Raw genomic sequence first — 72,089 nt, forward strand, 5'->3', positions numbered from 1 at the left:
CCCTCACAGCATAAAACAGAGTGAAGAGAAGAAGGGGGGAGGAACCCCTGATTGTGAAATTTAACAGGCCTCCTTTGTCTAAACAGCTCTTCAACACCACCTACAGCACAGAGGACAGAGACAGTTGTACATGGAATCTACTTCAATGTATCATACTTTTATACAAGTTTTATAACTCAAAATTTGTAATCATCATTCTGCTGTGAACCTGTATTCATACCACATATCTTGCAAATTGATTATTATTATTACCTGTAAACTGACGTAACCATGTCCATAATCCAAAACTGTAATCCTTATGTTTTATTAATGTATATATTCCCTAGTGTCCTTAGCAAGCTAATTGTTAAGCTTTGTAAACCGTATCACCCATATATGTAACCTAAATGCAGCTATTAGGCTTTTATTATCTTGTATTAGGCCAATATATCTGGCAAGCTGTTCATTAAATCTAACTAGGTCATGTTTGGCATGTGTGTGTTCATTGAGTGATTTTGTGAAGGATAAGAATAAGGAAATTTGGGTAGAACATTGTTATATGTATATGTCAATATTTCTGAATAAAGTTAAACCACCTGTCTGCAATGACAATGGACTGATTAACATCATAGGCAGAGAAAATGGCTTACAGCCCACTCTAGAACAATGTTTGATTGGAAGAAACATTTTGGGGCTGGACTAGCCAGAAACAGTTAAAATCCAATGAGACCAAAGAAGGTCTCTCCTCCCTCTATCACTCATCTCATCTCAGCTGCCAGCTCTTCAAACCTCCCATCTACCAGACTCCAGTCCATTCATCATTCCGATTGGTCTGCCAAGATGCCACCCAAATGCTGACCAGACCATGGACAAATAACCATCGCAGGAATCCCCTCAACACAATGATGTAACGAGGGAATCCCCATTTGTAAGAACAATTCAACAGGCGAGGTCCAGACTCTAGCTAAACTGGTGCTTATAAATTTAAAAATAAGTTTAAAGCTGTTCTAAAGATGTGAAATAAGATTAATAAGTTGATGGTTCATTCAGGTCATGGTCTGTGAAATAACATACCTTACTAGCAACTCGGAAATTCATTAACTCGGTTGAAAGCCATGATCACCCCGGTTTGTGGCTTTGTTTGTGTGTGTGTTTGTCTATATGTGTGTGTGTTTATGTGTTGGATTAGTTTCTGTGTTGTAGAATAGTTTAATAAAGTCTTGTCTGTTCTTAAAGATATGTGTCATATGTGCTTTACAAAGTCTACTGCCTTGAATTGCCGATCTTGCTACAATGTTACAATTATTAAAATAATGTTTCATTATATGTAGGATATTATTGCTGGTGGCCACAGAGGTAATATGATGATAATGAATCTTTTTTTTTTGTCACATATACATATGCACAGTGAAATTATTTTCTTCACATACCCCAGCATGTCAGGAAGCTGGGGTCAGAGCACAGGGCCAGCCATGATAGCGTGCCCCTTGAGCAGAGAGGGTCAAGGGCCCAACAGTGGCAGCCTGCCAGTGCTGGGGCCCAAACCCCCGACCATCCAATCAGTAACCCAGAGCCTGGGCGTGCTTGGGCTTGAACACCCGACCTTCCGACAAGTAACCCAGAGCCTTAACCACCAAGCCACCACTGCCGCGTATGTAATACATAATTTATAAATACACTAATTTCATCTTATCACTGGATGAATGGTTTATTAGAAATACTAAATTAGTCAAATTTCCCCTTCCGAGCTGATCTGCTAGTCTCTCCTACATATTTGGTGGAGAATACAGGTAGCTCAATCTAAACAGCTAATTTTCATTGCATATAATGGTGGAGAACACAACAATTTAATCTAAACAGCTAGTTTGACCTACACTAAAGTTTGGTCGTGATTACATTTGAAGTACCTGAGGTTCTAACCGATACCCCTTACAAAGTGATGACTTTGGATTACTCTTACACACTTGTCAAGGCAACCCACAGCACCTCAGGAATGTCATCAATAATTATTTTCTATCCTGATAAAATCATTGTGTTTTTTTTTAAACAACAAAATTGTTTTGATCTTAATTGTTTTGACAGAGTTTGACAGCTGACCTCAGTTATGGTTTACCCTAACAGCTAGCATCTGTTAGTATGAAATAACAAGCAAATACTGCAGTAAACACCCAAACATGGCTGGTTAATTCAACGTTATAGGAATTACCCTATGCCCATTAACTAGCTAGCTAGGTATTTGTATCTCTATATGCTTTTTTTGTAATTGTTATTTTACAGTTAGGTAGCATTAACTGATTCATGAAGAGTGGCTTACAGATAGAAAAGTAATAACATGAAAATATCAGTTTGATAATGTAGCTAGCTACATTATTAAAAGGGTGCTGGCTGTAGTTTAGCAATTTTAAATCATCAGTACCATGTAATTTGACAAGTTATAATTTTACTTGTAAGTGGCTTCCCCAACACTGATTGCAATGCAAGATTAAATATTATCATCTGCCATTGAACTCCCTCAACTTTTTCTAGGTGTCCATTGTTTACAGTTATATAACTCAGATTTACAGTTCCATTTGCTTTATAAAGTGTCTTTAGAGAAAAGGAAAGAGAAGGAAAGGGCCAGTGTCAGCATTTTTGCCTGGGAACCTTGCTGTGATGCATGGAGAAACTATTCTGCACCCTGGGACACATTTCTGCTCCTGCACTTTCTTTCTATTAGTGCTTTTATTTCATATCTCCTTCGTTTAGAAAATATTGCATCATCATTTTGCCCCATTCTCAGGGGAGATATTGTTTTAAATGATTGTGAGTCATTGTTTTAGAAGGAGGTGAAGTTGTACTCAGAACCCTTGAGTGCAATATCACAATCGAGCTATTGACAAGGTATTGAACAAAGCTGCAATGCAGGAGCAAAGATGTACATCTGCAGTAAAGAATGCTCACATGTCAAAGGTTGTTTCACTTTGTTGAAGAAAGATATCCCTCATGCTTATATTTTTTGTCTAAAAATTGGTACCACTTCATATTGAATGTAAAGTGTCAGTCATTTAAGGATGACAGAAAAGTGCTTTTCCGGTATAGCTTCCAGCATCACTATTAAGTTTCATATAGTAAATGTAACTCTGTGTGTGTGTATGTGTGTGTATGTGTGTGTGTGTGTGTGTGTGTGTGTGTGTGTGTGTGTGTGTGTGTGTATGTGTGTGTGCGTGTGTGTGTGCGTATGTGTGTACGTGTGTGTGTGTGTGTGTGTGCGGGTGTGTGAGAGAGAGAGGGAGAGAGAGAGAGAGAGAGACTGACTTTTTTTTTGACTTTTAAGGTATTTTTATTATCAAAGATTAAAATTAGTACAAAAACACTGTACAAAAAATAAGTTAAGCTGAAAAACAATACAAACCCCCCCAAAACCCACAAACAGCACAAACCCACAAAAACAAACAGCACAAAAAAACATAGCCAACAAAAAAAGTAAATAGTGAATAAACAAAAGCTTTTGGAAAGCAAACAATTTCCATTTAGTTCATAAATCATTACCTGCAGAAGACCATCATAATCAATGCCACAATTGCACTCCTTTATTCTCTATTTACATTTAAATGTTTCTATGTCCACAACCAACTGATAATAAGCATATTCCACTGTTTACACCAATTGCTGATGTAAACACTTTTCCCAAAATCCTGCACCACTGCTGCAATTTGTCAAACAGTGGCATTAGTCTTGCACAGTTAAGGAATAAGTGAAAGAGAGTTTCCTGCTCATCACAGAAAGGACACCCCACCCCTACCTGTGGGTCAAGGTGTGCTCGGTGTCCGTTTGTGGCTATTATACTATGCACAACACGCCACTGCAGATCACCAGTCCTTTTTCAATAGGGGGTTTGTACAGGGTCCTCCAGCTACCTTTAAGGGAGACGCCGTGTCCCAACACCTCCTTCCATTTTGACTCTTTAATGCTTCCAAGTGATTGAAACAGAATAGAGCGCATTCTTGTGGGCATCACTGAAAAGTTCCAATTGAGGTGTTTCTAGGGAAAGCAAACCCCCCTCTATTTTTTGCCAGTTTGTAATTGCAACTGAAATTCTCAGCTCTGGAAATTAACATGAGTCCTCTTCTCCACCCTGTTTCTCCAATGCTGATCTGCAGTCTGGTGGGAAGAAGGAAATTTCTTATAAAAAAATGTCTGTGCTAGCTGAAATGACCTCAGGCCAAGCTTAAGAGACAGGTTTTCTGCAGATATCCATCCCTCTGCTTTCATTAAATGTCCAGCCTGGGTGATTCCTGCTTCTCACAGTGTCTTCCTCATGGATGTTGATTTTAAGATGTCTATGTTCAGTGCTGGGTTGCATAACGGATGCTCTTTCTGAAGCCACAGACCCTGCACAGCATTTGGTTCCTGAGAGAACTTGAGTGTTGTCCATGCATTCAGTAAAGACCTGTAGAAATGTCTTACTCCCATTAGGTCAAGATTCTTAATGTTCTTCATTAGAAAAAAGATGTTGATCTAGATCCATTTTTCCCCACTCTCTTTAAAAAAGAGCAAGCAGTCCCAGACAAGCTCACATTCTCTCTGTAGAGAAGTCTCTGAGCCATCTGAAGTATAAAGGCTTTGATTCTAGATATAATGTCAACGAGGCCTTGACCACCTTCCTGTATGGGTAAGTATAGTACCAGTGCCCTTAACCAGTGTTGGCCAGATCAAAAAAATCTACTAAACTTTTCTGAATATTCTTTACTAATTCTTCCGGAGGTTCAATAATCATCATCTTGTGCAACAGGGATGAGGAAACTAGGTTGTTACAGATCAGGGGCTGTGGGACAACTGGGGTAGAAACCAATGCCAGTGAGACAACCAAGCACACACTTTCTCCGCTAGGCCCTCCCAATTTCGTCTTGTGTACTTTTCTGTCCCTAAAAACACCCTGAAGCCAGCCCTACCCCACTGTAATCCATCATGCAATAGGGGCATTGCACCATCTGATCTGATCTGACCTGATCTGCTTGGCTCTCCTTCATTTTTGGTGGAGAATACAGGTAGCTCAATCAAAACAGTTAATTTTCCTTACATATGATGATGGAGAATACAGGTAACTTAATCTAAGCATCTAAATTTTCCTTATATGTAATGGTGGAAAATGCAACAACTTAATCTAAACAGATCATTTTCCCTACAGTACTCATTTTCCTCGCCCACACCACAGAAGACACAATTTTTTCCAAGTCAGGAAAAAAGTCCTTCACTTCAACACCTACTGTTCCTTTTGTCTCATCCAAAAATGCATTTATTTGTTCAACAATGTAAAAATCCTTCTCAGCCCTTCTTGTCATATCAGACTCATCTGACCACTGCTCCTCATCTCTAATGCTCTCATTAGTGCATTGAGACAGATCATTCAGCTTATCTACCAGGCCATCCTCTGACACACCAGCCTGAGCCACATCAGTACCCAAAGCCACAACATTATCCCATTTCTCATTCTCATCATGAACATTCACACTTTCAGCAGTACCATCATTTACACTGGTGTTTACAGTAAAACAGCATTCAGGTTTTTCACTGCTTATACTATTTACAACATTTTCACTCACCTCCTCTTTAGTCCCTTCATCGTGGCCTTCGGACTCCTGTGATATTTCACTAGTCTCCATGTTCTCACCATCATTTGTTCCTCCATTATGTGCAGATGGGCTTCGATCATTAAGCCCACCTTTATGCGGGCATGGAAAACATTTATGCCCTAAATCTCTGCATTCAATACACAACATTTTCTGTGTTCGTGTATACCATATTAGAGGTTTCTCCGTGACCAAACATGGAAAGAAACCTCTTATGTTCTTCGTGAGTCGCTCATAAACAAGTATAAACATGTCCGTCTAAATGAAAGAACATGTTTCAGAACAGCATTTTTACAGTCCAGCGGGATCATTCTAACAGGGCTGATGAAGTTCTTTCGTGATGGACTCATCTGATACAAATAGTGGCACGATTGAGATAGTTACTTTTGTTGCTGGAGTAGCGAGTGGCATTACTAGATCAAATATTTATTTCACCCACAAGCCAATCTCAGTCAACTGATTGACTAGGGCTTCTGTTTTCAGAAAAAAACATCAACTGCCTTGTTCATTCGTGAGGCCGAAACGACGTTACCACAGCCGACCTGCTCTCCTACTGCTAAGAGCAGGTCTTTCACAGTAACACCGGCCTTTGGTACACACATGCACCCATTACAAAGGGATAGAGACGGCGTTCCTGAAACGGGAACAGATGCTTTCATAAATCGTGCTGCAATCGGCAGATTTCTTTCTTTATTTTTTTCAACAAACTTGCACACTATATATTTTAACTGAATAACAAGGAGAAAAAATCCAGAAAACTTTTTCCTAAATTTAAAAAAAAAGGAGAAAAGCCTAAAAATCACATCCACTCTCACCAATGCATCCAGCTCTCACACAGACCCATTCACAGCATGCACCAGAGAGAGAGATAGATTGATTTTTAAATAAAGCTTTATCTGTGCACAGGGTTTACATTCAAATAATTCAGATTGGTCTCTGTTGTGTTATTAGGGAGTCATCTAATCAAAATCACTGAATTGTTACTGACAAATGTAATTAATTTCCTTTTGTTCTTCGTGAATGACACCATTCCATTGTTTCCCTCTAGCAAGCTATCTGGAAATTATTCTGTGACCTAATGTCCTTATTTATCTACCCAGCTACCATCTATCTGTGATATTATACTTATTTGTTTGGGATGTATTAACAGTCACCTCTGAAGCATTCAAAAATCCACCAGCAAATACAGAGTAAAGGAATATGAAGGGAAAGATCAGGTTGTTTTGCTGTGGTATCTCTTTAAACAGCAGACTTTACAGTAGCTGTGAAAAAGTATTTGCACAGTTTTTGTGTGTCTCTCATAATAAATTGTTTCAGAAGTAAAACAAAATCTAAGATAAAACAAAGGCAACCTGAGTTGATAGAATGTTATTTATTGAAGCAAAAAAGTTATCCAATACCAACTGGTGGTATGAAAATGTATTTGACGCCGTAGTTACTAATTCTCCAAATCTATGAAACTGCATTCGTAATTGGGTTCAGCTGGACTAGACACAACCAAGCCTGATTACTGCAAACCCTGTTCAGTCAAATTAATTATTGTTCAATCACTTAAATAAAACTATTTCAAAGGAAAGTTGGTTAAAAGGTCTTACCCAGTAACACACTATGCAAAAATTGAAAGAACTTCCAGAAATTGATGAGGAAGAACATGAAATGCATCAGTCTGGGAAGCTGGGTCACTACAAAGTTATTTCAAAGGCTCTGAGACTCCAAAGAACCACAATAAGAGCCAATATCTCCAAATGGAAAAAACTGGCACAGTACAGTAGTGATCCTTCCCAGAAGTGGCTGACCTTCCAAAATTCCTCAAGAGCATAGCAGCTTCTCATCCAGGAAGTCACAAAATACCCAAGGATAACATCAAAGGACCTACAGGCCTTTCTTGCATCAATAATGGTTACTGTTTATGACTTCACTATCAGAAAGACACTGTGCAAAAATGGCATCCATGGAAGAGTGGTGAGGTGAAAACCACTGATAACCCAGAAGAACATTAAGGCTTGTCTGAATTTTGCCAAAACACACCTTGATCATCAACCCTTTTGGGAGAATGTTCTGTGGACTGATGAGTCGAAAGTGGAACTGTTTGGAAGACAGGGGTCCTGTTGCATCTGTCGTAAACCAAACACAGAATTCCAAAAAAAGAACATCATATCTACGGTCAAGCATGGTGGTAGGAGTGTTATGGTGTGGGGATGCTTTGCTGCTTCAGGTCCTAGGCAACTTGCAGTAATTGAGGGAAACAAGAATTCTGATCTCCACCAGAAAATCCTAAAGGAGAATGTCCAGTCTCCAGTCTGTAAATTGAAACTCAAGTGCAATGGGACTATGCAGCAAGACAATGATCCAAAGCATGGGACTAACTCCTAGTCCTAGAAGTAAGTGAAAGACTGGTCTCCAGAAGTGTTTGGTTGCAGCTATTGCTGCTAAAGGTGGCACAACCAGGCTGGGGTTACACATGTGCTAAAAGTGATTCATTGAGGTTTATTTATTTATTTATTTTTACATAATTGTTAATGACGCTTGTACAGAAGAGTATAAGAACACTGAGCCACTTTCTGTAATGTATGAAAAGGTTGGAGACACTACACTGCTCCTCACTGCAAAACACTCATCACAGCTCCTATATATTCTTAGGTTTGTACATGTAGATTCACCATCTTCACTTTAGACCACATGTTTTCAATAGGATTCAAATTGAGAGGCTGAGATGGCCTTTGCCACAAGCATTTCTGTGCTAAATTGAATGTTTGCAATCATTATCTTGTTGAATGCTTTATCTAATACCAAGTCTTAACCACCTGCCAGTGGGAACAAGGTTTTCCTGGTACACACATAGCAAAATACATGATGTGTTGTATCTTCACAAAAGCCCCTGGGCCAATGTTTGATTTTTTTTTTTCTGACCATAACACTAAATTCCAGTTGTAACACCAATGAAACTTGCTGAAATTAAGACACTGCATTTTGTGGCATGCCATCAATTGGGCTTTTACATATAATCGTTCTAAGATTGTTATTATGCAGGTATTTGTTGTTATGGAAACTGTGCAATTTTAAACTACTGTCTTTTGGTTAATCTTTTTTGTTGTTTGAGGAAAGGTAAGTAGTTTCTCCAATTACTTGAGTGGAAAATTTGAAACATGTGTGATGCAGTATTTATGTTCCACAACATGTGGAGTCCTATATGGTTTTGATTGAGTTAAGCAAGTTGTGGAGGCTGAAGGAAGGGCGTTAATCCTATGGGCACCAGAACTGGCAGTAATGCCACAGCAGGTCAACATCTACCTGTGTAATTAAAATTAATGTTACCTACTCGTGGATGCCAACAGTTGTGAAGTTTACTGATTCACTCTCAGTTTCTGATCTCTTTCAAAAAAGCTCAAAACCCCTCAATTAACATCAGTGAGCAGTAGCAAACATGCTGCACTGTTCTTTTTTTATGTGGAAACGATTAATTTCCTACATAGCATTGGCATGACAAGCTCAAGTGATGTGTTGTTGATATTGAAACAACCTTGTTTGCCAACTGGAAAGACATCAGCAAAACATAATTTTTGTGATCATCTGCTGTTGTCAGCTCTCCTTGAATGCAATGTGTGATATAAACCATCAGTGTTGTAAACACCCCTCTTAGTGATTAATTATTTAATTTAGACACTAACTAAACTAAACTTCAGACCTGATTCACACACCTTTCTTACTGTGATACTGCAACTGGAATAACTATTTTAGGGGCATTGTTTAGCAGGTAACACAAATAAACATTAGTTTTATCAGCTTTAACAATGGCTATATCTAATGTTAAATTAGATTTTCCCTGTCATTAGTAAAAGAAACAGTTGAATGTAATATTTAGGACATAAATATGACCTCATATGAATTGTACACTGCTCAAAAAAATTAAGGGAACACTTAATCATCACAGTATAACAACAAGTAAAATAAACTTCAGGGATATCAAGCCGTCTAGGTAGGAAGCATAAGTGATTGTGAATCAGTTTCACCTGCTTTGGTGCAAATGAAAGTGGCAACAGGTGCACTGGAGAGGCAACAGCAAGAGAACCCTCAAAAAAGGAATGGTTTTGCAGGTGGTGGCCGCAGACAATTGCTCTCTCCTTATCCTTCCTGACGGATTTGTCTCTAGTGTTGTGTTTTGTTAGGGTCCTTGTCACTACTTGTAGCACAAGGCAGTACCTGCAACTCAATCAGGTTGCACATCCATGCTGTCGCAAGGAGGTTTGGTGTGTCTCCCAGTACAGCATGGATGAGATACCGGGAGACAGGCCGTTACACGAAGAGAGCTACATAGGACTGTAGAATGGCAACAACCCAGCAGCAGGACTGGTATCTGCTCTTATGTGCAAGGAGGAACAGGAGCAGCACTGCCAGAGCCCTATAAAATGACCTTCAACAGGCTACTGGTGTGCATGTTTCTGACCAAACTGTCAGAAATAGACTCCACAAGGGTGGCATGAGGGCCAGAGGTCCTCTAATGGGACCTGTGCTCATATCCCAGCACTATGCAGCTCAATTAGCATTTTCCAAAGAACACCAGAATTGGAAGGTCCACCATTGGCACCCTGTTCTCTTCATGGATGAAAGCAGGTTCACAAGGAGCATGTGACAGACGTGAAAGAGTCTGGAGATGCCATGGGGAGCGTTATGCTGCCTGAAACATCATCCAGCATGACCGGTTTGATGGTGGGTCAATGATGGTCTGGGGAGGAATATCCTCGGAGGGTCGCACAGACCTCCACGTGCTAGCCAACAGTACTCTTTCTGCTGTTAGGTACCAGGGTTGAAATTCACGGATCCATTGTCAGACCTTACGCTGGTGCAATGGACCCTGAGTTACTTCTGGTCATGACAATGCCTAGACTCATGTGGCCAGAGTGTGTAGGCAGTACCTGGATGATGAAGGCATTGATGCCATTGACTGGCCCTCACATTCCCCAGACCTGAATCCAGTTGAGAACCACTGGTACATTATGTATGGGAGCATCCAAAGCCACAAAGTAGCACCACAGACTTTCCAGGAGCTCACTGATGCCCTGATCCAGGTCTGGGAGGAGATCCCCCAGGATACCATCTGCCATCTCACCAGGAGCATGCCCAGACATTGTCGGGAGTGCATACAGGCACATGGGGGCCATACACACTACTGACTTATATTATGAGTTGCCATGATGAGATTCATGCAAGTTGGATCAGCCTGTATTTTCAGTTTTTCACTTTGATTTTCAGTTTGATTTTGAATCTAGCTTTCAATATGTTGATGATTTTTGACTTACATTAACTATTGTCACATCATTTTGTTCTCAACAAATTACACAATGTATTTAAGTAAAGATTTTCAACTTGAATATTTCATTCATTGAGATCCAATGTGTGATTTTAAGTGTTCCCTTAATTTATTTGAGCAGTATAGTTTAGTGCAACATATACAAATGCAAACACACAATCCCCAGGCCTGACCCAGTATCACCAACACTTGTCAATTCCAAAATCATCCCTCATTAGTGCCCCTTTACTGCACCATTGCACCCCAAGACTGGGATAGATTAACTGCTTTATGAAGCATTGCTTTTTGATCTCTATGGAACTTCTGTCTAATGTAGAAGAAATTACTTGCTATAGGATCCAGCATTTGTTAATTTTGTGGAAAGCTGTATTGATAAATATTTTTAGTTAAATATGAAAGAAACAATGGCAAGCATCAGATGAGAAGCATTTAAAGCTTATATAAGAGGAGAAATTATTAGTTACACAAGTTCTAAAACCAAACGGTACAACCAAGAATTACAAGCATTAGAAAACCAAATTAAAAGAGCTGAGACTGAAATGAATATTGACAACGACCCTGAGAAATTACATAATTTGTCTGTCATGAGAGCTAAATATGATAAATTAACAACTGTCAAAGTAGCTAAAAGTCTAATGTGGACTTAAAAAGCAGGTAAATTATTGTCATGGAGGATAAAGAAAATGCAAGCTGAAAGAACAATTAATAGTTTAAAGTCAATAACTGGCAACTTAACTATGGATCCATTAGAAATTGAAAAAAAAAAAAAAACATTTTAAAGACTTTTATAAATTATACAAATCAGAATGTACAGAAAATAGAAAAGTTCAGAACACGTTTCTTGACCAGTTACAATTTCAGACTATACCAGAGGATTGGAAAATAGCACTAGACAGTCCATTAACAACAGAAGACCTTTCTGAGGCTATAGGGGACATTAATAGTGGTAAAGCCCACAGACCAGATGGGTTACCAGTAGAGTTTTACAAAACGTTTAAAAGACATCTTGTAAGGCCATTTCTAGACATGTATGAAGAATCATTTATTGAAGGAACGCTCCTGGATTCATTAAGATTAGATATAATAACTTAATTATTAAAAACAAACAAACCCCCAACTGAATGCTTGTTTACGGACCAATTAGTTTAATGGGATGTGATACAAAAATACTCTGTAAAGTGCTTTCTAGAAGATTGGATAAATATCTTTCTCAGTTGATTATTGATGATCAAGAGGGTTTTGTACAAAAAAGACAAGGCTATCACAATATTAGAAGTTTCTTGAATATACTACATGAGAGGCATAATGCAAAAGACACAGCGATGTTTTCAGTAGATGCATGTGAAGCCTTTGATAGGATAGAATGAGACTACATATTTGAAGTACTCCCAAGATTTAGATTAGGTGAAATGTTTCTCAAATGGATTCGATTACTGTACACAAACCCAACCACTGAGATCCTAAGTAATAATACCATTTTGAGACCATTTAGTTTACAGCGATCTACCTGTCAGGGTTGTCCTTTGTCTCCACTGCTATTTGTCTTAGCAAGTGAAACCCTAGCCATGGCAGGGAGATTGCATACAGGATTATCAGGCATCACAATTCATAGTTTTCAGTCACGTGACTGGAATGGAGACTTGCAGGGCAAAACATTGTTCCAAAATGGCAGACAACACTGGACACTCCGTGGAACTGCAGCATAGGCCTGTCAATTTTCCATCTATTTCAAGCCACAAATATTGTGATCACCTCCAAAAGAAGAAAAACAAAGGTATTCGAACAAACTGCAAGTTTTGGGCATATATACAGCACAAGCCACAGTATTTCAATCACTGAAAAGGGCGAAGTCCCTGCCAGAGCTCCACTTTGGCGATGTTTGCATATATCTTATGGAGAATCCATCCCCTTACACTGCTGCCAGGATGAAAGCCTAGAAAAGTACATACAGTTATCTGTATTTTGGATCTGGATGGGTCAATAATGCTGCCAAGAAAAGACAAGAGAATCTTCATTGTCAGAGCAAAGGTGAGTGCTAATTATCTAACGTTTCACTGTAATCAGGTTCACTGTAGTCCGTGTTCTAGTACAGTAATATTTTGGTTAGGTTAACACCGATACTAAATTTCTCAGCCGATACCGATAAACGATTATTCAGAGTGAAATCGGCCGTTACAGATAACCGATACAGATAGTTCTGCCTTTTATACCTCCTTTTAAATTAATAATAATAATAATAATAATAATAATAATAATAATAATAATTAATTTAACAATTCTGAAAGAAATGCTAATAAAAACTTTATTCTCTCCATTTCAACAAGTTGTTTCACAGTAACTGGTCTCAAACAGAAAACACATTCCTCAAAATTAACCTTAACACATTAACTATATTCTGAAGATTAAACTAAGAGTTCTTAAATTTTTGAATGTTATTAATTCATATTAACATTGACTGAATTCTAAAAAAAAACCTATTAGGCTCACATTCACTCACCACAAACAAAAGCATTTCTACTTCATCACTGACATCAAACTGGTAATGTCACGCTCTCGCCGGCAGATGGCACTGCGGCGCGGCTGTAGAGAGCGTGCGTGCATGAGACTGAACTGTTGCATATGGACAAGTGCCTTTGTTTTGGTTTTGTTCTCTTCCTGTTCCGGTATTGGTTTATGTTCGAGGGTGTCTCATTATTGGTTCCAGCGGTCTGTACTCAAGCGTGATTATGTTGGTTATTTAAACCCCTCGTGCTGCTGTGCACTTCGTGCAGTATTATTTGAATAACTGAATGTAACGGTGAATGCGTTACACATGCTCAGCGGTCTTGTTTGCATGTCCTGTTCTGTTCCCTGCCTTGCATCCAGTTTCTTGTTTAACCTCGATTATCTTGTCCCGTAGAGACCGTGTTTTATGTGTCCTGATTTCTGTTTCAAAATAAAGACGTTGATCTGTGCTTGCTTCTGCCTCACCTCCCGAATAATAACAGAATACTGCGCCTACCATGTGGAAGCAGCAGACCAGCCTGAGTGCCGCCTGTAGGGCCGAGTATGAGGAGTGGAGTCGATCATACTGGGAATCGACTAACTTGCTATACGCACTCATAGCTCAAGACCTCCGCTTTCTGGATCAAGTTGCGCCTCGGCCGCAAGCCGGGCTATGCGCCACGTCGCCCTGCGCGCAGTTTCCCCCACCCCTGCTGCAAGAGGACTATGCTGCGCTACGCGGGCAGCCGAGCTACATGAATTACTGGGGCTTCCCGTTGCCGGGGGACTACACCGCGCAACACAAGCAGCGGGAGGTCGCAGCTCTGGAGCTCCAGCCAGAGGTTAACCTGGCGACCTCTGGGCTCCCGTCTGAGGTCAACTTGGCGGCCTCAGAGCTCCAGCCCGAGACCTACGGGGAGGTCTCAGCTCCGGAGCTCCAGCCCGAGGTCAACTTGGCGACCTCGGAGCTCCAGCCTGAGATCAACTTGGTAACCTCGGAGTCCCAGTCAGAGACCCGCGGGGAGGTCTCTTCCACCAAGAAAGCTGCCCTGCTGTCCAGCCCCACCGAGGAAGCTGTCCTGCTGTCCAGTCCTGCCGAGGAAGTTGTCCTGCTGTCCAGTCCTGCCGAGGAAGCTGTCCCGCTGTCCTGTCCTGCCGAGGAAGCTGTCCCGCTGTCCTGCCCTGCCGAGGAAGCTGTCCCTCTGTCCTGTCCTGCCAAGGAAGCTGTCCCGCTGTCCTGTCCTGCCGAGGAAGCTGTCCCGCTGTCCTGTCCAGCCGAGGAAGCTGTCCCGTTGTCCAGTCCCACAGAGGACGTCCCTCTGAGCTCCAGCCCTGCAGAGGACATCCCTCTGAGCTCCAGTCCTGCTGAGGACGTCGCCCAGCATTCCAGTCCTGCTGAGGACGTCATCCAGCGTTCTAGTCCCGCTGAGGACGTTGTCCAGCGTTCCAGTCCCGTTGAGGACGTCATCCAGCGTTCCAGTCCCACTGAGGACGTTGCCCAGCATTCCAGTTTCACTGAGGATGGCGCCCTGAGCTTCAGTCCCTCTGGGGTTGGTGCTCCGCCTGTCTGCTGCCTGGCGGAGTCCACTTTGTTTTCTGATGCTTTGAGAGACAGATCACACAGGGGCCCCAGACAGCCGTTGGAGGGGGTGCTCGTTGGAGGGGGGTTCTGTTACGCTCTCGCCGGCAGATGGCACTGCGGCGCGGCTGTAGAGAGCGCGCGTGCACGAGACTGAACTGTTGCATATGGACAAGTGCCTTTGTTTTGGTTTTGTTCTCTTCCTGTTCCGGTATTGGTTTATGTTCGAGGGTGTCTCATTATTGGTTCCAGCTGTCTGTACTCAAGCGTGATTATGTTGGTTATTTAAACCGCTCGTGTTGCTGTGCAATTCGGCATCTGAAGCTTGTGTAAAATCATGCCTATTTATAGGCCTGCCATGATCAGGTGACGTGGCAATTAAGTGCGTGATATGTATATGGCACCTGTGAACCACACCATCAGTCTTATTATCTTCAGCAAAAGACTGCATGTCGGTTGTTTGTTTAAAGAAACAAAAAGATGTTTAATTTCCTCTCTATCTTTTCTCAAAATCTCTGTACTTTTCTATCCCTTTGAAAAAGAGAAAAAAAAAGGAATGAGCGAGAGAGAAAAATGAGTGAGAGAATTCAGGAAGTGTATTACGTGCTCCCGTTTCATCATGGGGAGTAGTGCACACTTTCTGTGTGAAGTGTCTAGGAGTGGAGCATGCGAGGGCACATTGTACCGCCTTATATTAGGCAGCTCCACTCGCGAATCGCTCTCTTCTCAGAAGCTGAAGCGAGTTGGGTTTCTTAATAGAATATAAGAAATTATATTCTATTAAGATATACTTATTTCTTTTGAGTGATCAGTGGTTTAAAAGCATTGCTATTCGACAAATATAAGCTGATGTTCCATGAATTTGGCTTTTCTAGATGTTGAGCAATCATGGAGCAAGAAATTCTAATAGAGGCCCATTAGTTCAGGAATCGTGCTGTGCCATGCATGATCTATGAACATTTACTGTGGACAAGGAGCAGGAGATGGACAGTTAATGACAGAGTTGCCTGGTTCATGGTTTTTTAGCCAAATTGGTTTAAAAATAGTTTTAAAATACTCAGCAGCCACCAAGATTTGTTTAATAGCAAATAACTAAAATTAAGTTGAACAAATTTCCACAAATAAAGGCAAAATCTAAATGCAGACAGTGTGCGTATGATGAAACCAATTCTGATATATTAGACTATTAGATATATAAGAATGGCAGAAGAAAAAGCGAAGTAGTAGTACATTTACATTTATATAGCACTTTTCTAGACACTCAAAGCGCTTTACATAGTATGTGTGTGAAGAGGGGGGCTCTCCTCAACCACCACTAGTGTGTAGCACCCACCTGGATGATGCGATGGCAGCCATAGTGCACCAGAATGCCCACCACACACCAGCTATTAGTGGAGAGGTGACAGTAATGTAGCCTATTCAGGGATTTACAATAAGTGTCCTGGGATTTTTAATGACCACAGAGAGTCAGGACCTTGGTTTTATGTCTCATTCAAAAGATGGTGCTGTTTTTACAGTATAGTGTCCCCGTCACTATACTGGGGCATTAGGCCCCACACAGACCACCCCCTGCTGGCCTCACTAATACCACTTCCAGTAGAAACCTTAGTTTTCCCCAAGAGGTCTCCTATCCAGGTACTGGCCAGGCTCAACCCTGCTTAGCTTCAGCTGGAAACCAGGCGAGAACAGCATGGAGATATGTCTCTGGCATAGAGTATTATTGGTTAGATAATGTTTATACACCAGAAATGCATATGCACCACAGTGCCCTTGTTTCCTAGGCTGACAAATAAAAAAAAACTTCTCCCTTTTTTCAGTGCCTGAATTTATTTTGGGGCTATTTTCAGGCTGACTGGGCTAGTCTTTTGTGTCTTATTTTAGATGTAGATGGGTAGGAATTTTTTTCTGAAACCTTGCACCCATGGTGTATGATATTACATTTTGTGTGCATGACCAGAAACACATGTGCTATATCAAACATAGGTGAAAAAAAGTTATGTCTAAAACTACTCAAAATGAGGAGCTGGACTGTATGTTGGATGACAACTGTCCACTCTCAACTGCCTTTTTACAGGCTTACACGAATAATTCACTAGATTGTAGCCTGTAGCATATGTCAAGTGCATAACCTCTTGACTTAACGTTGTTTGAAGTTATGTTGTTATAAATGTCATCCTGTCCCATCAAAATCTCCAGTGATGAACCACTGCTGAGTAGTGATTAAATAATGTTTATAGTTTGCTAACTTCTACTGTCCATTAACTTAAAATGTCTTCTTGATTACTGTCTCCTTCACTTCACAGCTAAATTCTGATTATTAGTATAGGCACCTTAACCCTTCAGAGTTTGGAGCAGGAGCCATTCTCTCTCAATCCTAAATTATACTCTTGAAGAAATGTTGTTTTTTTTTTTTCAACAGAAAAATCTATAATGTGAGAAATGTCTGGGTTACGCATGTAACCCTGTTCCCTGAGAAGGTAATGAGATGTTGCGTGAGCTTCACGCTGTGTGAAACATCCTCGCGCATGACCGTTATCTGAAGTCTGTGTGAAATCACGGCTTGCCATGGTCAGGTGATGTGGCAATTTCACGTGTTGCATCCTGTGTCTGGTATACTACCTGGTAAAATCTATGTATGGGAGATATATATTTTTTAAATCCATTCAAAAAGGAAAAGAGTTGAGCTATTCTGGCTGTGAGTTTACCTTAACTGATAACAATCAATATGTTGTTCAGTTACACAAAAATAAATACAGTTGCGGTCAGAAGTTTACATACAGTCATCATGGACATGGAGGTCATGGCAATATTGGGCTTTCAGTATTTTCTTTGATCTTTTCTTTTTCTGGGGCAGAATGATTGTACAACATACATCTTTAATCATAATAATAATAAAAAAAATATTTGATTCACAAGTTTTAATTCATTTGGGGTTTTCTCTAATCAACACAGGACCAAAATTATTCATACCCGGTCAAAAATATACATACAAACACTTAGATCATTATTTCAATGGTGCTGACAGTTCCAAAATATCCTTTAATTTGCCAAGACCAAGGCCTCTTAATTTCCTGTTAGTGATCATGATTGACTACAGCTGGCAGCTTCTTGGTGCCAACATAAAAAGGGTTTGTTTGACAGCACTCATTGGATTGGCTAACACACAGTACTGTGGGAAAGTCCAAGGAGCACAGTGCAGATCTGAAAAAGAGGATGGTGGATTTACACAAGTCAGGAATGTCTCTTGGAGCCATTTCTAAACAATTGCAGATTCAACGATCATCATTTCAAACAGTTGTACATAAGTACAAGTTATTGGGAAGTGTAGCCACTTTGCTAAGTTCTGGAAGAAGAGCCAAACTGTCACCCTCAGCTGATGGGAAAATGGTTTGGATGGTCAGGAAAAACCCAGGAACCACCAAGGCCCAGGCCTGTCATGAACTGGAAGCTGCTGGAACATCAGCATCACAGTCAAGTGAGTTTTACATCGCCATGGACTGAAAGGCTGCCATCCAAGAAAGAAGTCTTTGCTTGAAAATCAATACCTTCAAGCCCGTGTAAAGTTTGTGATTGACCATAAGAACAAAGATAAAGCCTTTTGGAGGAAAGTTTTATGGTCAAATGAAATAAAGATTGAGTTGTTTGGCCACAATGACCTGAGGTATGTTTGGATGAGTAAAAAACACTGTACCAGCTGTTAAGCATGGTTATGGTAGAATTATGTTCTGGGGCTGTTTTTCTGCCAGTGGAACTGGTGCATTGCACAAAGTGGATGGGATAATGAAGAAGGAGGACTACCTTAGAATTATTCAGCATAATCTCAAACTGTCAGCCAGACGGTTGAAACTTGGACATAATTGGGTGTTCCAACAGGACAATGACCCAAGCACACATCAAAGCTGGTTATGGAATGGATAAAGCAGGCTAACATTAAGCTGTTGGAACGGCCTTCCCAAAGTCCTGATCTCAACCTTATTGAAAATTTGTGGACTGTCCTTAAAAGTCGAGTCAGGGCCAGGAAACCAACAAATGTCATTGAACGTTACCAATTCTGCCAAGAAGAGTCGTCAAATATCCAAGCAGAATTCTGCCAGAAGCTGGTTGATGGCTACCAAACGCATCTGCTTGAGGTGAAACTTGCTAAGGGACATTCAACTAAATTTTAGGTGTGCTGTATGTATATTTTTGACCTTGTGTTGACTATAGACAACCCCAAATAAATTTAAAAAATTCTTGTTTTTTTTTATTAAAGATGTATGATGTGCAATCATTCTGCCCCAGGAAAAGAACAGTTCAAATAAATTATTGAAAGCCCAATATTGCCATGACATTCATGTTCATGATGAGTGTATGTAAACTTCTGACCGCAACTATAAATGAAATGTTCTAACAAATACCAATAAATATAGATTGAAGAGCAAGTTTACAGAAAAAAATGATCATACTGACCAGTGGAAAAGAGGGTCATTTTACCTAGATATTGGTGACAGCCCTCAGGCATCCACAATTTACAATTCTCCTGCAACAGTCACTAGAACCTGCAACCTCATTCTGTCTCTCTGGAATGCGTAGTTAAATCCCAGATGGCTACAGTATGGCAGAAAATCCCAGCAGTGCTGTAAATGAGAGATCTCTTTTCTTTCTTGCTCTTATAACCTTTCTGGTTCTCAATGAGTCTTGACACTGTGTATGACACATCTGTTCTACTGCCTGGGGCTGCTGAAGAAACATGTCTATTCACAAAGGATTTAAGAGGCACACTCACATGTTGTGGAGGATGTTTTGCAATATATGTCTGTGACAAAATAACTAAATTCTAATAATATTTTGTGCAAACACTGAAATTATGGCATTCTTGAAAATGGATATTAGTATATTTAATTTGTAATGATGCTTTTGGCTTATATTATGGGCAGCTGTGGCTCAGGTGGTAGAACGGGTTATCCACTAATCGTAGTGTTGGCGGTTCGATTCCCGGCCCACATGACTCCACATGCCGAAGTGTCCTTGGGAAAGACACTGAACCCCAAGTTGCTCCCAATGGCAAGTTAGCACCTTGCATGGCAGCTCTGCTACCATTGGTGTGTGTGTGTGAATGGGTGCATGAGACACAGTGTAACACGCTTTGGATAAAAGCGCTATATAAGTTCAGACCATTTACCATTAAATGTGTTATAGTGCTGTAGGCATGCAGTGGGTGGATGTGATGCCTATAAATAAATCTGTTTTTATATTTTCCTGCTGCATTCCAAGTGTGAAAATTACATGTCAGCATTCAAAACACCAGCATTTTGTTAATGAGTATTGACAAATTACTTCTGACCAGCATTGATGGATGAAACTGAGTAATTAGATATGTGTTAAATGAAGCGCAACTCTATGGGATGTTTGCAAGAACCTTGTCTAAGCCCTTTGTTTTCTTAAGTGATTACAAATCCACTACACTGCCAGTTTGATTTATGCAGCAGCAGAGCCACGTCTCTCTGTGTATCATGTGCATAAGATGCCCTTCTTATTGTTTGCAATCATTTCAGTTCCATGGTGCAGCCTCTAAATGCTTCATCATGCAAAATAAACTTCCTTCATCCCAAGTAATGGTGACAGCTGTTGGAAGTACTTTCTGTCTCTTGCAAATATCAAGATGACATTTTTAAGTGAGCTTTTATTTGAATTTAACTTTAACTGTGTCATGCCACAGAATTACCACAAACTAGTCAAGAAAATATGTTAATGTCAAATGAATATGAATTCACTTCAATTACATTTTATTTATATTATTTTAATACTGGACATTGTCATGAAGCAGCTTTACAGAAATATGGATATGTATTTAAATTTTTCCTTAAAGAGCAAGCCAGAGGTAATGGTGACAAGGAAAAACTCAGTGAGATGACATGAAGAAGAAATCTTGAGAAAAACCGACACCGGATAGTGCTATAATACAGTAATACAGTAAGTCATTACTCATCCACAACTGTATACTATAGAGTCACACAGTGCTACATAGCATGAGCACAGGCCCACCCATCTGGAAAAAAAAAAAAAAAAAAAAGGGGGGAGCATTTTTTTGGTTGTAAATAAAAATGGATCCCACACTGCAGCACCTTCTGGAGGCAAATCTCCAGCAGCAAACCATGATGCAGCAGCTCGCGCACAGCCTACAGGCCGTGACCCAGGAACTAGTGCCCTGAAAACAGCGACTCCCGCAGCCGCAACACCTCTCCCTGTTCCTGGCCGCGAGGTCTGATGCCTGCTTTCCCCATTGACCCCCGAGGATGACATCGAGGCCTACTTAGAGACCTTCAAATGCATCACCCGACGCAAAGATTGGGACAGCGATGAGTGGCTATGCATCCTTGGCCCGCTGCTCACCAGGGAGGTGCGCACGACCTACTATGCCCTCTCTCCGGAGGAAGCAGCTGACTATGGAGAGGTGAAGAAGGAGATCCTGGCGTGGTGTGGGTGAACGCCCCACCAGGCGGCGGCAGAGTTTCATCGATGGAACTATTGGCCGGGGGCCAGACCACACGGGCAGATGAACACCCTTCTGCGCATAACCAAGAGGTGGCTTCAACCCGACATATACACCGCCACGGAGGTGGCAGAAAAGGTGGCCATGGACCGATTTTTAAGGGCTCTGCTGCCAACAGAACGCCAGGTCGTGGGGATACATGCGCCAGGGATGCCCAAGGAACTCCTAGCCACCCTGGAGCGCGCTTTGGCCACCCTGGAACTCGGCCGGGAAGGACGGCGGTCCCACAGTCCGCCCAGAGTATTCCTGCCCCACCGGCCCGACTGCCGGTTTGTATGTATGTATGTGTGTGTGTGTGTGTGCATTTTTGAAGGGTTCCCATGGTGCTGAGAGAGTCCCTATGCCATTTTCAGATTCCTCCACTTCTACAAAGAACCGAAGTAGGGGTTGTGGAATGAAGGACTTGAAAACTTAATGGGCCCACTTGGTCCACTGGAGTGTCTTGGGTTTCTATTTTAGGATTGTGGTCAAAGGGGCTGCCACAGTGCTGAACTCTGTTCTGAACCATCAGTAGAAGTTGGTAAACCCTAGAAACCTCTGCAACTCTTTAGCAGTCTTGGATTGTGGCCAAGATGTTATGGCTTCTACTTTGGTGTGGTCCACTTCTATAACTCTGAAACCTCTGCTGCAATTGAACGTTATAAATTGAATGAGCTTTTGTGGACTTCAAATCTCACTAGCTTGACATATGAGCAATTTTCCATGAGTTTCAGAAATACTTGCCAGACATGAGCATGTTTTTTTTCTCCTGAGGGTAAAAAAAACAAAATGCCATTGTAAAATCTAATATGTGGAGTGGGTGTAGAAAAATTCAGGAGGCAGGTGTATTTTAGTGGAGCTTTGTTTTTTTTTCCCTGTTATTTGAAGCTAGTCTCAGAAAAGTAACAAAAATCAAAATAAACAAACAAGACAGTTTGCTGCTTGTCTCTGTAGGGCTAAAATATTAAGGGATAATTATATAGCCCACTGCTCTCCTATGACCAAAGATGGAAATTGTCACGATATGGACGTTGAGACGGATGCAAGTGCAGATTTTTAAAGTTTAATAAAGAACTAAACAACATACAAAAAGACACTATGACTTTTGGGCAAAACACTGTGGCAAAGACTAAACATAAACCAAAGAACAAAACACGGCAATATAGACAAAGGCAAAGAAAAATAAACGTGATACAAAGAGTTCAGTGCAAACTGTGACTATATACATGAGTGCTCAATTAACAGGAGCGTGATTCAGTTGCAGGTGGTCATGTGACTGTGATGCAGTGGCTGCTGGGAACTGTAGTTCAGAGTTCCTTCTCTATTTACATGACAGCACCCCCCCCGCTTCTCCCGGGGCACCAAAATACACTCCCTCCTTCTGGCTGTCCTGGCCCTCTGGGCAAAATGTCCTCAGCAAGAAGACAGGAAAGCAGAGTGACATCCTCAGCAGGACAGGAAAGCAGAGCGACATCCTCAGCAGGACAGGAAGGCAGAACTTGGTTGATCATGACGTCGGTTTCAGGCATGAACTGGCCATGCTCTCTGAGGTTCAGGTGTGGAGCTGTCTCTTCTGCACCTTAGAGAGATGACCTGATATCCCCGGCCTGGCTTGAATGCGGAGTGATGCCTACTGCACAGCCAGCGGGAGGAACATAGCTCAAGGCAGAGCCTGAGGGGGAAGCGACATTCCCCATGATGCTAGGGGGGGAGTGCCGCTCTCTGCGCGGTCCATGGGTCCAAACACGGCAATATAGACAAAGAAAGACAAACGTGAGACAAAGAGTCCAGTGCAAACTGTGGCTATATACATTTTGATAACCTGGAAGACCCTCTAAGATTAGCGGTTGTGTCCATCTTAGATTCAGTAGGGATTAATCAGAACGTAATCGGGCCTACTCATAATGGTGGTCACACTCTTGACCTCATACTAACATACGGACTAAGTATAGAAAATATTATCATTCTTCCGCAGTCTGAAGTTGTCTCAGACCATTATCTTATCTCGTTCATAATACGAATTGATCATAATATTTCCACCTCGCCTCGCTACCACGTAAAACGTACCTACACATCAGCTACTGCACCGAGCTTCATAAATAACCTCGCAGAAACATCAATTAGATTTGGATCACCGTCAGATCACATAGAACTCGATCAGGCGACTGAAAGCTTGGAGTCAACACTCCGCTACACGCTAGATAGAGTGGCTCCACTCAAAAGGAAAATAATTAGAGAAAAAAAATTAGCACCCTGGTATAACGATCAAACGCGAACCTTAAAACAGACAACTCGACAATTAGAACGTAAATGGCGTCAAACCAAACTGGTGATATTTCAAACAGCATGGAAGGAGAGCCTACTGAAATATAGGAAATCTCTTGGCGATGCTAGAAAAATCTATTTCTCCACCTTAATAGGAGACAACAAAAACAATTCTAGATTCCTTTTCAACACAGTAGCAAAATTAACTAGGAATAAAACCACTACAGAGAGAAACACTCAATCATTACATAGCAGTGAAGATTTCATGAAATTTTTCATCGATAAGGTTGAAAATATTAGACGTGAAATACAGGCCATTAAATTAAAACCGGACAGTACTGTAACAAACCCATTACATGACAATGTAGCAATATCAGATCAATGTTTAGAGTATTTTGCTTCGCTTAGAGAGACCGAACTAGCTACATTAATCTCTTCAGCCAATTCATCAACTTGCATACTAGATCCCGTACCTACATGTTTGTTTAAACAGATTTGTCCAGGAGTAATTGAACCACTTCTAAATATAATCAATTCTTCCCTAAGCACTGGCTATGTACCTAAATCACTTAAATTAGCAGTTATTAAACCCTTGATTAAAAAACCTGATCTTGACCCGTCTCAATTGTCCAGCTATAGACCAATATCAAATCTCCCCTTCAACTCTAAGATTTTAGAAAAGGTTGTAGCAAAGCAGTTATGCTCGTACTTAGATAGGAATAACATTCATGAAATGTATCAGTCAGGGTTTAGACCTCATCATAGCACAGAGACAGCATTAGTTAAAGTAGTAAATGACCTTCTACTGACCTACGATCAGGGTTGTGTCTCTCTGCTTGTGTTACTCGACCTTAGTGCAGCTTTTGATACTATAGATCACACTATTCTCCTTGATAGATTAGAAAATGTTGTTGGTATTAAGGGAACAGTCCTCTCCTGGCTCAGGTCTTATCTGACCGATCGTTATCAGTTCGTAGATGTAAACGGTGAATTCTCCATGCGTACTGAGGTTACTTTTGGAGTTCCACAGGGTTCTGTTTTAGGCCCACTGCTCTTTACTTTATATATGCTACCCCTAGGTCAAATTATTCGTAAACATGGAATTAGCTTCCACTGTTATGCTGATGATACACAGTTGTATGTTTCAGCGAAGCCAGAGGACAGACAGAAGCTTAGTAAAGCTGAGGATTGTGTAAAGGACATTAGACATTGGATGTTAACTAACTTCCTTCTACTTAATTCTGATAAAACAGAAATACTTTTATTAGGCCCACGTGTAGCTAGAAGTAATCTTTCTGATCACATGGTTACTCTGGATGGTCTTTCTGTTTCATCATGTGCAGCAGTTAAAGACCTTGGAGTGATTATTGACTCCAGCCTATCATTTGATGCTCATGTAGATAATATTACTAGGATAGCCTTCTTTCATCTCAGAAATATTTCTAAAATAAGAAACATATTGTCACTACATGATGCGGAAATACTAGTTCATGCATTCGTCACCTCTAGATTAGATTACTGTAATGCCTTACTGTCTGGATGTTCCAGTAGGAATATAAATAAGCTCCAGTTAGTCCAGAATGCAGCTGCTAGAGTCCTAACTAGAACTAGAAGGTACGACCATATCACACCGATATTATCAATACTGCATTGGCTCCCAGTAAAATCTCGCATTAACTATAAAATACTTTTATTAACCTATAAAGCACTAAATGGTCTCGCGCCACAATATCTAAGCGACCTTTTGGTTTTATATAATCCGCCACGCCTACTTAGATCAAAAGATGCAGGCTATTTGACGGTACCTCGAATAGTGAAGGCTACAGCAGGGGGAAGAGCTTTCTCTTATAGAGCCCCACAGTTATGGAACAGTCTTCCTATTAGTGTTCGGGACTCAGACACAGTCTCAGTGTTTAAGTCTAGGCTTAAAACGTATTTGTTTACTCAAGCCTACCCTGACTAGATTCTGTTCTACTACTTCGCAGTCATAATTATCTTTTTTCTCCCTCTCTCCTTTCGCCGAGCCCCACATGAATTTATGGAGATACTAGAGATCCAGATCCTTTCTGCCTCTGGATGGAGCTCAAATCTTCTCTAATTCCAGACTGCTGGGACTACGGCTGCTCCTAAGGCCATACAGACTTCATATAAATCCATAATGAACTTTTTCACACTATCTGTTGTTACCCAGATGAGGATGGGTTCCCTTCTGAGTCGGGTTCCTCTCAAGGTTTCTTCCTCTTAAAACATCTTAGGGAGTTTTTCCTTGCCACCGTCGCCACTCAGTGGCTTGCTCAGTTGGGATAAATTCGCACCTTTAATATCTGTATACCATGTTGATATTTCTGTAAAGCTGCTTTGAGACAATGTCTATTGTAAAAAGCGCTATACAAATAAAATTGAATTGAATTGAATATATACGCGAGTGCTCAATTAACAGGATCGTGATTCAGGTGCAGGTGGTCATGTGACTGTGATGCAGTGACTGCTGGGAACTGTAGTTCAGAGTTCCTTCTCTATTTACATGATAGAAATAGGTGTAGCTGAAGGTTGAATGCGTGTTTTAATTTATTATTTATATATTTGACTCCATTTAATTAATTATCTGACTCCAAAAGATAATCTTCAAGTTAGTTCTGGAAGTATAATATCTCACTGTTCTTATATTAAGTCTAAAACATTTTCATGCTAAGCTTTCATTATTAAAAGATGTTCCTACGTCAGAGGCTTTTATATAGCCTATAGTAAACAATTATTTTGTTAGCTCAGGGGTTTATATCGACATGCAAGCCTAGGCTTTGTTACTGTGAACACAAACCTCTTTCTCTGAGGGAAGGTTTTACAGCCATATTTCCTGATCCACAGAAAAGACGGGGTATGCAGCCAATTTTAGATCTGCGTCATCTGAACTGTACTCTTCAGACATAAAGGTTCCGGATGTTGATGCTCAAACTTATTGTTCCACACACTTAGATTCAGGATTGGTTTGTTACCATAGCTCTATAAAAGATGCAAATCCCATTGCCCAGTCATAGGAAGTTCCTGTGGTTCACGTTTGGGGGCAACGCATATCAATATTGGTTCTTCCTTTTGTTAGCTTTATCCCCTCGCACTTTCACAAAGTGCATGGATGCTGCGCTGGCTCCTATGCGACTCAGGGCATGCATGTGCTAAAATACCTGGATGACTGGGTACTTCTAGCGTGGTCCAGGAAGTTGGCGCCCATGTGAGGAGTTTTAGGCTCAGGTTGAATCACGGGGAAAGTTGCTTTTCCAGTTGAGAGCCACTTTTCTAGGGGTTATATGGGATTCATATATGATGAGGTTGTGTCTATCCCCAACACGCGTAGGGCAATCCTATCAATGTTGAGCAAGATAAAGTTAGGTCTGGGCATTCCCTCTAGTCTCTACGAGGCTGTTGGGGCCAACATCATACCATAGGGCCCATTGCACATGAGACCATGCAATGGGCCAAATTCAGTGGTGGTTGAAAGCCGGGGGTGGCTGTAAGTCGAGGGTTTCATCCGAGGACGTGTCCCCAGAGAGGTGTCCCCAGTTTCCAGCCTTGGGTCACACTCTAGGGCAGGGGTGTCCAATCTTGTCCGGAAAGGGCCAGTGTGGGTGCAGGTTTTCATTCCAACCAAGCAGAATCCACACCTGAATCTATTAAAAGCAAAGATCAACTGATTAAACAGGTGGAATCACGTGTGGCTCCTGATGGGTTGTAATGAAAACCTGCACCCACACCAGCCCTTAGGTGGATAAGATTGGACACCCCTGCTCTAGGGCATCTCTTATCGCAAGATGGTAATGTCAGATGCCTCCCTCATGGTCACTGGAGCGGCCTTCATCTAGTGTGGCATATAAATTGTTTAGAAGTGTGGGCCATACTCTTAGCACTGAAATTCTTCCCCTTAGTTGAGAGGTCACCATGTGTTAGACAATACAGCAGTTGTAACCCAGTCAAGGTTATACAATTATAGAATTATTCTGGAAATTATTTAATTTGACATGTAGGGCAATTATTATGATTACTTTATTATTATTCTTCCTTATTGTATTTTGGTTTATTTGTATTTTTTCGTTATTATGGTGTTGATGCTGTTGATTTGAGATTTGAGCCAATAGGAAGGCAAGGGGGAGCGGAAGTCCCGCCTCCGTGTAATATTTCTTTTGGCAGAAGCCTGCTTTTTTTTTCTTTTTCAATTGAGCCACATAGCTGTCACAACTTTGGAGAACTATATATTTCTTATACATCAAACTGAAACTTTGCATTGAATCTTCCCAGTATATACTGCTGTATAATCTTTTTATTTTGTGTAGCAAGAACGGATTTTGGTGTTATCTATTTTGAGTTTTTTTTAGAACTTGTAACGTAGTAAGTATAGCTAGTTAGCGTAGCTTCTGCATAGCATTGCTGTTGCAGATAATTGATATGTTTACCTGTCCTAGAAATATTGATAGCACATAAATTACTTTTGTATTGTATGTACTTTAATTCATATTTGAAGAGAGACATGTTTTGTAAAGTCATGATTCAGTCAAAGTGGTTGGCTGCCTCGTGGCATTTTAGTTAATTGAATCTTGGAATGGCAGCGCTCATGTGCTAAGAAATTACACAAAGAGATATGCGCCATTTTATTTTTTTACTTTATTGTGAGGGATGTTTGTAACACATTATACTAAGAATTGTATGGTATTTTATGTTTGTTTAGGGTGATGTACTTAATACCCATTGCAGTTCTTTATACTTCGTGTTTATTACTCAGATTATGGGTAAATGTATTTGTGAAATTGAAATGGGTACTAAACAGTTGTACAACATTTAGAAATATAGTCTTTACAACATGATTAGGCTTAATGACTAAGAATCTATTTTTTGTGAATAATCCTATGCTGATGTTGTTTAGTTCTTTAAGAAGAACAATGTAATGACCAGTATAGTGTTGATTAATAGAATGTAAGCAATGTCCTGTTTCTTTTAATAAGTGAACAGGCCAGGTTTTTTTTGTGTGGATGAACAGTCTACTGCAGAGGATTGACACGAGACAGAAGAGACACCAGCAGAGTTCCTGGAACCCCTCTTCCTTGAAATACTTGATCAAGATCTCCCTAATCAGGGAATGGCGAGCCACCCAAACAATTGCATGCAGAAGATTTGAACACCTCCCTCAGGATACCCGCCTATGCGGCAGGACTGACACAACTTGTGGGTAGGATTTGAAACAGAAAGGACCCTTTTGTAAGAGAACCAGAAAACGGTAAATGCATTTAATTAATTTGATTCATTTCCATTTTATTGTTACTCTGTATTTTACTTTTAATCAATAGTTCATAAGTAAAGCCAGCAACTTAACTGTACCTACCTTGTCCACTGGTCTCAATCCATTTGGTTATTTATCAATACACCTCCCTCCGAATCTAGTACTGGTCCTATAATATATATATATATATGTGGTTAACTGTTATCATGCCTGTTACACAGTGGTCTCATATATCAACCACCAGGGAGGATAATGTTTGCGTCCCCTGTTCAGGCAGACTCAAATAATTCTTCTCCGGCAGAGTGGAAGTTTTGTCAGTAAGTGCAATGTACATTCTGGGAAACCAGAATGTGGGGGCAGAAATCCTGTTGTGGCAGGGGCTGGGGCCCAGGGATTGGAGGATCCATCCACAAGTGTCTCCAGGGAGACAACATGCTTCTCGCCCCCACTCCTCCTGCACCACAAAAAAGGTCAGGGCTGGTCACCATGGTACACACATGGCCTTTCCTCTGATTGCTCTGCTCCCACAGGCTCTAGCGAGAGTTTGCCAAGATCATGCTACATCTGCTGCTAGGAGCACTGGATTGACCAACTCGAATTTGGTTCTCTGAGATAATATCTCTGCTGGACGGCACTACATGGGAGATTCCTGTTCACAGAGATCTATTGTCTCAAGCCAGAGGGTTGATTTATCACCCTCGGCTGGAACCATAGAAACTGTGAGTCTTGCCCTGAGGGGCACCAGCTCATACATCCTGGTCTCTCAAACAAGGTTGTGGAGACCTTGCTAAATGCTAGTGCAGCATCCATGAGAAAATTGTATGCACTCAAGTGGCAACTTTTTTTATCATGGTGTGAGGAACCCCAGTGAGACCTAGTAAACTGCGCAATGGTTACAGTCACTTATCTACAGTTACTTTCAATTCAATTCAATTCAATTTTATTTGTATAGCGCTTTTTACAATAGACATTGTCTCAAAGCAGCTTTACAGAAATATCAACATGGTATACAGATATTAAAGGTGCGAATTTATCCCAACTGAGCAAGCCACTGAGTGGCGACGGTGGCAAGGAAAAACTCCCTAAGATGTTTTAAGAGGAAGAAACCTTGAGAGGAACCCGACTCAGAAGGGAACCCATCCTCATCTGGGTAACAACAGATAGTGTGAAAAAGTTCATTATGGATTTATATGAAGTCTGTATGGCCTTAGGAGCAGCCGTAGTCCCAGCAGTCTGGAATTAGAGAAGATTTGAGCTCCATCCAGAGGCAGAAAGGATCTGGATCTCTAGTATCTCCATAAATTCATGTGGGGCTCGGCGAAAGGAGAGAGGGAGAAAAAAGATAATTATGACTGCGAAGTAGTAGAACAGAATCTAGTCAGGGTAGGCTTGAGTAAACAAATACGTTTTAAGCCTAGACTTAAACACTGAGACTGTGTCTGAGTCCCGAACACTAATAGGAAGACTGTTCCATAACTGTGGGGCTCTATAAGAGAAAGCTCTTCCCCCTGCTGTAGCCTTCACTATTCGAGGTACCGTCAAATAGCCTGCATCTTTTGATCTAAGTAGGCGTGGCGGATTATATAAAACCAAAAGGTCGCTTAGATATTGTGGCGCGAGACCATTTAGTGCTTTATAGGTTAATAAAAGTATTTTATAGTTAATGCGAGATTTTACTGGGAGCCAATGCAGTATTGATAATATCGGTGTGATATGGTCGTACCTTCTAGTTCTAGTTAGGACTCTAGCAGCTGCATTCTGGACTAACTGGAGCTTATTTATATTCCTACTGGAACATCCAGACAGTAAGGCATTACAGTAATCTAATCTAGAGGTGACGAATGCATGAACTAGTATTTCCGCATCATGTAGTTACTTATCTAGTTAATTAATCCCTTACACCCCAAATCGCAGACTACACTCCTCACAGTGGAATTTGTTAACTGTTCCACAAACCCGCCTAAAATCTATGGGTGACTGGGCTTTTTCTGTCTATGCTCCTTCACTTTGGAACTCTCTTCCTCCTGAACACAGGGAAGCTCAGACTTTTGCATTTTTAAAGCTCTACTCATCACACAGTTTTTTAAACTTGCATTTGACTGCTGATGTCTTTTTATTTTTTTATTTATTTTTATTATTATTATTATTATTATTATTAATGTTGTTGTTGTTCTTATTAACTTTTATATGTTTTATTTTTCTGTGTACTGCTTATTTTGTGTACAGCGCTTTGAGAAGCTGCTTTTAAAGGCTCTTTATAAAATAAAGTTTACTATTATTTTTATATTATATTATTATTATTACTACAGTCATGGTGTGCTTACAGCAGTGTTTCTCAGCAGGGTTGGCTCCTTCTACAATTATGGTCTACGTGGCCACCATTTCAGCCAGCCATGACCCTATTGATGGAGCCTCTCTGGGGCAACATCCTTTAACTTCGAGGTTTATGCATGGTGTCAGACAGCTGACGCCCATCTGCAGACCATGCATACCTTCCTGGGACCTTCTGTGGTCTGGGAAGGTCTGTTAGGCCCCCTCTTTGAGCCCTTAGAGACAGCTTCAGAGCAGCTAGCTAAAACTTGCACTTTTGGCTGGCCCTGACATGTCTGTTACCCCTTCCTGCCTTGACTTTGCCCTTAGATTAGCCAAGGCCTCCCTATATCCTAGGCCAGAATATTCCAAAGTGCCTATGTCGGCTGTCCAGCCAGTAGTGTTGCAGGTTTTCTGATTTCTCATTGGCCAGCTCATATATGATTCTCGTACTTAATATCTCTGCTGGATGGCGCTCCCTGGGAGATTCCCGCTAGCAGGGGTCTATTGTCTCAAGCCAGAAGGTTAATTTATCACCCTCACCCCATGGAAACTGTGAGTCTGGCCCCTGAAGGGTTGTAGAGACCATGTTAAATGTTACAAATGTCAGTGAGACCCAGTAAACTGCACAATGGCTAGAGTCCTGGAGTTCTTACAGGAACGTTTCTCAGCAAAGTAGGCTCCTTCTACATTAGGGTCTACATGGCTGCCATTTTGGCCAACCATACACCTATTGATGGAGCCTCTGTGACAGGCTATACCATCAGTATGAGTGGGTATACACATTCCCACAGCATGAAGTTCATGCAGTGGTGAGTTCCCATTGAAAGTGAATGTCTGGGTTATGCATGTAACCCTGTTCCCTGAGAAGGGAATGAGACATTGCATAGCTTTGTCATACTGGGGTATGCCTGTAAATTGTGTCTTCACTTCAGACAAAGAGAAGCTGATGACGTGATTTATAGGTGCTGTTTTATAGTCATGCGATGCGTGAAATGCCACTTCACTTGACCATGGCAGGCCTCTAAATAGGCATGATGTTACACAGATTTCAGATACCAGTCGTGTTCTTGCTCAGGGAACAGTGTTACATGTGTAACCCAGACATGTTCCAATCATCTACTTTTCCAATGTGAATAAGATTAAATGCAATAGCTCTAGTTCATTGAATATCATGGCTCCTTTCAAGTGCTAAAGTAACATACAGTAAATAATTGGGTACCTACAGTATATTTGACTCACCACATCCAGACCTCTATAATCAATGTATGGCTGAAGCCCTCCTTCTTTTCTCTATAAAGAAGAAGCTGGCAGTTGTTGGAGAGGTGAAAGGATGGATGGACCACAGGTCCAGTGCCTCATTCACATACTCCTCAATGGCTATGGTTTCTGAAACAGACAGAGTATATGCTCTAATCTGCAGAAGTGAGGCATGAGAAAGTGTAAGAGGTCAATGGCATAATCAGGGAAAAGTTAGGTCCATAAAGACATGACTTTTCCGCAACAACCTTGGTAATCCAAGTGGCCTGCAGAGAGCCCTGACCTCAACCATACTGAACATCTTTGGGATGAATTGGAAGACCAACTTCACATCAGGTCTTCTTTTCTGACATCAATGCCTGACCTCACTAATGCTCTTGTGGCTGAATGGGCACAAATCCCCAAAATCCAACAAGTCCAAAATCGAGTAGAAAGCCTTCTAAAAATGGAGGGTGTTATAGAAGCAAAGACACTCTATGCCTTGCACGTGTCCTTGAAAAGTTTCAGCACTGTCTTAGTTTTCCCTCTTGTCCATCTCGTTGTTTGGTATCGTCGTGTTTTTATTGTGTCTGGACATATTAACTGTGATTTAGAGTGGTTTTTTTTGTTTTTTTTTTCCATATTAATGTCCATATTAATGCTAATGGTTTTGGAATAGAATGTTCAATGTTCAGGTGTCCACATACCTTTGGCTATATAATGTATTTGTAGCATAACATTCACATTACATGTTATCAGTTTCAAGCTGGAGGAGACTTCTTTTGATGGTGTTTTGGTAATGCAATGGGTGACTAGGTGTGGATGATGGTTTTCCTTATCCATAGCTCTTTTTTCATGTAGCATTTTTCATGAGGCTTGCTGTTTAGTACTATTCCATTGTTGACCTTTGGTTACTGACTATGCAGAGGTTTACATGTTCTCCCCATGTCCACATAGTTTCCTTTGGGTACTCTGGTTTCTCCCCACCAACCCAAACAACACGTCATTGGATTAAATACTCTAATTTGTCGTAAGGTGTGCATGGTTGTGTAATGCCCTTTGACAAATTAGTGGCCATGGTGTAATCCTGCCTTGCACCCAGGATCCACCACAACCTTGATCAGTCTAAAGAGGTTACTGAAGATGAATGAATGTATTCATATTCCAACTGAGATACTACATATTCATTACTCTCTATGACACACTACATATGACTAATGTCTACCTCTTCATGACATCTGTTCCTAAAGAATAGAAATTTGTTGTTGAGAACAATTTACAATGATTTAAATATAAAGAGTAAAATCTACATAAATCTGCTTAAAATAAATCTGCATTTGCTCTAAGCTCACATCAAGGCACACACACCTAGACTGCATCCTTTAAGTTCACATGTTCCATTGGCAAAGTTTTTTTAGTGTGATATTATGAGAGTTAATATGATATTGTTCATGATTGTCTCTAAGAACACTCACTATAAAATTGAAGCCCTTTTAATAAGTGCTGTCAAATCATCTAGGGCTACCTATATATATGCTATAGATGGCAGCTATAGCTTAATATAAACTTAAAGTAGTAACCAACATTCACAGCCAACACACCCAGGTGGGGCTCAAAGGGTTTGCACATGGGCTGATATTTGGGGACCACCTGGGCAAATAATTTGTGGGAATAATTTGTACAAAACAATAATAACTTGTAAATAACTTTTGAAAACTTGTAATGTGTTCCCAAAAAGAACAAACAAACAAACAAACAAACAAACAAACAAAAAAACCACAATGCAGCTCCTCACTCCTCTGTCCCCTTTTAAAAGAGAAAATAAATTAATCAACCATTTTGCCAATCTTTTTTATTCCCTTTTTCACAGATAAATCAGATGCATTTTTGACAAAGAATTGCACAGATGCAGATGTCATGACAATCTATCAATAAATCCTCATGTGTAAAATACAGCAGCTATGGATGAGAGGGGAGTTGACTGCTGGAAGTTGCTACAGCAGCACATATACTCAAATTGGAACGATACAGAGAAGATTAGCTTGGCCCCTGCACAAGGATGATGCAAAATTGTGAAGCGTGACTACTGGAAATCAAAGATGTCATATTTAAGTTTATGTTCTGCTTGTTCAACAGTTGTTTGATAAATTGCTATTAAACACATTCTGACAGATTTGAATTGCTAGTTTTAGTCTGAATTCTTATCCTTTTGGTTATGGGGCACCAGAAATTCAGCAAAAATGCTATGCCATCATCTAACAGTAAAAAAGAAGCACAACTCTGAGGGAGTTAGCTAGCTGTAATTCTAATGTGACAAGAAGCCAAATTAATGTTTTGTTTAACATTATGTTGTGAAAACAATGCATTTTTAATACATTTTAGTTTTCAGTTTTTATATAATAATGTAGTTCTTACCTTGGGTACACTGACTGACATCAAAGTCACCTCCAGAAAATTGACAACACAATGGCAGTGACATGAATGGAAAAGTCAGGGGGTGGGGGATGGGCATTACTGTGTGAGATCTTGCGAAATCCTGCAAAAGGTTTCACAAGATCTCGCAATAGTCTTTTTTTTTTTCTCCATGTCAGCTAACTCTTGATCCTTTTGAAAAGCGGAAAATTGGGTAAAATTGCATGAAGTATCTTAACCTACCAGCTATAACATTTGAACATTAGTCCAAGTGTCAAAACAACAACAATAATAATAATAATAATTAAAAAAAACATGCAACTGTGCATATTTGTATACTATCTCGGACCCATGTAATAGGATTGTTTGTGTTTGCACTTGTCTAACCCATTTGGTAAACCAAAATGGGCCCCATTTGTGTTGCCAATTTTGAGCCCATGCACTCATTTCCCAATAGTGACCCAACTAGGAGGCATATAAGGAGCCCACCTGGGTTCGCCCATGTGGGACCTACTTAGTTGCCCCAAGTGGGTCCCAGATAAGATGCCCATTTCAGGCCCATGTACACTCAGTACCCCTGTAGCCCAACTGTAACCCATGTGGGGCCCACATAAACATGTTGGCTGGGAATTGTACATGCTTCAATCATGCTTTCATTTAAATCTCATGCTTCAAGTACCTTAAGTCAATAGCCACTAAATTAAATTTGCCATAATGTGATAATTATATGTTATCTACAGGTTAATTTGAATTTCACTTTTTACACGTCTGTTATCGACAAAATGAAAGTGCATAAAAAAAGGTTGCAATATTTGCTGTCTCCTGCCTGTTTCCATCCAGTAGGCTATATGCACTGTAACTTCCACCTTTGACACAAGGCTGTTCTTCAGTTTACAATAGGGGGGATTTAAAGCAGAGAAAAACGGGATTATGGCAGTCGTCAAAGTTTACTTGTTGTTTGCTGGATTTGTCCAAAGTTACAATCAATGATGTGTGAAGAATTGTCAGAATAAAAAAAATATATTAAATTAAAATAAAAATAAAAAACTGAGAATAAAAAGCCTAATTCCAGCATTTACAGAATAAGTAATGTAACAAGAACAGAAACTGGACCACACATCCACTCACAACTCCCTCATCGAGACAGTCTGTCATTTAGGTGTTTGTTTACTTTTATTTCCAGCTATTCTTGAAAGCACAATGTGCTGCTAGTTGTTGTTGACAGCCCTAGTAATTTTATATTAATCTGACAAACACTGTTGACATTGTCAGCTTACATTGTATAAAACCTAATGTCATCATCGGAGGCAGCAAACCACTCCAAACAGAACTTACTGCTGAGGGTTATCTCCTCAATTTGTTTTCGGAGCCACCCCAGATAGCAAAATTTGTCTGGCCCACTTGTGGGCCACATACTTGCTTTAGTTCTGGCCCAGTATATGCCTGGTCCCGGCCCAAAACTGGCCCACACACTGAAAACCGACACATTATTTCCTCTGCTCAGATCCGGCCCAGACACTGTAAAGTGACTTATATTGTTTTATGTGGCCCAGGTCTGGCCCAGACACTGTAAAGTGACCTATATTGTTTTTTGTGGCCCAGGTCTGGCCCAGACACTGTAAAATGACTTATATTGTTTTATGTGGCCCAGGCACTGTAAGACAGATCTGGCTGAGAGTCGGCTTGTTCCCTGGGCCCAGGAACTGCTGAATGTACTTCATTTTATCAGGGAAACACAAATTCAACCATTTAATAAGATTAATTGCTTTTTTTAAACATTAACAAATACACTACAATATGAACATTTATTAACAACACACTTTTAAAACAGCAAAATAACAAGTAAATATATTTACAGTATATTTAAAGACAAAAAAAATATTCTCTCTCTCTCTCTCTCACACACACACACACACACACAAATAAATTCAACCATTTAAAAACATTAAGGACTTTTATAAACAATGAAAAAATACAAAATGAACAATATGAATATGAATTCATACAATATGAATACATTATGAATATGTATTAACAAATAACAAAATAATTCAAACAAATATATTTGCATTTTGTAAAGAAAAGACACACAGAGAACATACAGTTGCGGTCAGAAGTTTGCATACCCCTTGCAGAATCTGCAAAATCTTAATACTTTGAACAAAATAAGATTGATCATAAAAATCCCATGTTGTTTTTTATTTAGTACTGCCATGAATAAACTATTTCATATAACAGATGTTTACATATAGTCCACAAGACAATAGCTAAATTTATAAAAATTTACCCCGTTTAAAAGTTTACATACCCTTGATTCTTAATACTGTGTGTCGTTACCTGGATGATCAACAAAACTGTTTTTATGTTTTGTGATAGTTGTTCATGAGTCCCTTGTTTGTCCTGAGCAGTTAAACTGCCCACTGTTCTTCAGAAAAATCCTCCAGGTCCTGCACAATCTTTGCTTTTCCAGCATCTTCTGCATGTTTGAGCCCTTTCCAACAGCGGCTATATGATGTTGAGATCCATCTTTTCACACTGAGGACAACTGAGGGACTCGTACACAACTATCACATAAGGTGATATAAGGTGAAATATTCACTTATGCTTAAGAAGGCAATACAATACATTAAGAGCCAGGGGTGTGTGAACTTTTGAACAGGATGATCGGTGTAAATTGGTTGTTTAAAGATCTATTTTTTTCATTTAGTATTGCCCTTCAGAAGCTAAATAAGATACTTACATGTGTCCCAGAAGACAAAATAACCACCCATCCTCTATACCACTTTATATTTTTCAGGGTCACAGGGAAACCTGGAGCCTATCCCAGGGAGCATTGGCACAAGGCAGGGTACACCCTGGATAGGGTGCCAATCAATCACACTCACATTCGCCACACATTCGCCGCACAGTGGGAATCAAACCCCTGACCCTGGAGGTGTGAGGCAAACATGCTAACCACTAAGCCACCGTGTGCCCTAGATAAAATAACAATATACACCAATCACCAAGTTTACTTGGTTCTTAATGTATTGTATTGCCTTCTTGAGCATCAGTCAATGGGTGTGTAGAATTTTAAAAAGTGTGTGTAGAATTTTTATATCCACTGTATATGGAAAAGGGTAGATAGTGGCCTTTTCCACTTGTGACACAAGTGTGTAATGCTGTCCTGTGATGCAGCATGAACAGTAGTTCAAAATGCAGGAAGCATGTGTTAGCCTACCTATGGTGAAGCATTATGGTGGCCGCATAATGCTATGGGACTGCTTCTCTTCAGCTGGGCCTGGGGCTCTATTTATATTAGAAGGAATCATGGATAGTGCCAAATACCAATCTATTTTGGCATATAGCCTGCAGGCCTCTGTTAGACAGCTGAAGATGAAGAAAACATGTTACCTTCCAGCACAATAATGACCCAAAGCACAAATCCAAGTCAACAAAGTCTCCAGAAGAAAAGGTCACGATCATAGCCCAGAGCTAAATCCTATCAAAAACCTGTAGAATGACTTGAAGAGGGCACAGAATATCCTCTTTCAATTTGATAGATCTGGATCTGGTTGCTATATCACAGTAAAGTTGGGAAAAGATCTGACATTTATTTTGGTTTCATTTTTTACATCACAAAAACCTGAAATTTTAACAGGGGTATGTAGATTTTTTGTCCACTGTATGATACACCTGTGGTGTGCCAACCACGATTTCCCCTGGCTCTGTCTAGGCACCCCATATTACATATTCTGCTTAAACATGGCTCTTAAAGAGGATGGCCAGCAATATACCGGCTTTTTGGCTTTTGACTGCCAGGCCTGTGGAGATCAAAATAATTTTAGCAGGCTATTTTAGGCACAAGAGACATATGCCTTGCTTACGTAGATGCACAGACCAGAAATTTGTGATGGGGAGAGGCCCGACTTATGTATGGGGGGCTTGAATGACTCACTGGTAAGGGGGACTATATTTGTCCCAACCTTATGCACCTGGTTCAGGCTGCCAAGAAAACTCACTGAGACAGATAATGAGATGAGTCAGCCATGACAAAGCAGAGATGAAACCAAGAGGGTGAAGATATAGATAGAGGGCAGGGCAGAGAGGTGTGAAAGAGCAAAAATGAGAGAGAGAGAGAGAGACTGGAAATGAAGATTGAGATACAGAGACAGAGAGTGGGAGAGCTGCCAAACATTTATGTTACCATGGTTTGCTAACTGCTTGCTCCTTTTGACCTTAAATTGTGTTGAGTCACTGTCTCTCACTTAAACCTGCACATTACAATGACATCATGCTCTGGACATCAGGACATGACCAGAAATTAGGACTACTATTAAAGGCCTGTCATTGCTTTCTTGGAATAATACTAGAGAGAAACAAGCTTACAAGTGTAACGGGTATGGAAAGTATTCCATACATTTAATGTGTAGAATTACACAAAAGGAAATGTATACCTGATGTAGCTGTCTACTTGTGTGAGTATTTTCCCTTTTAATTGTCATGATGTCATTGGTCTGTGTAATTTCCTGTTTTGGCTCCTCCTCTTCCCTTTTGCATTGTAATTGAATGGGAGAGATAGGTTTAATTTTGAGTTCTCAATAATCTTATTTCATCTTTATTTAAATCATCATTTATATACCCATTTTAATTTGTGTGTATAATGTTATTTTACTTACCTATGTGATTATTTTTGTTGTTTTACCCTCCTTTTTGAGTAATTTTTTTGTATTTTGTTTCAAAATGTGGAAATGAGAGCACATGGTGACCATCGGGCATTGTGTTTATTTTGTAGAGCAAAGTGTAAGGGCGATTCACTCAGGGAGGCTGCTTGTTTGTGTTATTGGGTATGTTTTTTGTTTTATATTATTTTAATTTGTTACTTGGGTGAATTCTGCCCTTTCGCATTGTAATTGAATGGGAGAGAGCACAGTGTAAGGGCAAATCACTCAGGGAGGCTGCTTGTTTTTGTTATCAGAGAATAAATGAAGAGTCGAGCCAGATGCCGTCCTTTTTTTTTTTTTTTTTTTTTTTTTTGGATAAAATAAAACACAACGCAGACTACAACCAGTTACACAAGCGTACAAGCTTTTGCAAAACATATTACAAATACGATGACACATCATGATTCTCCACTATTTGCAAATAATAAACAACACTGAGAATATTATTGTACTTGAAGTAGAGCACTCAATAAATTGGCCGTAATTGACAAATCATTTAAAAGTAAGGAACACTAGTAGATATTGTTCTTTCCTGTTGCATCTAGTGGAGTATTTGCTCACCACCTGAAGTTTAGTACACTTAAATGCAACTGTGTCCTTGGTGTTTCCACATAAAGTGTAGGAGCTTCTAAGAGGACACTGTTAGCTCCTTACCATGTTGACCTTTTACACTTTGGTATTGTGGGAAAATAATGAGCCAGCACAAGAGAGTGCTTATGAGACTTTACCACAGTCATTAGAATGCACAAAGGCTAGAATTTTTTTTACCCAGTGTGCTGGTGACAACACTTCATATTTCCTTCATATTTCCATTTCCTGGGTGGCCTTCTTCATTCTGCTTAAGTGGTTTTTATTATAATGCAAGAGGCCTGAACAGCAGCAGCTGGAGCCAGTTTTAAGAGATGCCACGAAACACTTGACTTTTGTCAAATTATGTCAAAGCAACATTTCAAATGATCTCTGCTCCAAAACAAGTTTTCCAGAGAGCAAAAATCTTGTACAAAAACTTGAGACCTACAGTTTGTTGGTTCTGGTAAGACCATCTTTCCAGGCAGGAAAAAATCTCCAATGTGTTGGACTACTAATTCCAAGGATCATGAGGACAGACAGGAGAGCTTTGTGATTGACAGTGTCAAAGGCTGCTGAGAGGTCAAGAAGGATCAGAACTAATGATAGTTTGACTGATCTATCAGCATGAGCCCCAATAACAGACACAAGAAGTGTTTCTGTGGAGTGCACCATTTAGATGCCAAACTGATTAGGATCCTGGAGATTGTTCTGGAAAAGAAAGAGAAATTGTTGATCATACACAGCACATTAAATAATGTAAAAAAAAGATAGAATAAGGTTCTTGAGAAGTAAAACTTAAAAGTGTTTGCTCTATCATTGGGAGCTTTCAAGTGCAAAGCTTAACAATGCCACAGCTATCCGTGGCAGAGAGCCAAAAGAACAAAATTGGCCATGGTTTCAGGGTAGGAGGATGATATACTCTCCACTGTCAATCAAAGCAATACTAGCCAATCATGGGTGTCTGTGAGCTCATGAGTGTCCTCTGAATGCTATGCTGCATCAGTAGTGGTTCTGAAACATACTAATGTTGGAATCACATGTCTCAGAAGAAGCATATGCTTGCCCCACCCTCCATGGTTGATAGATGGCAAGTTATAGGGGAGAGTCAGCTAGGAGGTGGGAATTGGCAAAACAAATTGGGGAGAATATGGGGAAGAAAAATGAGAAAAGTGATACTGGTTGGTAGTTTCTGATGTCTGAGGTGCCTACTGTGGGCTTTCTCAGGAATAAACCTTCAAGACCAGAAGGTAGTCGGTATGTGACCAGATGTTATGAAGTTATTTATGATGAAAGTACAGTGGCCAACAGAAAACACATGCAAAAGGAACATGCAAATGCAGAAAACATGTACAAAATCAGAAAACACATGCAAAATCAAAAATGCTGCAACAAGCCAAAAACACAATGGAAATGGTTTACAAAATTGGAAATGGAAATCCAAGGTTCCAAATTCCAAGGAATGTGTGACAGAAACACCTGGCAAAAAGAAGACTTAGAAAAAGTAGGCTTCAGGGTCTCAGGTCCCTGAGCTCATGTGGCTCTCTGTTAGTGGTTAAGATGTTGGACTACTGAACGGAAGGTTGTGAGTTCAAATACCAGCACCACCTGGCTACTGTGTCCTTGAGTAAGGCCCTTAACCCTCAACTGCTCAGTTGTAAGTCATTCTGGATAAGGGCGTCTGCCATAAATGTAAATGTGTGTTCCCTTTCAAAGGGAACTCAATGTTGTGTGAGCTTCATGCTGTACATCTTGTTCACTTCTCAAGGAACAGGGTTACACGTGTAACCCAGGCGGTTTATAGGGCTGCAACAACTAATCGATAAAATTATTAATAATCGATAATTAAAATAATCGACAACGAATTTCATTATGAATTAGTTGGGTCTGTGATGTCACTGTGGATATGCCCCATCAATGAAGTCACTTCACAATGGTGAAAAAGGCATTCCTATGAATAAAACACATCTGAAAAACAGCGGAGGTCACAGAATGAGCTGCTGTGGGAAAAGTGCACAATTCAGGTTGTACAAAACACGAGAATGTTTTATATTAAACACTTCAAACAAACTCGTAAGTGTATTAACATGGCTTGTTGTGTCAGATGCTGCGACAAATGCGTGTGCTGTTTAATGTGAAAGGAAGCGCAATAACTCTGATTCAAATATTAATTTTGATCAAATATGTTGTTCATGCTATATTTAGAAACAAAAGTAATTGTGTTTCTTATGAGAGCAGTAAATGTAATGGGGTTATAACATGTAATTGTATATAAATGTAAGAAGTGTGAGTAAATGTGTGTGTTACTGCAGAACGTTCAACCTCTTACCAGTTAACACTTAGTTTGTGCTTTTGTTTTTCTTTTTTAGCATTTTTAATATAGTGATTTAACTTATCCTTTAAAGCTTGTAGACAATCAGTTGTTTTATTTGTTTTCAAATATAATGTTAATATATTTTTTTAATCCTTTGCACAATGTTTAGCATAGCCCTGTTACGTTATTCAATGTATTTTTGTTTGCTCTATGTGCCATTTGTGTGTCTGTCGGTGGTGGGATGGGTTTCTTTTGTCTCCTCCCCCTTCTCTAGTCCCCACCTACTGCATGCGTACGTTCTGGCTTGCTACTGGATGATCACGTCTTGTCCACGCCTGCTCCGGCCTTGTACGACAGGATTGGTTGCCTGCACGTTTCCAGAAGTGTACTTAAGCCTCATCAGTCTCCATCCCAGGGCAGATCGTTGCCATTTGCATTGTGTATAGAGAGAGAAGTGCTTTTCGCCTGTGTATGACTATTTTGCCTGTGTATGACCCTATGCCCGATTTGACTTTGTTTATGCCCTGCCCTGTTACGATTGGTGTGAGACTCTTGTGTATATATGTATATATAATTTTGTTAATTAACACACTACTAGTCACCTCTGTAAATAGTGCACGGTTAAGAGTGGTTTGTAGGAAGTCGGCGCCATTTGTGTTGATTCTTCTTTTCTCCTGGTTTTGGGTTAGCTAGGGAGTGAGGGAAGATGGTGTATTTTTGTTTTCTTTTCTTGTAGTTGTTAGTTTTCTTTGGTAAGTTAGAGGGTATTTTTGTTTATTATTTTGACCTGGCCTGCTTCTGAAGACCAAAACCACTATATATATATATGTATATATATGTATATATATACTACTATTATATATATATATATATATATATATATATATATATATATATATATATATATATATATATATATATATATATATATATAAAGGTGCTCCGTTTGGAGAATAAAAACAAAGTAAACGCAATCTTGGTCTCGCCAACCCTTTTCTTTTTGTTTATTTTATTGTATGTTGCGGCCCGACCTAGACCGGGTCGTAACAAGCCCACATAGATACATTGAATACCTTTTTCATAGCCTTCAATTTGCACAATATTTGAAGGACAACATCGGGAAGAATGTGAAATAACATGTTTTTTCATAATACAGAAAATAAAAATTGGCCTTTTAATCCAACTAATTGATTAATCGAAGAAATAAGTGACAGATTAACTGATTATGAAAATAATTGTTAGTTGCAGCCCTAGTGGCTTACATATATTCCTCCCTTGAACAAACAAATAAACTGCACCAGATGGAAAAGCAAGTGGGACAGTATGGTGACACAGTGGGTAGCATTTCCACCTAACAGCACCAGGGGCCAAAGTTCAATCCTGAGCTTGGGTGAGTGTCTGCACAGTCATGGACAGCAATTCATATTTCTTTAGTATATAGTACAAAGTTTTCTTTTGTAAAGTATACAGTACAAAAAAAAAAATAATAATAACGTCAAACGCTTAGAATGAAGTACAGCAAGATTAGTTATGTTGATTTTTTTTTACTGGTAGTAGACAGCAAAACCACTTGCCATGGATAGTACACAACTAGAGTTATTGCATATTATGTAGGATTTGAGCAGTCCATTAATTCTAAAGTCTATTAGTTGCTATTGGAAGCAATTCATTTCATTGTTGTAATTTCATTTACTGTACATCATTGATATTGAAAAAGAGTCCTGGTCCAAAGGAGCAGCTGCAGGTCTGCAGGACTTATAAATTCTTATATGAAAAGGTAACTCAGGAAATCAATCCTATAACATGAACCATACTGGTGTGCCTATTAATCATGATTAGGTCAGGTTCATGAAAATAATACTGGCTACAGAGAATATACTGACCCATTTTATTCTTTTTAGCATAGGAATCTCTGATTTTATAAAACAGATAGAAGATTCTTTCATTTTTTTCCCCTAAGGAAGCTACTGTAGCTATTATGACACAGGCTTGGAGCAGGATGCAAGTGCAGGTAAAGTGGCAGTTTATTAGGAATGCAGACAAAACGAAAGGCAATAATCAGTGTGAATAAACAGTCCAGAGTTAAGCGGTCAGCAAACAGAGAATCAGAGGCAAATACAATAATCAGAAACGTGGGCAATGGCAAAGCTCAAAACCAGGAAGCAGTAAACAATAACAACAGCTTGGTAACAACAGGATACTAGAGAAACTGCACAATTACATCTCAATGAATGAGTGAACCGAATGTCCTTACATACTGTGAAGGTGATTGAGTGCAGGTGTGTATAATCAGTAATCAGGTGAATATGAACGTGACAGTGAATGTGTGTTGTGGGAAGTGGAGTCCTGGGCGGCCATCATTGTAGGCCGCTGTGTATGCTGGGAAATGGAGTCCGAGTTGCAGTTTAACCTAACAGTAGCCAGCAGAGATGCATCTAAACCAGGGGTGGGCAATCTTATCTGGAAAGGGCCGGTGTGGGTGCAGGTTCTCATTCCAACCAAGCAGAAGGCACACCTGATTCCACCTATTTAATCAGTTGATCTTGGCTTTCAGTAGATTCAGGTGTGGCTTCTGCTTGGTTGGAATGAAAACCTGCACCCACACCGGCCCTTTCCGGATAAGATTGCCCACCCCTGATCTAAAATGTACTGGTAGAAAGCTGTTTTTTTGTTTGTTTTTAGCTAAGGGATTCTTGCTTATTCTGATGTACTCCCACCTTATTACTGATACAATAACCAAGAAAGAATGGGGAGTCGCCTTTAGCATATGGTTATGTCCCAGCACACGTTAATGTAATCTGCACTGTGCTCTACATCATTAATCTTCATTCCTTCTCCATCAGCTCATATTAAAGGACACAATACCAGTGGGACTGTTTGGGGGAATGCCTGAATTATGTCCATGATATGCCTGCTCCTCTGGTATTGACTAATAAAGCATCCATATTTCTCACTTTAACAGTAATCATTAACTTAATGAATGAAATTTATTAGCATTTGAGCACACTAATGTGTAGAATGCAGAACACGTCACCGTGACACGAAATTTTAATTCTTTCTGAGGAATCAGAATTTATCATCATAAATGGTAGTGTTTGTATTTGGTTAAATGGACAAACAGATGGTGCAATAATAAATATCATGTGTATAATATAATAATATGATAATGAGTATACTTGTCCAGTTGTTTTTAAAATTATGTAAATATGTATAACTGTGTCTAAACAGAATGTTCCAGTTGAGGAGTCTTCAACTCTGATTCACAATCTCATGAAAAATAAATCATCAAACTTTTATTATAATTTGATCATGCTGTCTCACATGACAAGTGCTGTTAGACATTAGTCAGAGGGTTGAAACTTGTGCTAAGCCACATAAAATCAGTTACACAAAAATGCCAAAAGAGACTTACTCTCAATCCTGTTAACAGAAACTATTGACTTCAAATATTGATATTGACTTCACATTCAGGTTTTGAGTTATTAATTGTTCTTGTTTTTTAGTTTGAGCTTCAATGACATGATTGTCTATCCAGGAATTTAATGTCTCTGATATTCCTGTGTTTGCATTTGTGTAAGGCCAGGAAAGTAATAATCAACTGCATGAAGAAAAAGGGGCTATCTTTATTGCTCTCTCTACGATGTGAATCAGTTCTCATGAAAACAGTAGCTGGCTTCAGTGTGGCTTTGATGTAAATGTCAACATAATTACAAAGGAATGACCCAAGCAGCCAGAGAGCAATAGTGGAGAAGACACACCCCATTTACTACCGGTGACCCCTGTCTTTGAAGACTGGATCTGTTTTCCCTGCCTGAGTGTTCAGTGCATTTTAAATGAGTCGTAAATGCAGCCACAATTTAAACACACACACACACACACACACACACACACACACCCACACAGGGTTTGTGAACATTGGCTTATGAAAGTGCAAAAGGTTTAGAAAGCTGTTTTTTATTTTATTTTATTCAGCCAAAAGTCATGTTTATTTATTGTTTTTTGTTTGTTTGTTTTTTAGAATATTCATTTAGATATTGGCTGTATTTAGATATTGTTCAGCAGAAGCATCCACCTCTGAATTGGCATACAAAAATACAAGTACACATCAAACAGTGGAGGCCTGTGCTGATTTAGGGGTATTAGTGGCACATTTGATAAGATCTGGCAAATCCTCTCCTCAGGCTGTGCTGTCCTCACTAACAGCAACTTGGCATAGAGTGCTTGAATCTTGTATATGAACATATCATCTTCCTCGCTTCAGCCCAGAAAAGTCAGGGCTCAGGTTTCACTATTGGCAAGACATCACTTTTCAGATCTCTCTTGCTAACACATACACACATACACAAACAGGCACCTTGCCACACTATATTTTTTTTTCTCCTTGCAAGTTTTGTCTCATTTTGCCAAAATTGCATGATTCGCAGAATTAGCTGTAAAATGTTGTTGATTCTGTGCAGCATTGAGGACATTGATCCACAAGACAAAAATCACTGCTTACATACTTCATAGAGAGCAGGCAGCCCAGCATGAAGCCAATTTATGATCATTGACCAGACACAGTGGTATTCTAAAACTGAGCAAATTTGGGCAAAGATCAATGTGATGTTTTTGTGTTGGCATATTAAAACCCCTCCCCATCCAAGTTATGCAGATTCTGATATGGAGATGGATCTTTGGCAACTCAATCCATCACCGCTACCTTGGAAGCAGAAATGCTTTATGCTAGTTCTGGCCCCAGCATAAACATTAAGACACTGAACCCACATTGCATCCAAGCCACATTTCCATTTTAAAAAGATGTTAATGGGAAACACAAGCTGAAGCCTTTATTTTGTTGCTTAACTTTGAAGAAAACTGAGAAGCTACTTCAACTTCACCATAATTGCTACTTGTTGTGAAATCTTCCCAACCAATGGCAAAAACTTTTATAATGACGCCAGGTACAATTTGTACAAGACATTTTTTTTCTAGAGCACTTATATCTAGAACGGGATTTATGTCTATGTAACCTTTACATATAATATAGGAATAACAAAAAACCACATGACTTGATTGACATACAGTATATACAATATATGCTAAATATAGTGTCTAAATACTCTCTTGAATATGTACGTTTTTGTTCATACACTCTAAAAATTCTGGGTTATTTTTTCTACCCAAACACCATTTTATTGGGTTATTTTCTCAGTCATGGGTAGTTTTTGTGTAGTTTTGTGTAAATCTACTGTTGGATTAATGGCTAGATCATTTTCACTGACAACTGAATCAATGCACCCCTCCCCCATCTCGACACCTCAGCCCAACTCCTTGGGTCAAATTAACTCATTTCGGACTGTTTGAATTCACCTCAGATGGAGGTAGCAGTTTTTGAGGCGAGGAAACCAAATGACCACAGGTAAGTTAGCATTCAGCACAATTTAGCATTAATGCTGCTGAAAATGTCTGGCCGAGTTTGTGATATTTAGGCAGGGAGCACTTGAAAATGTGTTCATTGGTCAACAGTATCTCAGTAAGTGATAATTAACTTTACCTATTGCGACGGCTTCAAAAGTGAATGTCATGTACTGGTTCCTCCATGTTGACGTTACACTACTTGTGTGTTTATGTTGGCTCTGAAATATGGACTGAGGTCAGGGTCATCACTAGAGATTTATGAATGGGGGGCTAAGCCCCTTTTAGGGGGGTCTGGGCATATATCACCCCCCCGCCCGAATTGTTTAAAGCCACCACATTAGGAGGATGGGTTAGAGCTGTGTTCATGTATTCAGTGAATGTTAATGCTGGATAACAGATATAGACAGTCAGTGGTTAATGGAACTTAGCTAGCTCAGTAATGTCGAAGCCAAAAGTTCTTCACAAGGTTAACATGACAAAAGGAGAGGATGATGCTTTCCACTATCTCTGTAATGTTGGTTGACTTATGTTGTGCACAAAAATTGCCGGTAAGATGCTACAGGAAGGAAAAAAATATATTCACAAGTTAGCTACTTTCCTGGTGAGTCTACAGCACCATTTTGTTCATTAGGAGATAGAGGTCACATTTCCAAAATTACACAATTTGGGATTCTGTAACACAATTTCTCAGTTAAAACCCAAAGGCATTTGTCCATATTTTGTAGCTAACAATTAACCAACACTCTTTTTCTCTTTGGAAGGGAGTGGGACTCTTATCTTCCCAGATGGCAGGGAGATTTGTAAGAAGATGCATCAACTCTAATTCTTACATCTGTCAAATGTTTAAATGATTTTAATAAATGTCACCTGAATTTCATGTAATTGTTTGTTTATTTGGTGAGCATTTTAGTAGAATTTTATCATACAAACAAATTGCATATTAGGATAATTGTTTGGAAAAAAGTATAAACAACACATCTCTGTGTTATGGGTGTTATTTTTAACACATTTTTGTGTGGAAATGTTTAACACACAGCATGTGTTAAATGTACTAACAAAATGTGTTGTCCTTAACTAGACAGGCAGGTGTGTTAAAAATTAAAACATGATTGGGTGAAGGTTTGTATAAATATATTTATCCATAAAACCATTACTGTACACTAGAAAAAGCAAAAATGTGCGATAACAGTACAGTTTACATGATGCTAATGCACTGCTATCTTTGTTTGCTTTGGCTTACTTGTTTGTAATGCCCACTGTATTGTAGGTTGGTTACTCAGTCTTTTTTTTTTTTTTTTTTTGGATATTTGAACATCTCCTTTGATCAAAATCTGACGTTTTCATATATATATATATATATATATATATATATATATATATATATATATATATATATATATATATATATATACAGTATCTCACAAAAGTGAGTACACCCCTCACATTTTTGTAAATATTTGATTATATCTTTTAATGTGACAACAATGAAGAAATGACACTTTGCTACAATGTAAAGTAGTGAGTGTACAGCTTGTGTAACAGTGCAAATTTGCTGTCCCCTCAAAATAACTCAACACACAGCCATTAATGTCTAAACCAAAAGACAACAAAAGTGAGTACACCCCTAAGTGAAAATGTCCAAATTGGGCCCAATTAGCTATTTTCCCTCCCCGGTGTCTTGTGACTTGTTAGTGTTACAAGGTCTCAGGTGTGAATGGGGAGCAGGTATGTTAAATTTGGTGTCATCGCTCTCACACTCCCTCATACTGGTCACTGGAAGTTCAACATGGCACCTCATGGCAAAGAACTCTCTGAGGATCTGAAAAAAATAATTGTTGCTCTACATAAAGATGGCCTAGGCTATAAGAAGATTGCCAAAACCCTGACACTGAGCTGCAGCATGGTGGCCAAGACCATAGAGTGGTTTAACAGGACAGTTTCTACTCAGAACAGGCCTCGCCATGGTCGACCAAAGAAGTTGAGCGCACATGCTCAGCGTCATATCCAGAGGTTGTCTGGGAAATAGACATATGAGTGCTGCCAGCATTGCTGCAGAGGTTGAAGGGGTGGGGGTTCAGCCTGTCAGTGCTCAGACCATATGCCGCATACTGCATCAAATTGGTCTGCATGGCTGTCGTCCCAGAAGGAAGCCTCTTCTAAAGATGATGCACAAGAAAGCCCGCAAACAGTTTGCTGAAGACAAGCAGACTAAGGACATGGATTACTGGAACCATGTCCTGTGGTCTGATGAGACCAAGATAAACTTATTTGGTTCAGATGGTGTCAAGCGTGTGTGGCGGCAACCAGGTGAGGAGTACAAAGACAAGTGTGTCTTGCCTACAGTCAAGCATGGTGGTGGGAGTGTCATGGTCTGGGGCTGCATGAGTGCTGCCGGCACTGGGGAGCTACAGTTCATTGAGGGAACCATGAATGCCAACATGTACTGTGACATACTGAAGCAGAGCATGATCCCCTCCCTTCGGAGACTGGGCTGCAGGGCAGTATTCCAGCATGATAACGACCCCAAACACACTAAAGAAGCTGAGGGTGAAGGTGATGGACTGGCCAAGCATGTCTCCAGACCTAAACCCTATTGAGCATCTGTGGGGCATTCTCAAACTGAAGGTGGAGGAGCACAAGGTCTCTAACATCCACCAGCTCCGTGATGTCGTCATGGAGGAGTGCAAGAGGACTCTAGTGGCAACCTGTGAAGCTCTGGTGAACTCCATTCCCAAGAGGGTTAAGGCAGTGCTGGAAAATAATGGTGGCCACAAAAAATATTGACACTTTGGGCCCAATTTGGACATTTTCACTTAGGGGTGTACTCACTTTTGTTGCCAGCGGTTTAGACATTAATGGCTTTGTGTTGAGTTATTTTGAGAGGACAGCAAATTTACACTGTTATACAAGCTGTACACTCACTACTTTACATTGTAGCAAAGTGTCATTTCTTCAGTGTTGTCACATTAAAAGATATAATCAAATATTTACAAAAATATGAGGGGTGTACTCACTTTTTGAGATACTGTGTGTGTGTGGGGGGGGGGGGTGTATGTATATATATATAAACACCACTTTAGCAGCTCTAGCAATACATTTTTAAGCACCTCCTTGTCTATAAATAAAGGAGATTCAATGTTGACATATGTGTTTATAATGTAGTATATTTTCAAAAGGTAAAAATAACCCTGAAAATATTAACCCATTTATGAAAAAAAAAATTAACCCACCATTTTTGTAAAAATGTAACCATCCTTTGGTTTTGGTTAAAATTAACAACCCAACATGATGGATTAGTTTAACCCAAAATGTTTTCTGTCCTATATTTACCCAGCATTTGGGCTAAAAATAACCCAGTTTGGTTCCTTTTAACCCAGTGTTTTTTAGAGTGTATTTATGAGTGCAAAGTCAAAAGACATCATGTGTGTAAATTTGAATTGGGTATATGCATTGGAAGTATATTAAATAACAAAAAAAATAGATATAAAATACAAATATAAAATATATACTGTACATGTTCAACGCAAAATTGAGCATTGTATGCATATAATATTACAACTCTGAGCATGACTGTTGTTTACTCCACAAAAAAAAACAAAAAAAAACAAATGTGAATGTGAATTCTGAGAAATACATTGAGCATTGGTGTGTCAAGTGAAAAAGAAACTGATGTAGGCAATTGCCCTCAAATTTATTAATTTTTCTAAATGATAGATTACACAATGAGCAAAACACTGTCCAATGGCATCATACATAGGGACAAGAGATGTTTAGAAGTAACATTTTGCAGCTTAAAGTAATCTGAAGTCTTTGATCTAAAGTCTGAGTCAAATCTCAAGTATATAGTCATGGACTTTAGTTAAGGTTCCTACTCTGGCTATATTATTTGTAAGGGAAGTATGTTGTGCGTTGTACAGTGTGCAGCCTTCCTGATATTAAATGTCAGAAACTATACATACTATACAATAGTACTGTGCAAAAGTCTTAGGTGCATGTAAAGAAATGTTGTAAAACAAAGATACCTTATGAAATAATTCCATTAAATGTATTGTATATAAAGAAATCTCCTATAAAGAGCAATAAACAGCACTAAAATAACAAAGTCAGTATTCCCTTTGCCTTTAAAAATGCATCAATATGCATTGCACATACACTCACCATCCACCGTCCATTGTCTCTACAGTTTATACAGAATGGTGCAAAAAACAAAAAAAAAACACTGAGTGAGCAACAGTCCTGTAGGTGGAATCGCCTGGTTCGAACTGCCACAAAATATGTAATTCATATAGTCACTATTCACAACAGTGGTGAGAAGAAAAACACCTCAGCATGCACAAAACATTTAATCTTGAGATGGATGGGCTACAACAACATAAGGTCACATTGGGTTCCTCTCCTTTCAGCAAAGAACAGGGATCATGGCCATAGACTCAACCAAACTGTAGAGTTGAAGACTAAAAAAAAAGACCAGGTAATGTTTTTTCTAATCTAAACTGTACAGTTTAAATGGGTTTTATAGCATCAGATTCCTGTTCTTGGCAGACAGGACAGGAACCCAATGTGGTCTTCTGTTTATATGAGTTACCACTGCATAGACTTCCTGTCAGCTCAGACCTGTCTGGTCATTCTCCTCTGATCTCTCTCATCAACAAGGTGTTTCAGCCTGCAGACCCTCCGCACACAGGATGTTTTTTTTTTGTTTGTTTTGTTTTGTTTTTCACACTGTGTAAACTCTAGAGACTGTTAAGTGTAAAAATCCCAGGAGATCATCAGTTTCTGAAATACTCAAACTTCTGGCACCAACAACAATGCCATGGTTAAAGTCACAGACATCACACCTTTTCTCCATTCTGATGTTTGTTGTGAACATTAACTGAGGCTCTTGGCCTGTATCTGCATGATTTTATGCATTGTGCCATCAATGCCAATCAATCCCACAGTATATTGTACACTTACAACATAAGCTTTTGTGGTAGATGCAAAAAGGCTACAGTTAAATGTGTTGTTTTTGACTGATGAAAAACAAAATGTTGCCAATAACATTTAACAGCTAAAGGAACTGTGCAAAAGAGGCATCAATAATAATTTTTGAATTTCAGCTAATCCTTCATACACAAATTATCCCATTCCACAGAATCCCATGTATTATTTGCTGTTCTGTATAAAAATTTGGCCCAAGTCTTGCAGTCTGAACAGCTTGCTAGTCACGAGTGCCATGTAAAGCAACAGCCAATAAGCACAAGATGAAGCCCGGAGTTTCACTGTAGATGAGTCAACAACTTGGAACCAGACATGCTAAGATGAAATCAGTGATATGGGATCTAAAATTGTTCAATTTAGAGGCTTAGTCTTTTCTACAGAGCCCTTACAAATCAATGGCCAGCTATCCTTCTTTACCTTTATCACAGATACCAGAGAATGCTATGTATACAGCCACATCAAGGAGATTACTTCAGGCTAATAATGACATACCAACTGAGCTGCCATGTTAAACTCTGCAGCATCTAAGATAGGGTCCAACTTGTGCATGACCAAATACTGGTCAGCAGATGTGCACTGCCCAAGTACTGAGCACAGATGCACTGATGACTCCCAGATGAGGTCTTCCAATATTTCATCACATGTGGCATGCACTAGCAAGATGTCAGCTATTTTGCTGTTCGCAAGGGAGCAGACCCTCCAATCTACAGACATTAACACCCCTGTTAGGGTCCTGATTGACATATTACCTCCAGTTGATGGTCACCTGGGACAGGATATGGAGTGACTCTATACTAATTAGGTTTATTGACATTGCTTAGCATGGTTAAAACAATTTGCTCTGCATTAAGAGTGCAGATCAACCCCAAAATCTGCCTTGCTTTTAGGACTGATGACAGGAGCTGCAGTGGTAATCGCCCTATGTTTGATAGAGTTATAGGCATTACAGAAATGGATCATCAGTCTATGGCTGGACTTCAATTGCCGTGGACAAAATGTCTCTTTGTGTCAGCAAAAGGAACCCAAGCATTGTCTTGCTGGAAATGCAGGGCATTCCTAACAGAAGGAGTCTGGTTTGGGAAGGTGGCCTATGAAATAGGGATAATCATCAAAGCCACATCCCTAACAAGCTGATTAGCAGTGTGGCTCTGTAGGGGTCCATCTGACTCTCAAGCTCAGAAATGTTTTACAAACCTTCGAAAAGGCTGTATGATTCACTGTTCCTCAAGTGCCTGGTGTGAGACCTTCCTTTTGTACTCAAGTCCCTTAAAGGCCCCCACTATAAGCCATTGCAGGATGCCTTGAAACTTGCTTTGAAAGTTAAAATGATTATCTCTGGAAACTGCCTTTTCGATAGCAATCACCTCAGTAAAAAGAGTTTTGAAATTAAATGGTCTTGCAATAGGTTCACATTACATTCATTGATGGCCAGATGACAGTAGGGTGACCTTGTGGTTTGTGAATAAATAAATTGACCTTAAAGCCTTTGAAGAAGCTAAGCATCCCTTGCTATGCCTAGTATGCGCCAATTGTATTATTTAGACTCAGTGGGCAGCCATCCGGTCCTCAGGCAAGCTATTCATCTGCCATGGAGGAAGACAGAAAGTATTCCCTTGGGAAAGCAAGGGTGGTGGACGTTAACACCTCCCAGCCACTGCAGTCAAATGTCAGACTATGAGGAGAGTCTCCCCCTTATGGGCCTTATTTAGAAGTGTGCCACTCCAGAAAGTCTGTGTTGTTGCTGCTACATGAATGTCACCATGGACATTCGGACATTCTCCAGATTCTACATGGGTAGCTCAGATATCTCTGAGCACTTTTCATTGTAGGCCTAAGGTGAGTCATGTTGCTCATGACTTTGAAGGCATTCATTATCCATCCATCCATTTATTTATTATTATTTTATTTATTATAAATGTATAATTTATTTTTATTTATTATCCATACATACAGGTAAATGGTCTGCACTTATATATTGCCTTTTAACCTTAGTGGTTCTTTACACTGTTTCTCATTCACCCATTCACACTCACACACCAATGACAGCAGTGTTGCCACTCAAGCCGCTAGCCTGCCATTGGGAGCAACTTGGGGTTCAGTGTCTCCAGTGCTTGCACAAGGACATTTCAACATGTTTTTCTATTGGCAGATAATTTTGCTTCTTTCTAGAATAAATGCTTAAAATTAGACAAATTATCTTCAAATAGAACAAGAATATTTCAAGCTTGAATGTATAGAACAAAAAATTAATATAATCTTATAATATGAAATACTAGATACATTTGTCTATAAATAAGTGTGACTATAGTTAAGATATTTTTACTTTCTAAGATGCTATTTCTTACAGTGTAGGATGAGGGATGGTGGCTCCTGCTCCTGGGATAGGATGTGACACTTGTACTGTTAAACAACGATGTAATTTCACAAGATTTGTTTACATAATACATGGTCAAATAATAACAGTGCTTCAGGATTACAGGGTTTTTTTGAGCCCACTGTATGTCTGCCTTCTAAGATGCACTTTACCACCTTTTCAACATAATGTTTTCTCATTATACAAAGAAAGTCATACCCCTTTCTTTAAAAACATGACAGGCTCACAGGTTTATGCATTACACGCTGGGTTATGATACTTGATATAACACATTTTTTGAGACAAGCCCACCTCCTAACTCACTCAGTCAGCTCAATGTTATCCTCTGAACCTTCCCCTTTTTCTCTCCCTGTATTCTGTCATAACTCTTCTTCTTCAATCTACTCTCTCTCTCTCTCTCTCTCTCTCTCTCTCTCTCTGTCTCTCTGTGAGTGGCTCTAGGGCTGAGGAGACAGGCATGAAATGAGTTATGAGCACTCTCTGTCTTCCTCACCTTCTCTGTCCCCTGAGTACACCTCAGCTTATGAGAAATCTTGGCTTAAATAAATACGCCCTTGGTAACATAACAAACGAGGCAGAGAAGAGGGATGGGGATGAAGGGCTTTAGGGAAAAAGTAAACACTCAATGGAGTCACTTGCCCATTGGATGGCCAGGTTTAATGGCAATAGAAAATGGATTTTTTTTTTTATAGAGAAGGTTTGATAGGCCTCTGAACTTTTACAGTTGGCAGCCTACTTTAAACATTTCCTAAACATTTGATATGCAATATAGACAGTACCGGGCTGCTCAATCCCTCTTCAGCACATGCAATCATAAGAAAACATATTAGAACTTCTGCAAAACAAGATTACTCTTGATCGATCGGTGCAAAGTTCTTCTCTTACTCCCATCATCACTTTTGGATCTGAAATGCTATATGATGTCCCGAGGCCACAGAATAAGAATAATGGTCTTCAGCGTCTTTTCCCAATGCCATTCAATATTCCATTTGATATATGCTTCATGTGCTTTTCCTGACATAAAAGAGATAAGCTTGAACATGTGAATACGAAACAACCTGTACATTAGCGGAAAACTAATTATAATAAAATAGCCATGGACCAAGACAATACTGGAAGAGTAAAAGCAAAACTGTTTTATTATGATAGAGGTGCTAATATGATGCCAAAACTGTACTTAAAAAAAAAAAGAAAGAAAAGAAGCAGAACCTGATTCCAACATTGTCAATGGTAATGCCTCTAACATTAATAAGTCTAGTCCTTCTTGTTACTGATTTCTATGCCAGAAATACAACATTTATGATAGGAAGGAAACTATTGAATAAAAAATTTTTAGACATTTGACCTTGACCCTGTTTGTGTCACTTCCAAAATCTAATCATTTGGTTACAATGACAATTCCATATAAATCCTACAAACATTCAACCATTCATTCTTGAGATATTGACTGACAAGAATCTCAGAAAGACTTACAGGCAGAGAGAAAACCTGCACCTCCACCACCTAGTGGCAGAGGCAAAATAGCATTTTGCCAATTAAGACTGGCAAATACACTGCCAAAGTTTTGTGAATTTGACAATTTAAGAAAATGACTGTATTTTATTGGGCATTCAATTCACTTCAGTTCACTTCAATTTAATTAATTCACCTTTATTGGCATAAACACTACAGCAGTTACAGTATTGCAATATTTTACCACTCTAATTAGCAGTTGTACTGCACCACATACTCATGTTTTACACTTAATAAAAGTTCATGAGTGTCCATGAGTGTTTTATGTATAAGCAAAATGATTTAACCTCCAAATGTGTCTGCCTTTAATAGAGCACTATTTGGCTCTGGGAGTGACCAGTTAATAAGTTCCACAGAAATTCAGGTTTCTGCATTTAATTTAACTAAACTGTTCATTTGCATCCTAAACTTGGTACTCTGGTGTAAGTCATTCATGCTGCTTGTAATCTGATTCAAAGTTACATTTTTTCAAGGAGTGTAAATGTGGTTAGTGCATTATTTCAGCATGTTAGCTGAGTGTGGTGGCATATTTGGACAACAATCTCCATCTAAAATTTACATACCCCTTGCAGAATCAGCAAAATATTTATAATCCTTCAAGGTATTGTGGAGGGGAGGTATTTCTGAAACTCAGCAACTCACAACTGGCGTTCCGCAGGGATCAGTTCTGGGTCCACCGCTCTTTTCTATCTACACTACGTCTCTGGGGCAGGTGATTGAGTCTCATGGCTTCTCATACCACTGCTATGCTGATGACAACCAGCTCTATTTGTCCTTCCATCCTGACGAACCATCCGTCTCTGTAGGAATCTCTGTTGCCTGTCGGACATCTCGGTCTGGATGAGGGAACACCACCTTAAGCTCAACCTGGCAAAATCTAAGCTTCTCGTCATCCCAGCCTGTTCCTCAATCAACCATAACCTCACTGTACAGCTCGGCTCAACCACACTCAAGCCAACCAGGACGGCCAGGAACCTTGGGGTGATTCTTGATGAAAGCTTGACCTTTACAGACCATATCTCAACAACTGCATGGTCCTGAAGGTTCATCCTGTACAACATCAAGAAAATCAGACCCTACCTCACCGAACAGGCTAGATAACTACTAGTCCAGGCTCTTGTTATCTCAAAACTGGACTACTGCAACTCACTACTGTCGGGCCTCCCAGCCAGCTCCATCAAACCCCTTCAGATGATTCAGAATGCAGCAGCATGCCTCGTCTTCTACCAGCCCAAGAGAACCCATGTCACACCCCTCTTCATCTCCCTCCACTGGCTTCTTGTAGCTGCCCGCATCAAATTCAAGGCCTTGATGCTCACCTACAAGACCTTGTCTGGAACAGCACCCTCCTACCTCAACTCTCTCCTGAAGGCTTACATTCCCTCACGCAATCTGCGATCAATCAACGACCTACGCTTAGTAGTACCTACTCAGCGTGGCTCAAGGTCCCTTTCAAGAACCTTCAAACTAACTGTTCCTCAATGGTGGAAGAACTTCCAACCTCAAGCCAGACCGCAGAATCTGTCACCATTTCCAAAAAACAGCTAAAGACCCGTGAACACCTAATCCACCCGTAATAAAAAATAAATTAATTTAAAAAAAAAAAAAAAAAAACCTTTTTCTGGCACTTACACCTCTACTCTGCGCACTTTGCTTCTTCTGAAACTCAATTAATGGATCTTGTATTGTAGCACTACTTGTATTGTTCTCTGCTTGATATCGCTTTGCTTGTATTTTCTCATTTGTAAGTCGCTTTGGATAAAAGCGTCCGCTAAATGAATAAATGTAATGTAATCTAAAAAAATAAGATGGGTCATTAAAATTGCATTTTGTATTTTTATTTTGTACTGCCCTATATAAGCTATTTCACATGATTTCTCATTTCAGATGATTACATATGGTCCAGAAGACACAATAATAACAGAATTTACACAAATGAACCAGTTCAAAAGTTTACATGTGCTTGATTCTTAATACTGTGGGTTATTACCTGGATGATCAATGACTGTTTTCATGTTTTGTGATAGTTGTTCATGAGTCCCTTGTTTGTCCTGGGCAGTTAAACTGCCCTGCACATTCTTTGCTTTTCCAGCATCTTCTGCATATTTGAGCCCTTTCCAACAGTGTCTATATGATGTTGAGATCCATCTTTTCACACCAAGGACAACTGAGGGATTCATACACATCTATTACAAAAGTTGCAAACATTCACTGATGCTCAAGAAGGTAACACACTACATTAAGAACCAGGGGGTGTAAACTTTTGAACAGGATGATTATTATTTTGTTTAAACATATATATATTTTTTCATTTCATACTGCCTTTCAGAAGCTACATAATATATTTACATGTTTCCCAGAAGACGAAATAATAACAATTTACACTGATCCTCCTGTTTCAAGTTTACACCCCCCTGGTTCTTAATGTATCATGTTGCTTTCCTGAGCATCAGTGAATGTTTGCACCTTTTATTAACACATCTGTAACAGCCCCCAAATTATAGAACAAAAATTCTGAAGAAATTGTGACTGTAGTACTTTAGTGTTTAATATTTTATTAAAGATTTATCAAGGTTTCTATGCAGAAAATAACAGAAATGTACACAATACCCATCAGTAATAATCATAATTTTTGCATTACTCATTCAGTGTTCATTATTTTAGTAGTAGTAGTAGTAGTAGTAATCTCTGGAAGGTAGCACTGTCTCCTCACAGCTCCAGGGTCTCTGGTTTGATCTTGAGGTCAGGTCTGTGTGGAGTTTTGTCACTGTGTCTGTGAGGGTTTCCTACTGAGTCTCCAAAAACATGCCAGTAGGTGGATCGGTGACTCCAAATTGCCCCTAGTTGTAAATTAGTGTCAAATATTTGCATGTGCATGTTGTACCATCCAGGGTGTATTTCTGCCGCACACCCAGTGTTTCTGATAGAATACACTGCAACCCTGACCAGGATAAAGTGGTTAATGAAATTAATGAATAAATGATGATGACAATGAATAATAACAACAAGAACAACAACAACAATTATTATTGTTATTATTGTTGTTGCTGTTGTTGTTAACCATAGAATTCTTACTGAATAGTGAATATCAAATTCTGGGCCAAATATACTGAAGTGACATTGCATCCTGAATCTGTTTAAAGTACTTAATTTTACACCCATCCAACCAATTATTAAATATATTTAACATGGTAAAGGCAATCCTGGATTATTAAGTTGCATGAAAACGTACAGTATTTAATGAGTCTAAAATTTCTTATGTTATATGTAGCTGTCTTATCTTTTTAAATATGCTATAATAGCCACAAGTTGTGGATTAGCCGAATATGGGTCCCACTGCCTCCAGCTCTTATGTTGGACATCCTCCGCAGTTTTCTATATGCATGCAGATTTCCCTGTGTCATTGTGTGAGTCCAAACCCTACCACAATATCTTATTTTTATTATTCACTTGTTGAGTTGTTTATTTAGGCCCTCAGTTTTCATTTGGTCTGGTTGACTGACTCAATCGATTCTTTGATGCGGAAAAGGAACCATGGTGATAAAGTATTGATGTTTGTATACACCCAGAATTACTGCAATTCTGTCAATTTTCATGTATTTTTTAATAATTATTCCAAGGATTCCTAAAGTGATGTTTGATAGTCATTTACAAGTGTAGACAAGTATAGCTATGTTGTTTCAACCATATTCCAGGGATATTAAAACATACTGCTCAAAATGTAATGGTGTTCAGTGTTCAGTTAAAAAAGGGAGATAATTTTCTTTTTGGACTCAGGTGTTTCTACTTCTAAAATAACTATTGATTTGACAGGTGAGCACTTATGTTTGAAAGTAGTTGAGGGAAATAATATTGAACTGCAAATCAATATTGTATACATGTCTAAATGTCAAGTGAACCATGCTGTATTGCTGTCAGATTATCAATATTTTTGTTTTATGCATATCACAAATATATTTCACAGTGCTTATTACTGGAAGACCTTTAGCCAGCTTTTTTTTGTTTTTGTCTTTTCACACTGGTATATCAGGTAACTGCAAATTCACAAACATCTGCTCAGTGTTCAGTAGTTTACAATGACCTCATATTGCAAATGAATAAGACCAAGCAAATTTGCACAATATGGTTACTAAGAAAACAGTTGCACAATGGATTTCTCAGTGTTGAAAAGTGCAGGTCATCAAAGCTTTAAGAAGTATGGTGCAACTCGAAAAACAGAAGAAATTTCCCAAAATGTAAATACTGGGAAATAATATTAATGAACTTGTAAAAATCAGAATGAGCAAACAGATATAATGGTGGATTCCCAATGAGTCCCATAAATTCATACAAACTACAGTTCTGACCTATACTGTACTACCCTAGAGGATAAATAGCTGTATTTTTTCCCTCTTTCGGCTGCTCCCTTTCGGGGTCGTCATAGTGGATCCACATATTCTGATTCTGGCACAAGTTTTATGCCAGATGAACCTCCTGACACAACTCTCCCCATTTTCCTGGCTTGGGACTGGCACTGAGAGTGCATTGACTCATTCAACCCTCAAGTGGCTGGAGTAGGTTCCCTGACTGGTAATCGAACCTGGGCCACAACAGTGAGAGCACCACATGCTAGCCACTAGTCTGTCAGGGAACCATCTTTTGGATATGTGCAAACAAATATTTATTTTAATTGCAGTAATTATTTTAAAGCTGAACATGTTTATTTAACTACTTAAGCACTTATACTGTATATATACTGTATACAGTTGCAATCAAAATTATTCAACCCCCATTGCAAATCAGGTTTAATGCCTAAAGTTACAGACTTTCAGCTGTTTGCAATGAACAAATCAAACAAAAGCAATTTATATAGTTCAACACAACAAATGTGTGGTTTTCGCAAATTCAACTGAAAACACAATTATAATGATATCTCCAGTTTCAAAATTATTCAACCGCCTGAAAAGAACCCCTCAGAACAGCATAAATATGCAAAACAGGTGTATGCAAAAATCAAGGGCTTCATTAGTTACACCAGGTGTGCTTGCTCTGGAACACATGAAATACCTGAACTGGCTTGGGATTTCTTGAGCGTATACTACGGGGCAGAAAAAGGAAGCTATCAATGGCTGCAACCAGATTTCTGAGAATGCAGGTTGTGAAAAACCCTCGAGTGATTGTAAAAGACCTGCAGCCAGATGTGGTGGCAATAGGCACTGAGGTTTCAGTGAGCACAGTACTAAATGCAGAAGTACTAAATGCAGAAGGTTTCCATGCCAGAACTCCAAGACATACACCACTACAGACCCAAAAGCACAAGAAAAGTCAGCTCAAAATCATATGAATAAGCTACAGAAGTTTGGGGATTCTGTTTTGTGGAGCAATGAAACAAAACTGGAACTTTTCGGCACGATGGATCAGCGGTATGTCTGGAGGAAGACGAATGAAGAAAGAACACTCTGTCCACAGTTAAGCATGGTGGTGGCTTGGTGATGCTCTGGGGCTGCTTTGCATCCTCTGGCACTGGAAAACTGCAGCATGTGGAAGGCAAAATGGATTCATTGAAGTATCAGAAAATCCTAGGAGAAAATGGCATGCCATCTGTGAGGAAGCTGAAGCTTGTGCATCATTGAACTTTCCAACAGGACAATGATCCCAAGCATACCTCAAATTCCACCAAGGCTTGGTTCCAGAAGAAGTCCGGGAAGATTCTGCAGGGCCATCACAATCACCTGACCCCCACTTGAACCCCATTGAAAATCTCTGGTGGGATTTGAAGAAGGCGGTTGCAGCATGCAAACCCAAGAATATATCTGAACTGGAGGCCATTGCTTATGAGGCTAAGATTCCTCAGGAAAGCTGCCAGAAGCTATGCATCTCGTTTGCAGCAGGTCATAACAGCAAAAGGGTGCTCTAAGTACTAAAGATGCTCACCATGAAAGGGTTGAATAATTTTGAAACTGGAGAAATCATTATAAGTTGCATTTTCAGTTAAATTTGAGGAAACCACTTGAAGCATTCATTGTGTTGAACTATTTCAATTGCTTTTGTTTGATTTGTTTGTTGCAAACAGCTGAAAGTCTGTACATTTTGACAATAAACCTGATTTGCAATGGGGGTTGAATCATTTTGATTGGAACTGTATATGATTCTTTAAGCTGAAACCCCTTTCCATGTCAGGCAAAAGCATCATTTAATTATGACTGAAACTATTCCTTGATATATTTTATTGGCATGACTATTACATCCTTCCATGGAGTAATACCTGGAATACTAGTATCAAACTAATGTTTAAATGCTCTGATTAAAATTTACATGAACATTTTCCCACTGGAACTACAAAGATTACCCACTGGTGCAAACGGCAAAGTGAGGTTTTGTGAGCATTCACTAACAAACAGCAAGCTCCATGCATGCAATACTGACATGTACAGAGTGCCTCTTTCCTCCTTATTACTTTTCTATCCTTAGGCTAGAATTCCACTCATTTTAAATTGACTAATGTAATCTCTTTACTCTTTGGTAAAGAACTCCAGTTTCTCACATGGTGTGTCAGCAAAAGAGATGCAAAATCAAGCATGATACAATGCTTTCTTAATTATATCCTACTTCACCATTTAATTTTCAATATTATGTTTTCCTGCTTGCATTCTGCATGGAGAGCTTTTTCTGTGACTTCAGGCTTAAAATAATAGCAGAAAGAGGTAAGCAGGATGGACGACCCAAGGCTCTCTCTCTCTCTCTCTCTCTCTCTCTCTCTCTCTCTCTCTCTCTCTCTCTCTCTTTTCTTTATCTCCTGTAACAAGTGCAGGTTTCTGATTTATTTGTTTGGTTTTCTCCTCCATCGGCTACAGTAGTAAACAAGCTTCAGACAGGAGAATCAAAGGGCTCACAGCTGAATTTCACCCTAGTCTCCTAATGTAGCATTCTGAGGAAACCAGACCACATTTTATATACTCTGTCATGTTTTATACATTTACTCATACATAGGAACTTTCATTCAGAGTTACAATGCAGCCGGTAAGTACAGTGATGCTTTAAAGTTTGTGAACCCTTTGGAATTTCCCTCTATAAATAAATGACCAAGTATAATAGTTTTGTCTCATTTGTTTAATTGGGTTCTCTTTATCTACTTTTAGGACATCTGATGAAAATCTGATGATGTTTTAGGTCATATTTATGCAGAAAATATTAAAGGGTTCACAAACTTTCAAGCACCACTGTAAGTGGACTGTGATATTATGTTTATTGTTTTGGCTCTATATACCAGCACATTAGATTTGAAATGGAACAATGAGCTTAAAGTGCATAATGAGGTCTTTCAATGTATTTACATCTATATTGAAGTATCGGAATCATAGGCTTTTCTATACACTGTCCAACATTTCAAGGACAATATCTGCAAATTCAATGGTATTCAAAACTTTAACCTTATAGGCACTCATTTTAAATCTGATGCGCTAGAGTACAAAGTAATAAATATACAATAAAGATTGTTATTTTGCATTATGTAATCACCTGAATATGATTCTTTCTGCCAACATACAGTAGTAGGACAGGTAGGTGCAAGAAAGGCACAGTAAAACCTTTCTTACATACTGGCTATAGTATGTGTTTTTGAAGTGTGCACCTTTCTTTAGGTTGCATTTTCTCCTGCCCATTCTTACTGCTGAGCTCATATTGTTTGCAAATCTAAACTTTGCTCACTAAAACCAAGTATTTAACAAGTAAGCAAGTGAATGCAGATTACTCATGATTAATTACTGTTCAATTACTGTCCATCTTAGTGTGCAGCTAAATACTGATTTACAGCATCATATAGTTCTGGATATGACATACAGTACTGTGCAAAAGTTTTAGGCACCCTATTTTTTATTTGATGACATCTACATTATCAAGTCAGTACAAAAAACATTTTAGATTCTCAAACATTAGTTTTCCAGCACAAAATTAAATGTTACAGACAAATGTTTGCATGTGTCACGTTTATACATAGAGACGGATGCAAATGCAGAACTGAAGTGAAACGTTTTATAATGTATCAAACAAAACACAAAACTAGACTTACATGAAACAAGGACAAGCATAACATGATACAGATAGACAGACCAAACAACACAAGACAACCCATGCAGTGTCAAAATTGGCTATATATACATCAGAGCTAATGAACCAAAATGTGAAACAAGTGAATCAAGACATGTAACTGGGTGTAGTAGCTGATGGGAAACTTTGTCTCTAGTCCTTCTCCACTATTTACATGACAGTATGTCATTAAAGAAAGCAGCATATTATGTACATAAGAGACCACTTTTCAGACAAAAAAAACAATGAAGGCTGTTGTGTTTTGCTGAAAAAATAAGAAGCAAGTGCGAAAGTCTCCAGAAGAACTGTGGTTGGTTCTGCAAGATGCTCAATAAAATTACCAGCTAATTTCCTTATAAAACTGCACAAATTGTACCAGAGACTATTATTTTTATTTATTTTTTTTTTTGTCATACCAAATATTGACTTTGTTTCATTTGCTACTGTTTACTGCTTTTTACTGTATTTTTTTTTTAAATGTAGAACCATTTAATTTAATTATTTTGAAGGCATCTTTGCGCTACAGCATTTCTTTGCATGTGCCTAAAACTTATGCACAGTACTGTAGATATATGATGTTTACTCAAAAAAATAATGCTAATTATTGTTGCTCAGTCACATTTTACATTTGAGTTGGGTGTGTTAGGAGAAGGGAAGAGCCTAAAATATTCACTATAGAGGAATTTCTAGGGTCAGGTTTAGAAAACACTGGTCTTCACGTGTTCTACACATGCATGCTAAGAAATTTACTACTTTAAAAATTCACAACTGGCTATGATCTCACTGAGCAGAAAGAAGGGAATCATTATTCTGATATTTAACAGTTGCAAGAGTATTATTTATTTGTGTCACGACCTCGCCGGCAGATGGCGCTGTGGCGACGACGTGCACGGAGAGCTGGAGAGCGCGCGCGTGCGCGATCCAGAGCAAGCACATGCTTGTGCGTTACATAGAGACTTTGTTTACAAAGAACATGTGCGTTTGTTTCTGTTGGTTTCCACCCTGTTCAGCCATTGGTTGATCTTCGAGGGAGTGTAATGATTGGTACCAGCTGTCAGCACTCAAGGTAATCACAGTTGTTATTTAAACCCCTCGCGTTGCTATTATATACTGATTGGGGTAATGGTGCCACGCGGTAAGGTTTCCATTTTATGCTCTGGTTTCGTGTTTCATGCCATAGTCTTAGTTAAATGATTGCCATGTCTAGTTTCTTGTATCATGCCATAGTTAAGCGACAGATGAGTATTTGTTTAAGTGGGTAATTGTGATAAGCATTAGCGGTTCCAAGTCTTGTTCCAAGTTTCGTGTTTCATGCCTCAGTTCGAGTTCTTGGTTAGACCTTGGTTCCCGTTTTTTTGTACACTGACTGTAGTTGTCAATAAATACTTTGATCCTGCACTTACTTCCAGTCCCAGTCTCATACTGTAACAATTTGTTTATTCAGTTATTAATTTGTTCTCATTTTTTAAGAAGTGTGCCAAAAATGATATACAGTGGAGAACAAAAGGAGAACATGAAGAAAAACAAAATACAGTTTTAAATGATAATTTCAAGGAAACAGTTATGCAACACCCATTTTACTCATGTTAAAATGTAATTGCCCCCTAAACTTAAATGGGTTGTGCCACATTAGTAACAACAACTGCAACCAAATGCTTCCAATAACTGGGGATCAGTTTCATATTTCATATTGCTGTGGAATTTTGTTGCACTCATCATTGCAGTCTTGCAGAATTGCTCTAATTCAGCCACATTCGAGGGCTTTTAAGCATTAGTTGCCTGTTTTAGGTCTCCAAATGGGGTTGAAGTCAGGACTTTGACTAGGCCACCCCAAAACCTTAATTTTCTTTCTTTTGAGCCATTCAGAAGTGGACTTGCTTTTGTGCTTTGGGTCCTTGTCTTGCTGCACAACTCAACTGAGCCTCAGCTTCAGCTTTAGATGGATGACTGGATATTTTCCTTCTGGATTTCCTGGTAGACAGCAGAAATCATGGTTCCATCAATTATATCATATCACCCAGGTCCTGAAACAGCAAAGCATCCTCACATCATCACACTACCACCATCATCTTTGACTGTTTGTATAATGTACTTATTGTCTAAAGATATGCTATTTTTATGCCAGTTCCTTAGATGTTCATCTGGGTTCTTTCCCATTTAACAAAAATTAGGACACTGGAATAATAATCAGACATGCAGCTTAAAACAGGCTGCAAAAAGTTAGAATGTAAATGGGGAGGTCAAAATAAATTGATAGTGTTCCAAATTGAATGGAAGGAGAGCCTTTTCAGCTATAGAAAGGCTCTTAGTGCTGCTAGATCAGCATATTTTTCCACCTTAATTGATAATAACAAAATCGTGTAATAACATATAATAATACCTCTTGCTATTGACAATTAAATGGTCTCACAACACAGTACCTGAACAAACTTTTGGTCTTTTAATATCTTCCACACCTGCTTCTCCCATCTGGTGCAGGGTCTTTATAAGTGCCTAGAATAATGAAGAGCATCAGGGGGCAGAGCTTTTTCTTACAAAGCCCCACAATAATGGGACATCCTTCCAATTAGTGTTTGGAATTCAGATACATTCCAAATCTTTAAGTCTAGGATGAAAACCTAAAACCTATACTCCAATTATAAGGACAGTGGTGAATTCCCGTGGCAAATAAAATGGTCTGCATCTAACAGTCACAAACTCCACCAGCAATGAGCAGTAACTAGAAACTAGCACCGAGTTTTTGTACCATTCCGTGTTGCTGTAAACACACAAGCCACCACTGCGAGCCTTACCACACAGGGCTGCATTTATGTCGGCACGAAACGAGGTGACCCATCTAGCTAAATGGCAGTATCCGGAACTGTCACTGGGCCATGTCTCTGTAAAAATAAAGATGCAGCAGTCTCTACACTCACACTGTGTTACCTGCTGGAATCGGCTGTAGTCCAGTTTATTGTCCAGAGAGCAGACATTGGAGAGCAGGATTGATGGGAGAGCCCGCCAGCTAGGGTTTTTTTTAGACTGGGATGGACCCCTGCCCTATTGCCACGCTTCCGCTTCCTCGGACACCACTGCGATGTCCCCTCCACCGGTCACCGGTATCATGTGATGCTGAGGACTGGAGGCCTGGTCTTCGCAGCAAGCCGAGATTGTGTGGCTTCTCCAGCAGATCATAATGCAGGTTGGTTGTTGTATGACTTCTGTATTTTAGCAATGTCTGGCGATGGTAAACATAAACACTGGTTGCTCTGATGTCCATGTACTGTAAAAAATCAGGCTACAAAACAAAAGTAGCACAATTTTAGATCTGGAGAGGCCGCTGCATCCTACTGCTGCACTGCCATCTTGGATCATTGTACTTCCTCTTAAATCACTACAGTCTCTCCCTTTTTCTCCCTCTCTCTCTGTCAAGCTACACATGTTACTGATGCTGCCTGATGAGATGATCTGCCCTCTGGTCCTGCCTGATACATCTTGATGCTCTAATTCTGGTTGGAGCCTACTGTACCTGAGAATTAGTCACTGCTGCTCAGGATGGCCCCACTTGGATAGCATAAAGATTTCAGGTACTGAATGCACTTTATGCTCAAGTCTTAATCATTATTCAGTGGATAACTTCACTTGGATATTATAGTGTAGAACTTTTATAATGTGAGGGTGTGGACAAAGTCTCTGGAGAAGTAGGTGGAATTTTAGCTAAGTTCCAGATTCACATTTATTCAGTCTGTGCTTTTCAGCACACTTTTATAAACTGAGCAAAACCAAAACAACTCAGAAACAGGTTCATCCCAGACTCAAAGCTTTACTTTCTATAGTCTTATACCCTGTAATGCCATATTCTTATGTGTTGCACAATGGTCCTGGAGAAATTAAAGTCCAAGTAAATACAGAAAATATCTTGTCCTCCAGCCCTACTAACCAAGTTCGTCAAACGACCGTGCAGTTAAGGGTTAATGTGTTTAACTGAGGAAAACTGCTAGGCCACATAGTCCAAATTCAGCAGTCTGTACTTTATAGTTACTCCAGAAGAGGAAACCACTAACAGATGAGATGAGAAAAATTATGAGATCAAAGTCTAATAAAGTTTTCAGTTTTCCCTTCGGCATTGTGTGACATTGTGTAGAAAGCTTCTGTAAATCTAGCCCTTTAGCTTGTCAGCATTTATGTGCAGAATATTTTTTTGGGAGTCACTTCAATGCACAACTGAACCAACATCAAAATTTTTTGTTGTTGTTGAATGTTCAGCAGAAACAGGCTCCTTACCTAAACTTCACACTAGCTGTTCTGATGCCTCCCTTGTCCACTTTATTTTATCTGTTCATGACGGTTCATGATATTTTGATCAATCTCTCTCTCTCTCTCTCTCTCTCTCTCTCTCTCCCTCTCTCTCTCTCAGCTAAAGCTGTACAACTTGCTTGAGGGCTCTCTGCCTTTTTCTCTGTTACGGCTCTCCACCTTCTCTTGCAAACTTGTTCTGTTTTTCCTCAATTCATAGTTTTCTGTCACATGACTGCCGTGGAGACCTGGAGGGCAAAACCTTTCAAAAGAAGAAAAACAAAGGTATTTGAACAAACTGCAAGTTTTGTGCACTTGTGATCCATATACAACACCCATCACAGTATTTCAATCACTGAAAACAGCGAAGTGGAGAATCCATCCCCTTACACTGCCACCAGCATGAAAGTATACAAAGTTGGTTACATCGCTCCACAAAAATGAACTATGTCTCAACGATTATGTAAAGATATAAGTACTAACAATACAACAATTCAAATACTCAGTGTTTACTTGAGCTTATCTTTGATGTAATGTTCGCTGCAAAGACGTGTGTACTTTCATGGTTGCCATTCTTTGCCCTCCCCAGGGATGGAGGCACATCTAATAGCACAAATCCACAATCTCCTCCTCTCTGGGTTTTCTTTCTCAGAAGCAATTCTGTAAAAGCACAACCCAGGCTTGTCTCCTCGTCGGTTAGTGCATCCAACTGAACAACAACTATCTGGCATTTTTGCTAAACAACTCTGGTAAAAATAACTGGCAGGCAGCAGAAGAAATCCATGTTTTGCCCTCCAGGTGGGCATTTCTATAAAAATGTGACGTCACATGAAAACTATTAATTGTCCATAACTCTGAATTGTCTATATTGTTACACTACAGATGTACAAAAAATATGGTTTGAACACAAACCCACACACATGTAACAAGACCCCATGATTCCTTATAGAGGCATATAGAATAAATGTGCCACTGAAGACTTAGAGGTCATATTGATGAATAATGTAGATACTTCCAGCCATGTCTGTTTTATTGAAATTTTGAAGGTAGTGAGTGAGCAAAGCTGGATATTTCCATGACAATAGTGGGCATAAAAACATAGATCTATCAGAGATGAGATGGTGTTTCCACTTTCTGACCACATGGAAGCTACTTTCTTTAATGCTAATCCAAGGCCCTGCAAGGTTTGCATCGAATCTCATGGCAAATATTGAGTTCTCAATTGCAGTCATGGTCTTTGCCTCTTGAGCTATTCAACAGTATCCAAAACTGCCACACACACACACACACACACACACACACACACACACACACACACACACACACACACACACACACACACACACACACACACACACACACACACACACACACACACACACACCAGAAAAGATTATTATGAATATTTTTGCATATTTACAGGTCAATTGACAAGAGTATAACTTAAAAAGGTCCATAGTAAAATTATTATTATTAATTACAGTTAACTTGGTAATTTTCATGATGGTGATCCATGAAGATTTCTATGAAGGTGAAAAGACACATCACAGAAAAAGTGTGTGTGTATTTATTTATTTTTTAATTTGGCCTAGGAGGTAGGTGTGAATGCTTGTGTGTGTGCTAATAAAAGGGAGTGATCTAGTGTATGCGACCCATACAGTGTGCACTAAGTTTCATCTAATCATGCATCGGCTATAATTTAGTATTTATAAACAATTATTCACATGCTCGCTGAAACACACTTCAGGTGCACTGGCTTACATGAAGTCATGAGGGCTCAAAGCTGGTGTGCCATGATCAAGAGCATTTTTCCCTAATGCAATGAACTCTGGGCATTCAATTCCACTGTGAGAGAAACAATTTAATAAAGCTTTGGAAAGATGAATGAATTAAAACTGTACTTCAGTTGTATTTTTCCACATGCACTGTTGAACATCTGTAATGTTTCTTCACGATAGAACCAAATGGATAGTCTGATAATCAACCAATAGACCATATATATATATATATATATATATATATATATATATATATATATATATATATATATATATATATATATATACATACATACACACAGTGAGGGGAAAAAAGTATTTGATCCCCTGCTGATTTTGTACGTTTGCCCACTGACAAAGAAATGATCAGTCTATAATTTTAATGGTAGGTTTATTTGAACAGTGAGAGACAGAATAACAACAAGAAAATCCAGAAAAACACATATCAAAAATGTTATAAATTGATTTGCATTTTAATGAGGGAAATAAGTATTTGACCCCCTCTCAATCAGAAAGATTTCTGGCTCCCAGGTGTCTTTTATACAGGTAACAAGCTGAGATTAGGAGCACATTCTTAAAGGGAGTGCTCCTAATCGCAGCTTGTTACCTGTATAAAAGACACCTGTCCACAGAAGCAATCAATCAATCAGATTCCAAACTCTCCACCATGGCCAAGACCAAAGAGCTCTCCAGGGATGTCAGGGACAAGATTGTAGACCTACACAAGTCTGGAATGGGCTATAAGACCATTGCCAAGCAGCTTGGTGAGAAGGTGACAACACTTGGTGTGATTATTCGCAAATGGAAGAAACACAAAAGAACTGTCAATCTCCCTCGGCCTGGGGCTCCATGCAAGATCTCACCTCGTGGAGTTGCAATGCTCATGAGAACCATGAGGAATCAGCCCAGAACTACACGGGAGGATCTTGTCAATGATCTCAAGGCAGCTGGGACCATAGTCACCAAGAAAACAATTGGTAACACACTACGCCGTGAAGGACTGAAATCCCGCAGCGCCCGCAAGGTCCCCCTGCTCAAGAAGGCACATATACATGCCCGTCTGAAGTTTGCCAATGAACATCTGAATGATTCAGAGGACAACTGGGTGAAAGTGTTGAGGTCAGATGAGACCAAAATGGAGCTCTTTGGCATCAACTCAACTCGCC

At 39.5% G+C, this 72,089-nt stretch overlaps 1 pseudogene; it reads left to right on the forward strand.

Moving 5' to 3' along the window:
- Positions 1-34,538: 34,538 nt before the first annotated feature.
- Positions 34,539-34,639, forward strand: LOC128614291 (uncharacterized; annotated as a pseudogene).
- The last annotated feature ends 37,450 nt before the right edge of the window (positions 34,640-72,089 follow it).

The sequence above is a fragment of the Ictalurus furcatus genome, chromosome 10 (genome assembly GCF_023375685.1).
Source record: "Ictalurus furcatus strain D&B chromosome 10, Billie_1.0, whole genome shotgun sequence".
Classification (NCBI taxonomy): domain Eukaryota; kingdom Metazoa; phylum Chordata; class Actinopteri; order Siluriformes; family Ictaluridae; genus Ictalurus; species Ictalurus furcatus.